The sequence below is a fragment of the Lissotriton vulgaris genome, chromosome 7 (assembly GCF_964263255.1).
Source record: "Lissotriton vulgaris chromosome 7, aLisVul1.2, whole genome shotgun sequence".
NCBI classification, from domain to species: Eukaryota; Metazoa; Chordata; class Amphibia; order Caudata; family Salamandridae; genus Lissotriton; species Lissotriton vulgaris.
This window is the reverse complement of record NC_141695.1, coordinates 1,566,383,709-1,566,455,797: the sequence shown is the minus strand read 5'-3', so window position 1 is coordinate 1,566,455,797 and position 72,089 is coordinate 1,566,383,709.

Below are 72,089 nucleotides of genomic sequence, written 5' to 3'. Positions count from 1 at the left end.
GTGTAGATGCAAAGCTGAATTAAAGTTGTAAACCCTGCTGACCGCAGTGTAAATCTTAGGCAGTAGTCGACACAAACATTGAGGAATGCTTTTTGTCACTCCTTTAACAAAATCTGAGGACATAGAGTACAATTGTCTCTGCCCTAAATAAATTGAGACTGAATTCAATGCTGTCTGTAGTGTAGATGCAAAACTGATATCAAGTTGTAAACTCTTCTGTCCGCAGTGTAGATCGAAGGCAGTAGTCAGTACAGACATTGAGGAATGTTTTTTGTCGAATCCTATAACAAAATCTGAGGACTTAGAGTACAATTGTCTCTGCCTTAAATAAATCTAGGCTGAATTTCATGCTGTCTGTAATGTAGATCCAAAGCTGAATTCAAGTTGTGAACCCTACTGTCCGCACTGCAGATCGAAGGCAGTAGTCAGCACAGATATCGATGAAGAATTCTTGTCACTTATTTTAACAAAATCTGAGGACATAGAGTACAATTGTCTCTGGCTTACATAAACGGCTTACATAAATCAAGGCTAACTTCAATGCTGTCCGTAGTGTAGATCCAAAGCTGAATTCAAGTTGTGAACCCTGCTGTCCGCAGTGTAGATCGAAGGCAGTAGTCGATACAGACATAAGTCTGCGGTGCTGTGGCGCTGAGTTTGCAATGGGCCTGTATCCAGGAGGATCGTGGTCATGTTGGTAACAACGTGGCAGAATGAGGACCTTCGCTGTGGCAGAGTCTTTTCTCTTTGCAGAAGTGAACCACGCCCAAGGCGTAGTCTAATTATTTATACTTTTACGCTGGAGTTGCGTATGTTGAACCAACCCACTCCGCTTTTGCTTCAAGGGGGGAGACAATACAGCTACATGACTAAGATATTCCCCAGACCCTGAGATAATATGGTTGTGTCCACTGTGCAGTACACTGCACGATCAATAGTATATCTACACAAGGAAAAGTTTTTGGTTTGTATAGTGAGTTGTGTATAGCATTTCACTTGTAGTCTTGGCATTGTGTAAATTATTGTTGATGTGCGTGTTTCCTCCCTTATACATAGTTAGATGCCACATCTCTGAACATTGAGCTAGTGTGCTGTTGAGGGGATATATTATTTTGGGAATGTCCATTGTCCTGTTTTGCACTGCCTCTGAGGTGGTAGAGGGGAGGGGTCAGGAGGGGTGGTAGTAGTGGTGGTGGCACTGGGTGTTGTGATTTTGTTGTGTGTTGGAAGTACATAATTAGTACTTCTATCACATATTTATCTTTAAATATGGGTGTGAGTTGGATGTAATTCACGCAGTACATAGTCGATGTCCTTACATTAGTTAAATGTTGATATTAATCTGTTAGTGGTAAATGGAACTATCGCCTCTTTTTTTAGGTAGCATTGTAGATTTGGTTTGTTGTTGAAAGTATGGAGAAGTGGTGTTTTTTTGTTTTTTTTCTATAGGAACGCCTAGTTTGTATATTATTAACGTTAGTTGTGGTTCTGGTTTGTAGCGATTTTTTGGGAGGAAGGAATCAATTGAAGAGTGGTAATATTTGCAGTTTTTACTAGGTTGAGAACGGGATGATAATTAAAAAAGATAGAAAAAAACAGATATTCTTAATGAACATTACAATTAGGAATTATAATTTAAAAAACCTTTGAAATTCACTGACAAAAACAAAGGTTTTAGGCAGGTTATAGTTAGGAATTATCATTTAAAAAACCTTAGAAATTCACTGAAAAAACCATAGGTTTCAGGGGTGTTATAGTTAGCTGGTCATTTCACTCATACAAGACCATTGAAATTCCTCCGGTATAGTTAGTTGTGCTAACTGTAACTCTCGCGCCCGCAATCCACTGGTGATGATGTCACATATTACATCATTCATGACATGGTCAGTGACATCACTGATGACATCTCAAATGACATCATCCACATGACTATCTGATACACCTCATCATACACTAGTATAACTTTTCATCACTCACTGTAAAATACAGAGTACCATATTTGAATCCATTGACACAGCAATATAAGTATCTAAAAACCCACATCAATTACCTATAGATTTACTCATACATGTTGTCAATGATCAATAGAACACTATCAAATATACTTATACATCTACATTGACATTACACACCAGCACACATCCTATTCAGTTATGCAGTCATCCTACTCACTTTTGAAAATGATGAAATATGGGACCCTTTAGTAGCGGATGTAGTTTGAATATTAATGTATTTTGTGGTTCATAAGCTGATCAGCTTTTTGTAAATTAACTGATGAAGATTAAGTCTTTTTGCCAATTAAGATATTTAATCTTTTTTTAAGAACTTTTAAAAATGTATTTGTATATATATTAACTTATTAAATATTGTTGTTGTGGTATAGTTTTAGACTTAGTGTATGATGGTGTATTTTATAAATGAATGAAATTTGTTTTATTTTTGGAAATTCCTGTCTTTTATGATGAAAAATCGCAATAAAGACTTAATGAACTGAACTGAAAACAATGTATCATATCTACATTTACTCAGCTACACACTTATACAAATAGCACTTCATGTATTCGTATAGATAGTAACTCATACTTAGTGTGTTATGAAATCACTATTACAAGTATACAGTTATCTATACAGTCAGTCATACAATCAATGAGTCTCATGTATACTTATTTATATACATCAACTGTCACATACACTGCCTTTTATTTTTCTACTTTGTTGGACATGTACAATTTAGAAATATATTTGCTCATCACTACACCCATAAAGATATTCACTCACCCAAACAACAATTATAACATGTAGTCTTAACGTCATATATTCAAGTCCATATGACAGACTCCCGTGAATGGTGCTTAGTGGCACAAGGTCTGTTAGGGTGCCTGTATACAATAGGATGCATATCATTGGTATGAACATTCGCCAAACCCGCAGACCACATTTTCCATAATGCATCTACATGGGATTAAGACTATGCTCCGTGGAACACACTAGTCCCTCTTCCATGTCGAGCCGCCACAACCAATGGACATCAACCCACCTGGTTATATACATTAACTGGTTGGAGGGCGTTTTCTTTAAGCAAGCTTAGGAAGGCATCTTCGTCAAAACGTGTCCTTGCAATAAAGAGGCTTTGAAAGGGGCTCCCGCGTGTGCAGTGTTTCTTCATTGGAACAGGAGCGTGAATATTGTATGTGGACCCACTTCCACATTTGCTGTACCGGTCCTCAAGAGTGCTCGCTACAGAAGTGGACTTGGAGCGTGAGATATATATATATATATCTATATATATATCTATATCTATATATATATATATATATATATATATATATATATATATATATATATATATATATATATTCACTGAAAAAACATCGGTTTTACAGACGTTATAGTTAGGAATTAGCATTTAAAAAACTTTAGAAATTCACTGAAAAAACTACAGGTTTCAGGGACGTCATAGTTAGTTGGACATTTCACTCATACAAAACGATAGAAATGTTAGGGTTTGTGCACAGCAAAGAGCATGTCCCCTCTCATTGCACTAGTGGTCTCTGTAATAGCTCTCTTTAAACATACTACTGTAAGCCTTTCTTGTATCTCAGCCCCTCCCTAAGACTTCTGTGTATGTTGCTCAATGTATTCACAAGTTTGGACATTGCTGTCTTGTTTGCACATTGGACCTTGCTTTTACCAAGGCTTATTTAGAAAACATTGGACCTTGATGTTACCAAGGCTTATTTAGAACACTCCCCCCTAGGCCTTGTGTTACTTCAACTCATTAGCATAATAACTGAAGCTCTACACACCTGCTTGTGAGAACCACACCCAGTTCTTCGAACCACACCCAGCTCTTCGAACCACACCCAGCCCTGTCTATAAAAAGCAGCCCCTGAGCCTCACCCAGTGCTTGTGCTTGTCTATCTCCCACTTACCTGAGAACAGACCCTTCGGCGCTGGCACTCCTGCTCTCTCCAGACCTTCATTGACCTCAACGGGCGCGGCTTCTGGCTCTTCCTGCTTCTGGTTCCCGGCTACTTCTTGCCTCAGCCCCTCTTCTGTCCACTACAATCGACCCGCAAAAGAGAAAGAGGTCAAGGTTAGACTGATCAGTATCCCTTTTCAGCAACAAGTAAGTGCAAAACCTTTTATAACTGAAAGAACTTTATCGGTGATTTCTGGATTCATGTGAAGACAATTCGGAACAAGATATCTCCCACGAGCTTTGTGGTTCAAACCCATTGTTACAAGAATACTTTGTGGAACTTTGTGAAATAAACATTGTTTTACATGGAACTTTTTTAAGAATCGAACAGAGGAAACCATTGACAGCAAGGCAAACAGTAAATCAAGGACTTGCACAAATTACCTGCTGTATTTTTATGTAAAAGTACAGTATTTGTTTTATAAAAAGCCTGGAAATGTGTGAAAAAAGTTTTACAGTAATAGAAAGCACATCCCAGAACAGTAACACATTCCAAACCTGGAAGCTTGATACTAGGATCTAAGAGGCACTAGTTTCTACAGAAGTCAGAGAGGGCCGCAGATTTTCACAGCTCTTCTACAGTGGAAACGCAAGAACGGTGTTGTCTCTCTTTTTTTATTTTATCCACTTCCCCCCTTCCCTTGAGCTTCTGGTTCTTAGTGCACTGTTTTAAAACTAGTGTGCTGGAACAAGCAGTTTCAGGGTGGGGTCGGACTGTCTTCAATCTCCATCACAACTGAACAGAAACTCAGGTGAGCTGGGCTTTGACAATAAATTGCCCTGTTATAGTTAGTTGAGCTAACTATAACTCGTGCCCCCGCAATGCACTGCTGACGACGTCACATATTACATCATTCATGACATGGTCAGTGACATCACTGATGACATCACTGATGACATATGAAATGACATCACTGATGACATCACTGATGACATCATCCAGTGAATGTGTGTTTCTGTAAAATGTAAATATGTTTTATATATGTATGCCAAGGTGTATTGAAGAATGAATGAGTGCATAAGAGTCAGGATGCAAGATTAAATAGCTGTGTGACTGACTGTATAATTGAGTCTTACTTAATGCATTGATGCAGACATTCACACAATTTAGGTTGTCAGATGGTGTGTAAGTGGTTGCATGGTTTTGTAAGCAGCTAAGTGAAGATCTATATGGGCTATTGATTGCTTGTCTGAGTATTTGTGTGGGTGCCTGATCAATCAATCAACACATTTATATAGCGCGCTACTAACCCGTGAGGGTCTCAAGGTGCTGAGGAGGCGGGTGCTGCTACTGCTCGAAAAGCCAGGTCTTGAGGTGTTTCCTGAAAGTGAGATGGTCCTGGGTCATACGTAGGTGTGCGGGGAGGGAGTTCCATTTTTGGCTGCCAGGTAGGAGAAAGATCTTCTTCCGGCGGTGGTTCTTCGAATCTGTGTGACGGTGGCGAGGGTGAGGTTGGCTGAGCGGAGCCGGCGGGTGGGAGTGTAGAACGAGAGGCGGCTGTTGAGGTATTCGGGGCCCATGTCGTGGAGCGCTTTGTGTGCGTGGGTGAGGAGCCTGAACGTGATCCTCTTGTTGATGGGGAGCCAGTGCAGGTTTTTCAGGTGGGCGAATATGTGGCTGTGGCGAGGGATGTCGAGGATGAGTCGTGCAGAGGCGTTCTGTATGCGTTGTAGTCGTTTCTGAAGTTTGGCGGTGGTTCCTGCATATAGGGTGTTTCCGTAGTCCAGACGGCTGGTGATGAGGGCCTGGGTGACTGTCTTTCTGGTTTTGGTGGGGATCCACCGGAAGATCTTTCGGAGCATGTGCAGGGTGTTGAAACATGATGACGAGATGGCATTGACTTGCTTGGTCATCGTGAGGGAGGAGTCCAGGATGAATCCTAGGTTGCGTGCGTGGTCCGAAGGTGTTGGCGCAGAGCCCACAGCTGAGGGCCACCAGGAGTCGTCCCAGGGGGATGGGGATTGTCCGAGGATGAGGACCTCTGTTTTGTCTGAGTTCAACTTCAGGCAGCTGAGCTTCATCCATTCTGTGATGTCTTTCATTCCTTCCTGTAGGTTGGTTTTGGCGGTGGCTGGGTCTTTGGTGAGAGAGAGTATCAGCTGTGTGTCATCGGCGTAGGAGATGATGTTGATGTTGTGTTGGCGTGCGATGGCGGCGAGGGGGCTCATGTAGATATTGAAGAGGGTTGGGCTGAGCGAGGAGCCTTGGGGTATGCCGCAGATGATCGTGGTGGCCTCCGAGCGGAAGGGAGGGAGGCGGACTCTCTGGGTTCTGTTGGAGAGGAAGGAGGTGATCCAGTCCATGGCCTTTCCTTGGATCCCAGCGTTGAAGAGGCGGGTTATTAGGGTGCGATGGCATACGGTATCGAAGGCTGCCGTGAGGTCTAGGAGGATGAGGGTGGTTGTTTCTCTGTTGTCCATCAGGGTCCTGATGTCGTCGGTGGCTGCGATGAGGGCAATCTCGGCACTGTGGTTGGCTCGGAATCCGGACTGGGATGGGTCGAGCGAGTTGTTTGCCTCGAGGAAAGCAGTTAGCTGTTTATTGGCGGTCTTCTCGATGACTTTGGCCGGGAAGGGAAGAAGTGATATGGGGCAGAAGTTCTTGAGGTCTTTGGGGTCCGCTGTGGGTTTCTTCAGAAGGGCGTTGATTTCTGCGTGCTTCCAGCTTTCGGGGAAGGATGCTGACGCGAATGAGATGTTTATGACGTTCCGGAGATGGGGTGCGATGATGGTGTCGGCTTTGTTGAAGATATGATGGGGGCAAGGGTCCGAGGGGGAGCCGGAGTGGATGGAGTTCACTACGTTGGTGGTGTCTTCAGTGCTGGTGGAGGTCCAGGCGTTGAGGGTGGCGGTGGGGGTCGCTGGTTTGGTGACCGGAGGCGGAGTCTGTGGTCCAAAGCTGTCGTGTATATCTGTGATCTTACGGTGGAAGAACGTGGTGAGGGAGTTGCAGAGTTCTTGTGACAGCTGGGGTTGGAGAGCTCTTTGACGATGTTGAAGAGTTCTTTGCTATTGTGGGTGTTGTTGTCTAGTCGCTCTTTGAATGATGTTCTTTTGGTGGTGCGGATCAGCTGGTGATGTTCGCGGGTGGCGGTCTTGAGGGCTGTTCTGTTTTCTGTGGTGCGTTCGTGGCGCCAGGTTTTTATGAGGGTTCGGCAGGTTTTCTTTGAATCTTTGAGGGCGTCTGTGAACCATGAAGTTTTCCTGTTGCCGGTCGTGCCTGGGGGGTTCTTCAGTGGTGCGAGGTCGTCGGAGCAGTAGGTGATCCACTGTGTGAGGTTGTGGGCTGCGTCGTTGGTGTTGGCGGTGTCGGCTGGCGGATTCTGGTTCAGCGATGAGTGGAGCTGGTCCGTGGTGATTTTGCTCCAGCATCTGCGGGGGATTTGTTGTGTGCGGTGGTGGGAAGTAGTCTTTTTGAAGGTGAAGTGAATGCATCTGTGGTCGGTCCAGTGTAGTCCGGAGGAGTGGCTGAAGGAGACGTGGTTGCTGGCGGAGAAGATGGGGTCGAGCTTGTGGCCCGCGATGTGGGTGGGGGTGTTCACCAGTTGCTTGAGCCCGAGGTTGGCGAGGTTGTCGAGCAGGGTGGTGGTGTTGTTGTCGCTGTTTTTCTCCAGGTGGAAGTTCAGATCCAAAAGGAGGATATATTCTGGTGAGGCTAGGGTGTGCGGGCTGATTAAGTCGGCGATGTTTACGCTGAATTGTGTGCGCGGGCCCGGGGGTCTGTAGATGAGGGTTCCTCTAAGGGTGGTCTTGGGGTTGGTGTGAATCTGGAAGTGCAGGAGTTCGGCGGCAGACAGTGTCTCTTCGGTGTTGGTCGTGATGTTGATGGTGTTCTTGTAGACAATGGCGATTCCTCCTCCTGTTTGGTTGACGCGGTCCTTCCGGGTGATCTTGTAGCCGTCCGGGAGTGCTATGGCGATGTCGGGGGCCGAGGAGGCGTTCCACCAGGTTTCCGTGAGGAAGGCGACGTCTGGCGCTGTTGTGTCAAGGAGGTCCCATAGTTTGACGGCATGCTTGTGGACGGAGCATGTGCTGAGGAGGAGGCACTTGAGGTGGTTGTTGTTGTTGCGAGGCCCGGTGGGTGGTCTGCTGGTTCGAAGGCAGGTAGTTGCAGGTTTGGCAGGTGAAGGGTCCGTGGGTTCGCTTTGGGGTGGCTCGGTAGCAGGTGGGTGTTCGCCCGGTGTTGAGTGCGTTGAAGGTGGCGGAGTCGTATTTCAGTCGGGTAGCGTGGCTCTGGTGGGGTCCAGGGGTTCTGGCGCTGGGCGCGGTCCAGGTGCGGATGGGCGCAGACGGGCTTGCCTTAGGCATGCCTTCGGCACGCCATCAGCGTGCCCGCTGCGCGGCCTCCATATGAGGGGGAGTGGGAGGGAGGAGCAGCTGGGAGGCGGGAGCGGGTGGCAACTGGGAAAGCGGGGGCGGGGCCGCAGGGAGGCAGTGGCGGGAAAGAGTGGCACAGAAAGAAAAAAGGGCGGAAAAGGACACAGTGGCAATGCGGGGGAAGGGGGCACAGAAGGCAAAGGGGCACAAGAGCACAACGGTCTAAAAAAATAAAATACAATACAAATACAATCAATACAGAGTCACGGGCAGCAGGAGAACGAGGGATAGAGGTCAGAGGGGGGCAGAGGGCACTCACGAGACCGCAGGCAGCGGCAGGAGCAAAACTGCGGCAAACAGAAACAGTGGGGGTAGCCTTACGGGAGGACCGCGTGGCGGCTGGGGGGGGGCGACCTGCCTGAGGACAGGGTCAAAGGTCGAATCCTTCACCACTGCGCGGCCTCCATATGAGGGGGAGTGGGAGGGAGGAGCAGCTGGGAGGCGGGAGCGGGGCGGCGACTGGTAAAGCGGGGGCGTATCATTGACAAAGAAGGTCATTATGTCAGTGTAAATATTATACAATATAAATATATCTTAAAAATGTGATAAAAGGTTGCAGGAACTTTTGTCCTACAATAAAATCATGGAGTAAAAAGACAGACAATCTAATTCAGAAAATATCGGCAGAGATAGGTGTGACCTTGACAATCTTGTTCCTTATCCGAGTAGCAGCAACTAGAAAACTAGCAACATGGAATATTATTTGTGGGGTGTTTAATTGTTGTAAGTACAGAAGGGCTGGCCTAACCTGTATGAAACCCACCTCCCTCAGAATTGGAAACAAAAATGTCTTTCTAATTTCTCGATAGTGTTCACAGAACATAATAAAGTGTGAGGTGTCCTGGGTCGACAAATCATCACATTGACAAGGATCTGCCCGTTCTGGGGGGCACCAATTTTTGAAAACAACCTAAGGAAAAATGAATCAAATTAAAACGAAATCTTGTTAGAAGGTGCCGATGAAAGGAGCGATTCACTATGGTGAGGTAGGGTTCAGGGCCTAGGGAGCTAATTAGGGCATAATTAGTTTTGACTGTTGGTTTCATCAACTCTACCTCCTCCCGCTCTAGAGAGAGTAAGTTCATCATAGCGTTTTTGGTCAGTCCAATGTCCTTCCTCACTATGGAGTCTGGAGATGAAAAGAGTTCAGGACGTCCCAAATTGTAAAAACCCGATTTTATATAAGCCAGCCAAGGAATTTTATTAGACTTATCCAGCTTCAAACAGTCTATAAGTATAATGTGGTTCAAGGTGATTTCTTGGTTTAACCAGGTTTTCAACCAACATATTAATGGGGCTATTTTAATTTGGTCAGTTACGTATCCTAGCCCCAGCTCGGTGTGAATAGAGAAGGTTGGGGTAGACTGAGGAACAGTCAGTACTAATGCAACAGGTACGCAGTACCAAGCCGTGCATTACATCATGTACGTATGGGGTCGCGCCCACTGCATGTTGCGTATGCGACGTGTGCATGCTGCAAGGCTTTGTCTTACGTCATGGACATATGGTGTCGCACTGGGTACGCCATTCCCTCATTTCTTTCATATCTCAAAAGCATATGTCAATAGCTTTAAAGTGTATATGAGAGCAAGCGATAATCTAAAATATTTTAAACATTTATATATGTCTAACTGTAATAAACTTATATTATAGTAAATATATTGTCTCAAAATCGCGTCGGGTGCAGTCTCCTCGCGCGCTGAGTGTGCGATTGCCATGTGACCTTAAAAAAAAGCATTTGATTGGTTCATAACATTTCACATTGTAGCAGTTGCAAAACACCACCCATTTTAGTCATTCTCTCTACAGCATTTGATGAGACACACATCTTCTGCTTAGAGAGCTTTTTTGAAACTTTTTGCTATGTACACATATCTTACACTACACACAACATGCAACCACCATCTTCATCAATATTCATTGTCTGTAAAGTAGCCTTCCACCTGTGATAGCCATACACCTAAACATTACATAACCGAAGTTTTCCCCACAACCAAAGGTAACATTGTTTGCATACGCTGTCCACAGCACAATGTAGCAGTATCATGCAGGATAATGAACACACGGACACAGATAGATAGTGGAAGTGGGTACAGGCACGTGCGCTTGACACCTTTTTACTACCAGGGTCACATATCCGGTGACGTCTGTGCTGGATACGTGTGGGGTGAGTGTAAAGCAGCCCTCAGGGAATGGTTGCTGCTAGCATCAACTACAACAGTAATCATTGGATCACACACAGAGAATCAATATTAAAAGAATCAATAATTTGTGCTGCAGTAAGGTAGGGACAGTAGATGTGAAATAAGACAGAAAAATGTCTATCGTAAAAGAACCATAACTTGTGGTATACTGAGAAACAATCAATAGATCTGAAATAATACACAAAAAGATTATATCATAAATGCTCCATCAGTTCTAGTGCACTGACATAGCCACATCAAAAGCATTCAGCATGTGCACAGCCAGCGATGATGTGTGCTGCGGGCGGGGCGTACTAGGAGCAATATCTGTTGCCATCAACACTGCGACTACAATAGCGACTTGATCTGAATTGTGAACACTGCTGTCTGCAGTGTAGGCCAGACAGACCGGTCAGCAAAGGCCCACAGTCACGTGGCATTGACTTGAGCTCCACAGTTTGCAATACACGAAGCAACAAAAAAGCATGTGCGGAGCCAGCAATGATGCGTATGAGTGGTGCAGACAGAGCGCACTGCAGCAATGTCTTTTCCTACAGGACTGTGTCATCTACAATACCGACTCAATCTGAAATGTGAACACTGTTGTCTGCAGTGTAGGCCAGAGAGAGGGTTCAGCAAGGCCCCACAGCCACGTGGCATTGACTTGAGCTGCCTAGTTTGTCATACGCGAAGCAAAAAAAAGCGTGTCCGGAGCCTGCAATGATGTGTATGCGTGGTGCGGATAGAGCACACTGGAGCAATGTCTTTTTCTACAGGACTGGGTCATCTACAATAGCGACTTAATCTGAATTATAAACACTGCTGTCTGCAGTGTAGGCCAGAGAAAACAGTCAGCAAGGGCCCAGAGCTACGTAAGGTAGACTTGAGCTACAGTTTGTCACTCGAGAAGCAACAAAAAGCTTGTGCGGAGCCTGCGATGATGCGTATGTGTGGTGTGCACAGAGTGCACAGCAGCAATGTCTTTTCCTACAGGACTACCTCATCTACAACACCTACTCGATCTGAATTGTGGACACTACACTCTGCAGTGTTAATTGAAGGCTATACTCACACAGACATCCATGAATACTTTTTCTCACTTCCTCTTCACAAAATACAACAACATAAATTACAGAAAACTCTCCAATAAATAAATCAAAACAATTCGAATTCTGATTTCTACTGTCCAGAGTGTAAACTATTCACTGTTCCTTTGCACTTGCAAGATACATTTGGTCATTGTATTAACCTATAAGTCATCTACAAAAATGTCTTCAAGCAAGTACACTAAAAGGATAATGTGTATATTTCAATAGACGTTATAGTTACTTGTCTACTGGATTCTGTAATTAAACAATCACCACTCAATCTGAATTGTGAACACCTCTCTCTGCACTCTATGCCAGAGAGAGCGGTCAGCAAGGGCCCACAGCTACGTAACGTGGACTTGACCTGCCAAGTTTGTCAGAAGCGATGAAAAAAAAAGCATGTGAGGAACCTGTAATGATACGTATGCATGGTGCAGACAGAGCGCACTGTAGCAATTTCTTTTCCTACAGGACTGCGTAATCTACAAGTGCAACTTGATCTGAATTGTGAACACAGCTATCTGCAGTGTTTATTGAAGGCAGTACTCACACAGACAACCATGAATACTTTTTCTCACTTCCTCTTCACAAAACACATCATAAATTACAGAAAACTCTACAATAAATAAATCAAAACAATTCGAATTGCGATTTCTGCTGTCCAGACTATTCAGTGTTCCTTTGGACTTGCAAGATGAATTTGGTCACTGTAGTAAACCTATAAGTCATCTAAAAAAAATCTTCAAGCAAGCATACTAAAATGATATTGTGTATATTTCAATAGACATTCTAGTTACTTGACTACTGGATTCTGTAATTAAACAATCACCCCTCGATCTAAATTGTGAGCCCTGCTGACCGCAGTGTAGGCCAGAAGCACTATTCATTAACACCTCACAGCCAAGTACCGTTGAATTCGAAAGCATGGACTTGGTTGCACCAGATCGGAGGGTGTACACAGAAATAATCACAGACTTGAACTTCTGACATCCTCAATCATAGAAGCCCGACCCTGTTCACTGTTCGAACCTGCTGTACCACGGTGTACTCCAGCGACTGGTGTCAATCAAGCATAATAATCATGTGCAACAGTTAGCTACGCAAGTACAGAGTCTGATGCACCTCAACGGATGGAGTTCTATAAAAACCAAGCAGCATCATCCATTGTGGGACCAAGACACCGTTCCATTGTTGGGACCTACAGTTGGTTGCACCTAATCAGAGAGGGTACACAGAAATTATCACAGACTTTAACTTCTGACATCCTCAACCATAGAATCAAGACCCCATTTCACTGTTCAGACCTTGTGTACTGCGGTGTAGTTCAGCAACTACAGTCAATCAAGCCCAATAATCATGTGCAGCAGTTAGCTACGGAAGCACAGAGTCTGAGGCACCTCAACGGAGGGAGATCTATAAAAAGCAAGCAGTAGGTAATTTTCGACATCGTCCATTGTGGGATTAAGACACCGTTCCACTTTTAGAACCTAGAGTTGGTTGCACCTGGTAAGAGGGGGTACAAAGAAATTGTCACAGACTTTAACTTCTGACATCCTCAATCATAGAATCAAGGCCCCGTTTTACTGTTCGGACCTACTGTACCCTGGTGTAGTCCAGCCACTACACTCAATCAAGTCCAATAATCATGTGCAGCAGTTAGCTACGGAAGCACAGAGTCTGATGCACCTCAACAGAGGGAGTACTATGAAAACCAAGCATCAGGTAATATCGGACATCGTCCATTGTGGGATCAAGACACCGTTCCACTGTTGGGACCTAGAGTTGGTTGCACCTGGTCGAAGGGAGTACCTTCATCTCCACTCTCAGATGTAGTTCTAATATCATCCTTTGTGGGATCAAGACGCCTTTCCACTGTTGGGACCTAGAGTTGGTTGCACCTGGTCAGAGGCGGTACACAGAAATGATCACAGACTTTAACTTCTGACATCCTCAATCATAGAAACAAGACCCTGTTTCACTGTTCGGACCTGCTGCACCACATTGCAATTTAAACTTCATGCATAGCAATGGCAACTTCATTTTCCGGTATTGGTTGTCCAAGAGGATCTTGACTACATGGACCACTAGTTTGACTATCTTGACAACTTTCATTAGCTATTTCAGCTGTAATAGTCTTTTCCTGTTCAACTTCATCATTCAACATTTTTAAATATATAGGAAAAATTGTAAATACAATGATATCTTTACAAGCGTTAGTAGAATCTTCGTAGCAGTCTCGAAGTAATTCACTTTTGCTACGCCATGGGTTAAACAGTTGCAGAAGTGCTAAATAGTAAAATTCTCGCTTATCTGAAGTTTCTCAACTAAGTTTGGTTTATGACATTACCCTTTGCATGTTTTACTAAACAACCATGACATCCAACTACTGCATATTTTCCTTCTTTTAAATTCTGTTAAACATTTCTTTTGAAGCTGTAATGTTGAACTACTTCATACAGACATAGCTGTTCCACATGTCGGCTCCTTTTCGGATAGTATGAGTCCAACATATTAGTTTTAAGAATGTCTGTACTGTCTGGTTCATTTTCTGCTAATTCTTCAATTTCTTCAAATTATTTCAACATTGGTTTGCATGCAAGACCTAAACTTAGCCAAATGATTCCTAGCGACTTTGAATATAAACTTGAAGAGCACAAGCAGTCTGAACATTCATACGATCCAATTTCTAGGTGGGAAAGCATTTTCAAAGTAAAGCTGTACAATTTTTTACTAAGGCTTTTCACACTTGCAATTTCTTCCCACATTTGTCGCATCTCTGTTTATTTAGATTTTGTTATTTGCAATGTAACATAACGTGCAACAGCAATTGAGTTATCTGCAACATACTGAATGTCCATGTTCACATTCCACATTTTCAAAATGACTGGATTGTAATCATTCATATACTTTGACACTTCTGTTCTTTTTAAGTTGTTGGTATTCTTTAGAGATTTTCTAGTTATTGTGTGCCTTACAGAAGAAAAAAAAATAATGACTCTTCCTTTACAAATGACTGAACGGGGAAAACCAAACCAACATTTGGTGTAAAATGTTCCTTTAGACTTGTAGTTTCTTCTGCAATACTTTCCACAATGGTTACTTTGTAAACATAAAACTTGCTGTATCAACCTTCTATCTCTTTCTTCTCTTGGAATCTCACATGTCGCATACTGTTTGATGAAAGACAATACTGTTTCATCAGAATCATTTCCAAATGTAAGTGCATTCTTGATCCACAGTAGCATATGTATATGAGGTGCACCTCTTGCTTCATACTCATTTCTCCAAAAGAAATCGGTAACTTCTCCAAGCGGTGGATTCTTTTTATTGCCGATAAAATACATCATAGCTTGAAACCTATGATTAAAATATCAGCACACATTTACAGGATCCAATAAACACAGTTCACCAGGAGTCTTTATTTCAACATTTTTTATATTGGAATTCGCTTCTCTTAAAAACTCAGGCAAATCTTCCTATGCATACTCAGCACAGCTTAGTGTGACAAACCATGTTGGTGCACCTATGTTCCGTAACATACACTTGAGTTCTCCATGATGACGATACCAATACTCACTTGTTTCACGTTGACATGCCATCAAATTGATTAACTGTGCTTCTAAATTTTCATCTGTTTCTTGAACTTTCTCCACAGATTCTTTTGCAGAAAGAAGAGATTGATGAACTCCAGTTTTAAGTATGTGGTTCACTGCATATGACAGAGAAGACAGATCACTTTCAAACAAAAGGTGAAATATGTATGGAATGCACTATCGAAATCTAGGATCTGCAGAATATAGCCTTGTTGACCGATATTCTGAACCTGGAATCCGTACAGGTCGATCATCATACCATCCACCTTCTCCAGTATGAAACAGCTGTGGAAAACAACGACCTTTCAAGCTTTACTCCTATACACTTTGGAGTTCCCTGTGCTTTTTTCATTTCAAATAAGTTAATGCTGCTTCCTATTACTTCTTTTGAATCCAAAGGACATATTGTGTAATGGTCATAAATCTCTTCAGTCCTTGACTTGTCCACTTTCTCTATTTGACCACTTGAAATTTCAGATGCATCTTCTAAACTTATTACCTGTTCATCCACATTTACAGTTTTGTAATAAATATTGTTCTCTATAAGATATAACGTAGCCTTTTCAACTTTATTAACATCCACAGATTCTTGCCATATTTTCCAACTCTTTGTTGGTACACCATTTACTAGAATGACTACTACCTAATTTTCCTCTTTCTCTCCAGCAATAGTTTCAATATTTTTCTTAAAATACAAAGGTAAGTACACCACTCTTCCTTTCAGCCCTCTTTGCAAGTCTGTTGGCGGCAGTTTACCGGTTTTAGGCTCCATCCAAATTATAGTTTGAAAAGGATGAACAGATTGAATTAGAACAGACTCATATATATTCAATTCTGCCAGTTCCTCCGGAATAGCTACGAATTCTAAGTTAATATGTACTGCTCTAGCAGGCATTTTGTTTTCTTCTAATTTGTAGTAACAATATTTTCATATACTTTGATCACTACCTAACTCAAATCGACCTTCCACCAACATGTAAGTTGCAAATCCTACCCACTTACCAGTGTTTTCCTTTTCACTTTTCAAATATAAATCAACATTCCTTCTTTGACTTTTATAATGAGTATGTGGACAACAAACACAAACATAGTTTGGTATTTCAGAGCACACTACATTCAACTTTCCAATTTCTTCTTCAAATTGATCAGTACGAATTACTTTCCCATCTCCTCCAACATCTGTAATTGTCAAACTTTCACTTTCTATGGACTGCCTTCCTGAACCAAAATATTGCATTTCAATATCATCACACTTTTTTGAACATCTGATAAAGAAGCATATAAAAGACATGTATTCAGTTCACTTAAACATAATGCAGGACTTTTTACATAGTACAGTTTCCTTACAAACTTCCACATTTCTGAATGGTGTACTGCTAACATCCTCAAATGATGAAAAACACTTTTACAAACTTTTCTTGAAAGACAAGCCAGATAATGCCCATACTTCTCAGTATATTTTCTTACATTACATGAATCTAGTCCTTGTAACAACGTAATCTTCTGTTTAGTTCTTTTCTGTGTATATTCTCGTACCAAACTTCACATTATATCAATAGATTCCTGTTGAATACTACAAATACTACTACAACCCCACTTATACAAAGGAGCTTGTACATGTTTCCCTTGCACTTCTTCAGGTATTAACTCTTCTGCACTTTTACCAACCATTTCCTCCTTTGGAAGAGGACAACCATCCTGAACTTCATGGCAATGACCTCCAGTATCAACTGAAAATGGTAAACTATTTTCCTGGAAGTAACTTTCCTCATGCCCACTAAAGATTTTGCAAAAGTTGATTCTGGTCACAAGTCTCTTTTCTCTACTTTTGACTTTCAACACTTTGACTTTATCCAACAGTTTCATACTCTTCAAAATCAGAATTAATAACTTCTGCTTTAAATTGAAATCAGTATCCACTGTACTTTCAATACACTTCTCTTTGAATTGCAACACTTTCCTTTTTTATTTGCAGCTTCTTTTCATTAAATTCTGAATCACTCTAGATCGAAAAAGTCTCTCACGAATTTCTTGAAATTGCTTTTGTCTCCAAGTAACAAATACTGTTTCTTTATCATGTTTCCTTTTCTTGGTATTTGAAATTCAAGTCTGCTTCACCTTACTTGAAAAAGTCTTCTTTTTGCTTTGTGTGATGTTTTTTTCATTAAATGTTCATGATATTTTTTCCACAAATTGTGTAGTTCTTTTACTAGAACAAACAGATTCTGTACTACTCGCATTTTTATCTAATTAAAGATCTTTCCTTTTGGTTAAATACAAATTTTTCTTCTCTTTTCTTTTTTTTAAAGCTTCTTCTAGCCATTGCAAATTTTAATCCAAACGAAATAATTTTCTGAAACACAAAAAATAGATTCAATTATTTTTTACATCTGTTCACTATGTTAAAATAATAACGTGCAATTACAAAACTTCTACTAACGACTTCCAGACCCAGTGCTGCAACGAGATGGAGCACGACAAGGGAGCAATAGGATGACAAGTAGTGCCTTAGAACATACAGCAATTATCTATTTAATTATTTACATACACCTTTACAATTTATATGTAACTGCACTATGTTGTACTTTTCACCTCTCCGCCACACCCCACCACCCCACAGTACTCTCTCTGCAGACAACTTTATAGATAGTATTTTTTAAATTGTAATCTATGTACTTAGGATGATATTATCAACCAAACTGCACACACAAAATTACTATTATGAGCCTAACAATTTTATCTACAACTTCGCAAAGATAACACTGCACCGAGGGCTTTAATTGGTAGGGGGTTGTCTGTGGGGGTCTGAGCACCAGCACTTTTTTGGGGGGCCTCAAAACAGGTCTTTATGGGGCTCTATATTCGGGCCTCGCAAAGGTAGTCCCCTTTTTTTATTGCACTGCAGTTAGACTGTGAGAGCATGTACATTGCTCACTACTGAGAAGTGCAGACATCATGCCAGGTGAGTCGCATTGTAGGAGAAGGAAAATCCTTTAAAGAGAGCCATTTTCTCTCAGCATTTCCCTTCTCTTTTTCCAACGCAGGAGCAACATCATCGTAGGTTGATTAGCAGACAGACAGACCACCAGGCGCGCAACACTCATTGCCCCGGACTCTCTGATACAGCTTCCCAGGCGCACACACAGAGCCGCACCCGAGTACTTCACAGGTCTTCAAAAGACCATTTTTTTGTAAATGAGATTCTGTTCTTTTTCTCCCCTTTTTACAGCCCCTACATCTCCACTCTGCCTATTGCTGAAAGAATTAGGCTCCCCCAAAATTTCACTCTGGTTGCGCCTCTGCAGACGACCACAAGCAGGCGACTCCAGCACGACCCTGCTCTGACTTTACACAGTGTCTTGTTTTAGTGCTACAAAAACACACGCTTTGCCTGGCTCACTTAGTTCTCATACCCCCTCTTTAATATGAAGATAAAAGCTTGGCAATTCCTTTTATTTCCCTATACTGTGCTTCACAAGGAAATATAGAACTGCAGGTTCTCATCACCCCAAATTAGCTCTCTTGTATACTCTCTCAAATGTAAAAAGTACAGGTATTCAATATCTGTGAGTCTCGGCCACTTTAAAGCAGTGTCCCTATATGCAACTGGACAAAACGTTTTGTTTCTAAATTAACCTCTCACACTGAATAACTCCTTTACATTTCTTTCGCAAATGAACCTTTGTTTATAACACCACCAGAGAAGGGTGGTGAACTATGATTGACAAAGAGCAACTCAAAGCTTTGTTGTTCTTTATAAGAAACATCTGCCTGTCAATGTTTATCGCCAGCCTTTTTCGACCCCTTAAGACGCTGGGTGGATGAGTATAATACGCCGTATTTAGGATCGGGCAGAGGGTGCACGGAAATAAGGACGGATAGTTGAATAAAGGGTGAGTGGATGCATGGCCAGATGGATGAATGGATAGGTAGATGGATGGATTTATCAATGTATGGATGGAAGGATAAATGAATGCATGGACCAGTACTTACGATAGACGCATGGGCTGATAGATGCTTAGGATTGGTTCTAAGACAGATGTATTTATGAATATATAGGCGTATGGCTGCATGGATGGCAGAGTGCTAACCATAGGCGACTGTGCTCATAGATCCTTAAGATAAGTGCAGGAACAGATGTATGTATGTATATAAGTAGGAATGTATGAATCAATTAAAAGATGGTCGGATGACGCAATGCTTAGGATGGATGGATGCTGGGCTTCAATTGGGCCGGGTCTGAGGACCGGCATTTATTTTCATGGAGTCTCCAAACGAGTCTCTATCCTGCTCTATTTTCGGCCCTCGCAAACATAGCCAATTTAAAAAAAATGTTTGCACTGCAGTGACAGCAATGTACGCATGCTCATTTTGCTCTCTACTGAGAACTGGAGACATCATGCTAGGTGAGTCACGTTGTACAAGGAAGGGAAATCCTTTAAAGAATGTTTTTTCGGAACGTAGGATAATTGGAGGGGATTTTCTAAAGAACACAATGCTACTTATCTTGATTTAGACCACGCCCCTCCTTGCATAGCCCACACCCCTTTAAGAGGTTAGCCCCCCTTTTAGAGCACCCCCACTTTATTTTTTCCCACTTCAAACCCTGACTACACCATAGTAACAGTGAAATAGTCTAAGCCTCCATTCAAATCTACAATGGCACCAAGTTTCATAATTTGGCATCAACGCTGGCAGCCTTCTACCACAGTTCAAGAGTGTCTTTCAGCACGAACATTTGTTATCCACAGCAATATTGTGTGATTTGTGTAGCTGTCTGCTGGAACACTCATCACCAAAAGGTATTAAAACATGGGAATTTGCCAGAAAACCATATACCATACCATAAAGCAATTCATAAATGGGCCCACTACCACTACACCACCATCTTCCCATCCTTCCTTAACCTTGCAAAATCAAAGACAGAGCCCCAGCAAACTCACTATAGCAATACAGTAACTTAATTTCAACAACTGTCTGCCGGAACGCTCATCAGCAACGCGTATTAAAACATGCACATTTGCAGGCAAAACATTTACCATGCCATAGGGAGCTTTATAATTGCTCCCACTGGTGCTACATCACTTTTAGTAGCTCGACATCTGCACGTTACTAAATTCTGTGTTTTAATCACCAACATACCCACCTCCCCCACACCCACCCCCGCCCTTGGTTAACCGTACAAAATCAAACACAAACTCCCACCATTCCTAGTAGCGCCACTATACCTATACACAGGGTAAAATTTAACAGGTGTCTGCCGGAACACTTATCACCAAAAAGAATTCAAAAATGCAAATTGACGGGTAAAACATAAACCATCCCATAGCACGCTTTATAAATGGGCAAAGTGGCACTACATTACCTTTACTAGCTACATATGCCCACGTTACAAATGTCAGTGTTGTAATCAACAACATACCCACCTCCCCCACCACCACCCCTGCCCTTGCTTAACCTTACGTAATCAAACAACGAGCCCCAGCACTCCCGTTACCGCCACTATTGCCATACATAAACTTAATGTCAACAGGTGTATGCCGGAACGCTAATCAGCAAAAGCTATTAAAACCTGCAATTTTGCAACAAAACATACACCATACCATAAATAGTCACAGTACCACTACACCACCTCCACACCCGCCCTTGCTTAACTTTACGCAATAAAAGAAAGAGCCCCAGCAAATGCAGAAGCGCCACTATAGCCATACACAAGCTTAATTCCAACAGATGTCTTCAGAAACGCTCATCAGCAAAACGTACTAAAACATGCAAATTTGCGGGTAAAACATATACCATTCCATAGGGCGCTTTGTAAATGGTCCCATTGGTACTACATCACCTTTAGTAGCTTGACATCTGCACATTACTAAATTTTGTGTTTTAACCACCAACATATCCACCTCTCCCACACCCACCCCCGCCCTTGCCTAACCATACGAAATCAAAAAGAAACACCCACCATTCCCAGTAGAGCCACTATACCCATAGACAGGGTTAATTTTAACACGTGTCTGCCAGTACACTTATCAGCAAAAAGTATTCAAACATGCAAATTGACGGGTAAACATAAACCATCCTATAGCACGGTTTATAAATGAGCTCAAAGGAACTACACCACCTTTACTAGCTAGACATCTATATGTTACTAAAGTCGTTTAAAAACTCGGTCGAGTGTATAGCAGGGGATTTGGAGAGTAAACAAAGTTGTAATTCTCAAACTTTTGATATACCGTCCCTTTACTATATCTAAATTAAAGACATTAAATGGAATGAAAAAATTGGCAAGTGTCTCAAAAGGGATAGTGAAGCTGAGCACCGGTAAAACCCGGTCCACTTCAATACCTAGGATAATCCAGCACAGGGACACAGCCTGACAAATAGTATCACTTATAATCACATGTACTTTACCAATGTCAACAAAGTCATACAGAAAATATACCTCACATTTTCATTTCTTTTTTATCTCTCACACATTTATAAAACATCTCTTCTAAAGAAGCACTTCCCAACCATAAGAACAGACAATCATTAATATCTTTACTACCATATATTTTAGTATATCTACCTTTTTATTATTCACTAGTCAGAAACTACTAAAACTATTAACTATACCCAAATGCAAACCAGAAACCATATTCATATTATAACTATGCGTAGACATAAAAGGAACGTATCACTTTTACTATCGCCATCTCCTCTCCGTGTAATCTCCAAACACTGTAGACGGCCTCACAGTACAACAACCTACCTCGACTTACATTCAAATCTACCTCTCAGTGTCAAAAATGACACCACAACCTGCCCACATAACAGTTCTGGATTTCGTTTTATTACTTTTAACGTAATAACACATACATCTCCTACCCCGCACCCCACTATTTCCACAAAAATTATAATTTGCAAACGTGGGACATTTCGTTTTTCCCGCCCGAATACATTAGCAAACACAAATTAATGCTGTACCTTATTTTCAAAATCACACAGTCCTTTGAAGATGGCAAACTACACTTCTTCTTTGCAAAAAAATCCTAAACATATATAAAGTACTTATTTAACAACAGCACCAATTTCATGCATATTTTGTAATCAATATCAAACACCACACTTTACGAACACTATATAACTTTGAAATAAAAAATACTTTCAAAATTGAAAACATCACCTCAAATACTTAATCACTACTACAGAACACATAACACACCTTGTTCATTTCTACCTCACCTTTGTAGTTGGTATTCAGATTGGAAATATCACACACACATGGAATTCTTTCTTTGTCACACAGTACATGTAATGCACCACTTTCATCAAGAATGGAAACAGCAATGGCACAATTTCTCTGTTGCTCCACACATAAATACATGTAAAGAACAAATCAGAATACTTCATTCCTTCAACGACATTCCAAAACCTACCTCCATTGGTTAATTTTCAATTTTCCATACGAAAAGCTCCTGAATATTCTGTGCCACATACAGGTCAGAAGTTCAACCTATTTTATCACCAAAGTTTCTGCAACATTCTACAACATCTGCAGGTTAAAAGTTCATCAATTTTTTTTTAACCCAACGATATAGCTTTGCAACATTTTATTGAACATTTAACGGCACATGCAGGTTAAAAGTTCACAATAGGGGTCAGTAGTTCATCAGCTTTATCCCAAACTCCAGCAGCACCTCAGCTTACGCCCCCAGTGCCATCCAACCCATAGGAGTCAGTGCTTTCCACAACAAATACCGAATTCATTTGATATGCGCATATTTATCGTACTCCCCCTAAGCACCATACAAAACTTACAATCTTCAAAAAAAAAGTTCCTCCAAGTAGGTATAACTACATGCTGACACTGCTTGGACAGATGTGGCACAGCGGCCATCCCTGAGTCCGGCAGCAGCTCAGCTTAGCAGCATGAGACTCTAGACAGTACCTCACATATTTTCCGTACCCTAGGATTTTCAGACCAGTAGGGGTCAGTAGTTCGTCCTAGTAGGTATAAACACATGCTGACACTACTCCCACAGCTGTAGTACAGCGGCCACGGCACATGACTTCAAAGCATAAGACACACAATTTTAATCCCTGAGTCCAGCACCAGCTCACCTTACCAGCATCAAACTCTACGCAATACCTCACTAAATTTTCTTAACCCAGCACTTTCACACCGGTAGGGGTGAATATTTTGCTTCGCACCCCCTCTATAGCACACCCTAAACACTCCACAGAGGTTACAGTGCTCCTCCCCTCCTCTTTCCTACTTTGTTTGCCCTTGTTTCCCCTTACTCACTTCACAAAATCACAAAATGGCGGCCAACACTTCCTAGTTGCAAACGCTCGTAGCACTTGCAACCAATATGCAGCAAGGTCATGCTTGTAACACCTCAGCTAATCAGATGGCAGAATTACCAAATATCGATATCTGTAAATTTTGATATTTCTCAAAAACTACTGAACGGATTTACACCAAATGAACAAAAGCGTTCTTTCTAGACCAAAACCCTTCTACCTGCCAGATATGGGGTAATTACGTTCACCTGTCCGACCTGTAGCCTTTTTTTTATTTTTATTTTTTATAAATTTTTATTGAAGTTATTTGCAGTCTTTTAAATCAAATACAAAAGAAAAATATAATTTGTCACAAATATACACAAATATACATTCACATTCTTAATAGGATAACATAATTAGGTATGGGATTACTCAAAAAACTGTCCCCAGATCTTTTCAAACTTTTTTATCCCCCCCAACTCGTTTTGCATATAATTGTTCGCATTTCCTGGCCCTTTTCATTTTGTCAAACCATTCCTGAAACACCAGGGCTTGTAGTGACCGCCAGTTCTGCAATAACAGTGATCTAGCAACAGCCATTGTAATATAAACACATTTTGCCAAATGTTCTGAAAGTTTGCAATCAGGATCAAAACCAAACAGTAATATTTTAGCATTGCAAGCAATTGGAATCGCATAATACATTTTAAGAAAATCAACGATTGCATCCCAGAAAGGCTTGATTTTAGGACAGTATGCCATAATATGAGACCAGTTAGCTGGATCACATTGAAAACATCTAAAACAATTTGCAGACGTATTATCATACATTTTGACAATAATAGCAGGAGTGCGATACAAAAGCCATTTGCTAAAGAATAACATTCTACGCCAATTGGCGCCGCGTAATTAACCAAAATTGAACTTGTTAATAGTTTTCCATGTATCAATAGATAGCATTAAGTTTTCATGAATATGCCATTTTACGTATGGCTTTAGAGCACAACTCCTCCTCCCGACTCTGTGCCAAGTGATTTTTCCATTCCCCTGGCTTTTTTATTGAGGCGTATATAAAAAGATCTTCAAACAACGGGGACGAGATACTAATATAACTTAAATCTAATTGGGTCAGAATTTTAAAGATCTCAATATATGACCAAATTAACAAAATGTTGCTGGGAATCAAGCGTTGCATAGCGTCAACAGTTAGCCAGGACCCATTGTCCACAAAATCAGCTAACGTTCTAAACCTGGCACGCTCCCAGTTCGCAGTGGTTATGGGTTCGATTTTGATCTTCAAAAAGGAGAAAACACCAAATAGGGGAGTTGTTAAATTAAAAAGGGGGAGGGAATATCTCTTAAGCATGGCATTACGTCGTTTGGAAAACCAGTTCAGGGTCTTGTATCGAACAAATTTTGGTGATTTGGGTACAAGAAGGGGAGATGGGATCTGAATTTCTGAGCATATTAACTGAAAAAAAAAATTACAAATACGTTCGCTCCTAAAGTTACATTTTTGAATCGGTCTAAATAATGTGCAAAATATGCATAGTAATATTCTCTTAGATTTGGTAGTGAAAGGCCGCCATATTCAGTTCTTTCATATAGAGTCCGTATATCGATACAAGGTTTTTTTTTTGCCCAGACAAATGCAGAAAACATAGATTCAACTCTAGAAAAAAAAGAACCAGGCAGAAAAATTGGAGTAGTAGAAATAAAAAATTGAAAAGGGGAAGTATTGACATTTTAATCAGTGCAATTCGACCAAGAAGAGATAACGGTAGTGGATGCCACCGTGCAAACATTAAGCGAACCTTTTGAATCAACAGGACGAAATTAAGTATATATAAATCCTGAATTATGGGTGAAAAAAAGATCCCCAAATATCTTTTAGGTTTTGAGTTAATACAACCATATAAATCCGGGTGTAGAACAGGGTCTGCACCCCCAGAGACCAAAATTTCAGTTTTTTAAAAATTAATTTGGTACCCCCCTACAGCATCGAATTCTTCAAAAATCTTGAGAGCCTTTGTTTGTGATCGAAAATCCGGCTTAATTAATAACATAATGTCATCTGCTTATAGTTTGATCTTGACCATAGAGATGACCGGGGGAGCAATCTGTACACAATTCCTAATAGCTACAGCAAGTGGTTCGATAAAATAAGCAAAAAGAACAGGAGACAAGGGGCACCCTTGCCTAGTTCCCCTCTGAACTAAAATTGAGCCCGCTACCAGTTTATTGATGATTATGTTTGCTGTAGCACCAGTGTACAAATTCTGTATTAAATTGATAATTTGTTGCGGAATCCCAAAATATTTCAAAATAATGAAAAGTGTGTCTCAAAACACCAAATCAAAAGTTTTTTCTGCATCTAATAGTAAAACCAAAGCCTGTAGACCAAGTGACTCAAAAAAATCTAATTCCTCAATCAAAAAGTGTGTATTTGTGAATAGTTGTCTACCTATAATAAACCCGTTTTGATCAGGATGAATTAGATCCGCCGAAATATTATTAAAACGAAGTGACAATAATTTGGTGGCAATTTTGTAATCGGAATTTATTAGTGTAATCGGTCTGTATGAGTTAGGGTCTTTAGAATCTTTCCCTTTTTTCAAAAAACTAACAATCGTCCCTTCATGGAAAGATGCGGGAACTTGTCCGCCTTCGAGCATGGAATTTAATAATAACAGAAACAGGTCACCAAATGAACTAAAGAAAACCTTAAAAAAACTCAGCAGGAAAACCATCAGGGCCACAGGCCTTGCCCAATGGTAGACCCTTTACAATCTAATCAACTTCTGCCCTAGAGAATGGGCGTCGCATATTTAGTTGATCGTTTATAGATAGGCTTGGAAGTGCGTGTCTCCCCAAAAAATTGGACAACTTTTGATGATCAATGGAATACTGTGTACTATAGATGTTATAATAGTGGGAGAGCATTATTGAACTTATTTCTGCCTGATTAGATGTCTCAATATGAGTGACTGTATTTTTCAGAGAATGTATCATATTTGAGGCAGCTTGTGCTTTCACCTGCCAGGCTAAAAATGTCCCCGTAAAGTTACTTTCTTTGTAAACTTTTTGAGATTGTTTACGAAAAACCTCTTCGCTCTGTGAAAAGTAATGGCCATTAAGTTCTCGCTTGGCCTCGCTAAGTTGTTCCTGAGCATTACGAGTTGGGTTAAGATGTCGTTGTGTTATTAAATCCTGCATTTTTTGTGAAAGAGAATTCCTGATATTTTTGCGACAAGCCACTCAGCTGCGTCTTTACTTATGATTATTCCCCGAATGAAAGCCTTCAGAGAATCGCAGATGATATGAACGGGAGCTGATCCTATATTTCGAGTTATAAAATCTGAAATCTCTGATTTGAGTACCGTCACCCAATTTATCTCTTGTAAGTAAGCTTTATTGAAAATCCAGCGTTTAGGTATTTTAATATTATTGTAACCTAGAACAAAATTAATAACCACCATTGCATGATCTGAGAAGCCATTATGACAAGTTTTCTGTGAAGAGAAATTGAGCTGTGTGGATGCCAAAAAAAATCAATGAGGGAGGACGATTTAAACCTACCCGACCAGCAAATAAAATCACATTTCTGTGGATTTTTCACACGCCATGGATCACATAAATCGGATGTTGCCATATTATTTAGCATAGTCCGAAGGGTTTTAGGTTTGGACTGTCTTTTAGAGGATGAAGTGGAGTCTAACTTAGGGTTCATAAGTATATTAAAGTCACCACCTATGACAATATCCCCTCCTACCAACAACAAGAACTGAAACATCGCATCATAAATCTGAGAATTATCCTCTATAGGGGCGTAAAAACTGACAAAGATAATAGGTCTTTGTTGATTTTTGAAATGGTATGAAGCCCAGCACCAGCGACCTAGACCATCCTGATCCGTCTGAATGATTTCAACTTCCAGTTTTTTATTCAGAAAAAGGGCAACACCTCGTTGTGAACTAATGGCGCTTGAAAAACCCTGTAACAAAGCCCATGTTTTAAACATCGGAAAATCTTCCTTTTTAATAGCAGAAAGATGAGTTTCCTGTAGCATTATAACAGCAGGATTCTCAGTCCGAATCCATGATTCTATGGCACGCATTATTTTCCTATTGTTAAGACCATTCACATTGAACGAAATTAATTTCAATCCCCCATTGACAGAGATAATACAATTTGTTAATTGTAATAATCAAACATTGCAACATCAAAAATAGCACAGTGCCTGCGAAGAACTTTTTCACCAAACACCATCTGACTGCAAAAAACTTTGATTTTTCCCCCTTTTTTTGGCCCCACCAACTGAGGCCCCCCCTGACTTCACCCGTGGCCATCCTCCTACTACCCTCACCCAAGCCTGCCACTGGGTCTTATCCCCTGCCATAGAGGTGTCATGGTATAACACCCCATAACCTCCCAAACCCTCCCCCTCTCACCCCTCTGCCCCTCCACCATATCCATATCCATTATATATCAGTCGTCTTAAAAAACAAAGGAAAAAAATAAAGGAGAAAAAAAAACCAGAGAATGTAACCAAACATCTAACCAGGTGACATTTTGCTGAGCAGATCATTAGCCTCGTCGACATCTGTCACAGGTAAAATGTGCCTCTAATCAGCACCTTTAGTTTTGACTGTTGCGCTATGGAGGCTTGAGCCCCCTTAGCTTTGAACAGGTGCAACATTTTTATGAACTCTTTTCGGGCCCCACGCAGTGGCAGCAGACATGATGGAAAAAATCCAACATTTTGTAGTGGCATTTGCTGCAAATTGACCCTGTTTAATGGCCCTGGACAAAATTGTTTCTTTGATGCAAATGTCTGCAAAATTTAACAGAATAGTACGAGGAAGAGAGGAATTTGGAAATGGCTGAGCAGGCACCCGATGGGCTCGGGTGATTGTCAAATCTCCTTAAAATTCCGGAATGACTTCATGCAACAGAAAAGAGGTGACCCATTGGACCATATTCGACCCCTCAATTTTTTCCAGAACCCCTACTATTCTGAGGTTTGATCTGCGATTGAAATTTTCAAGTTCATCCAGCTTGACTTCCAGGGCCTTGGATGATTTGGAAACGTCCTTGACGTCCTTTTTAACCTTGGGCATCTCATCCTCTAAACTTGAAATTCTGGCTTCAGCTTCCTGAAGACCAGGAGGAAATGTGGATACAAGGTCCTCAATTTTATCCAAGCGATTTTGAATCCCAGCAAGCTCTGCCCTCTTGAACCGTTTGACTTCACGAATCTCATCTAAGATTAAATTTAACATGTCTTTGACTGATAATTGCAGCGTACCTGTACCTGCAATCTGAGTAGTCTCAGTATCCAAGGACAAGATAGGGCTCAATGTATCCATTTGCTCCACATCCCCAGACGCTTTATAATTAGTGGCTGAATTCCCTTGGTTAGCTACTCCATTGTTTTGAATGGTAACTGCTGCTACTGGAGCGGCCCCTGCCTTTGGGACCACAGTCATTTCGGGGCAAGACGCTATTAACCCGCCTTCGTTAGTTTTGGATAATAATCCACCAACCTGCAATAGTGTACTACCTGTGACGGCCGATATTGAGGCTGTACTGGGGTCTGTACTAGGGTCTAAACCAGAAGTGAGCAAAGTCGGACTGCACAGTGCGGATGAATTCGTTTTGGCCTCAAACAGGGGAAACTGTTTTAAAGGTTTATTGGTAACCATCGCCTTCAGCTGTGTGCCAACATGCATAGAATCTTGTCGAATAGTGTCCGCCTGCATTATTTCAAGTGCAGAAATATTCTCCAAAGTCACTGCTGGAGATTCTATAATTGTCTCAATCTCCCCCTCAGAGCTCACAGAAGAAATCTCCTCTTTATCCTCCTCCTGACCCACTAGTTTTGCCGCTGCAGCCTCTTCTTTAGCCTGAAGGCGTCGGGCTCTCGCCTTAGCACGTACGCCTGTTAATTTGCCCATCAAAGACTGAAGATTAAAAAGTGGGTGGGAATAGAAGAGATAAGAAACGGTGGGGAGCTGCCACTGGAGGAGGCCAATCCGCAGAATAATACGTAAAAGTCAACTCACCAACAAACTTTCCCTTTCTTCCCCCACTTTGCCACAGGAGGGTAGGGATAGAGCTAAGCAGTAAGGAGAGATGGGAGACGTAGTCCACTCCACACCGCAGTCACTGCAGAACTGCTTTTATTATCGCAGGCAGAAGCTAGAAATCTTGAAAACTGACGTCGTGGAACCGATTTGTACAGGGCGACCTTGTGCCCTGGATTGCACCGACGCCGAAAAGAGTCCCGGTCATAACACAGTGGAAAGGAATATATATATATATATATATATATATATATATATATATATATATATATATATATATATATATATATATATATATATATATATATATATATCAAGCTGCACTCGTTCAGCAAAAACCAGCAAACCCCGATGTCCCGGGGGACCGCCGATCCAGACAAACGAAAGCTGACCCAGTCTTCAGGTGAAGAAAGTTTTTTTACTTAATTTTGATGCATTGCCACCAGCATAACGTTTCGGCCTGCACAGAGGCCTTGGTCATATATATATATTGCTTCTTCCGACTGCTTGGGCCCCGTGGGAGGTGGCGCATACGCCGGCAGAGCACGCCGGTAATCAATCCTCGAATTTTTTTTCAATGAAATGCACTCTTTACGTGAATAAGGCTTCTGTATAAGCTGAAACATGTTGTAACTGAATAAACACCCTTGGAATATGGAATATTGGAATATGGAACATTGGAATATGGAAACCGGGCGGATTTTGTCTTACTGAGAGCGCATTTCATTGAAAAATTGTTTGAATATATATATATATATATATATATATATATATATATACACACATATATATATTCACTGAAAAAACCATAGGTTTTACACACGTTATAGTTAGGAAGTAGCATTTGAAAAACCTATGAAATTCACTGAAAAAACTATAGGTTTGACACCAGGTATAGTTAGCTGGAAATTTTACTGACATAAAACCAATGAAATTCCACGTTATAGTTAGTTGGACTCACTATAACTTGCGCGTGTAATGCACTGCTGATGACATTACATATTACATCACTCATGACATGGTCAGTGACATCACTTATGACATCACTGATGACAGACCTCCTTTAAGTGTAATGTAACCCTTAAAACACATATTGGAAAATAGAAATTAACATTTTCAAAAAAATGGAGATACCCATACCAGTTACAACAACCAATTCAGTAATTCCACCATCTATATACACATTCTCTCATTCACCAACAGTTCTATATAGTCACCCATACATATACTCACTCATCATATGTAGTGATACACCTATACATCCTGTTACACACCGACAATCATCCAAAAGTTACTCACACACATACTCACACATGCAAATAAACTATTGAACATCCATTTATTTGCATATAAAACTATACACACTCAACCACCCATACAGTCCTGCACATATGGTGTCTTCTATACACATACAAAGAGAGAGTTAGTCATTCATGCATCTATGTGATTAGTAATACCCCCATAAAACCATAGAAACACTCATACTGATACTAAAAAAACATCTAAGAACCCAAATACCTACACATGTAGGTACTCATCAATCCATGCAGCCAGTTATTCACAAAGTGAAACACTGATACATATATTTAAATATTTAAACATTACTCGCTAATATATGTATTCACTAAGGTACACTTAATAAGCCAGTTATCCAATCATTTCTTTTTGAAAAAAACATTCATTAAGACAATAATTTAAACATTTATTCTTCCCTCGACCTTTACATATACATATATAAAACATATTTATTTTTTAGAAAGACACACATTCACTGGATGGTGTCATAAGTGATGTCACTGACCATGTCATGAGTGATGTAATGTGTAATGTCATCAGCAGTGCATTACACGCGCAAGTTATAGTGAGTCCAACTAACTATAACGTGGAATTTCATTGGTTTTATGTCAGTAAAATTTCCAGCTAACTATAACTGGTGTCAAACCTATAGTTTTTTCAGTGAATTTCATAGGTTTTTCAAATGCTACTTCCTAACTATAACGTGTGTAAAACCTATGTTTTTTTCAGTGAATTTCATAGTTTTTTTGAATGCTAGTTCCTAAGTATGTAATCACGTTCGTAACTAGATAGTGTCACCGCCTACACGTCCTGAGAAGCGCATGTAAAGTCATGTGACTTGAAAACAAAACTTCCAATTGGTTATTAGTAGTTTCTGTTCTGGAATTTACACGAAGCACTCCACCCACTTTCCTCACAATCTTTTCTACTCTCAAGAGACAACAACGTCGAGCATCTTCCGGAAGACTTTGCTGAAATGGCTGCCCTACCGCATTCATCTTCCGAATCTGAAGGAAATGAGCGACCAACGTTAAGAAGAAAAAAGGAATCTTTCATTTGGCAATTGTTCACTTATCCTGAAGATCAAAAGAAAGTGAATGCGCCAAAAGTAACCTGCACGATATGCAATTCGGAGCTCTCAAGGGGAAATCCAAATAAAAAATATTCCTTTTCTATACACACCATGCAGCAGCATGTTAAACAAAGGCATCCTGAGCATTATGCAAAAGCATCGACAAGAGCCCTGGCCACGCTATTACCATCAGAGGTGGCCAGCACATCTTCTGGTGTACGACCTGTATCTCCATCGAGGGCTGAGATGGACTTGAGACCATATCTTGCGAAGGTGCATATGAAATGCAACAAGTGTGGAGAAATTCTTTTGTATGGAGAGCAGAGCCTCGTTCTTATTAAACTCAAAATTGACAGTCACAAATGCCCCAAGAAAAGATAAATTTCTTCACTTCATTTTCAAACTATTACATACTGAAAAATGTAGTAGCAACTTTAAGAAATCGAAAGCATCATAACACTTCTTTCCCAAAAATAAAAAAAAATAAAAAAAAGTTCTTTTCAGAACTAACTCTTTCTACCAAAACGTGCTCCAAGAGCATATTATGAGATATTTTTTCGCCGCTTTATTTTAGTGCGAGACCGGGTGCGCGCACCCTCCTATCGCGTACAGGACCCGATACTTGCATGTGAAGTCATGTGACTTCTAAACAACACTTCTAATTGGTTCTTGGTAGTTTCTATTCTGGAATTTACACGCAGCACTCCACCCACTTCCATCACTTTCTTTTCTACTCTCAAGAGACAACAACGTCGAACATCTTCCCGAAGTCTTCGGTACAATGGCTACCGTTCCGCATTCATCTTCCGAATCTGATGAAAATGAGCGACCACCTTTGACAAGAAAAACGGAGGCCACGCTATTACCATCAGAAGTAATCAGCACATCTTCCGGTGGACGACCTGTATCTCCATCGAGTGCTGAAATGGACTTGAAACCATGTCTGGCGAAGGTGCACATAAAATGCAACAACTGTGGAGAACTTCTTGTATACGGAGAGCAAAGCTTTACTCTAATTAAACACAAAATTGAGAGTCATAAATGCTCCAAGAAAAGTTACATTTCTTCACTTTATTTGGATAGTATGACATACTGAAAAATATCGTAGCAACTTTAAGAAATCAAAAGCATCAAAACACTTGTTTCCAAAAAAAAAAAAAAAAAAAAAAGTTATTTTCAGAACTAACTCTTTCCACCAAAACATGCTCCAAGAGCATATTATAAGATGTTTTTTCGCCGCTTTATTTTAGTGCGAGACCGGGTGCGCGCACCCTTCTATCGCGTACAGGACCTGACACTCCCATGTGAAGTCATGTGACTTCTAAACAACACTTCTAATTGGTTCTTGGTAGTTTCTATTCTGGAATTTACACGCAGCACTCCACCCACTTCCATCACTTTCTTTTCTACTCTCAAGAGACAACAACGTCGAACATCTTCCCGAAGACTTCGGTACAATGGCTACCGTTCCGCATTCATCTTGCGAATCTGATGAAAATGAGCGACCACCTTTGACAAGAAAAACGGAGGCCACACTATTACCATCAGAAGTAATCAGCACATCTTCCGGTGGATGACCTGTATCTCCATCGAGTGCTGAGATGGACTTGAGACCATATCTGGCGAACGTGCACATGAAATGCACGAACTGTGGAGAACTTCTTGTATACGGAGAGCAAAGCTTTACTCTAATTAAACACAAAATTGAGAGTCATAAATGCTCCAAGAAAAGTTAAATTTCTTCACTTTATTTGGATAGTATAACATACTAAAAAATGTCGTCGCAACTTTAAGAAATCAAAACCATCATAACACTTGTTTCCAAAAAAAAAAAAAAAAAAAAAAGTTCTTTTCAGAACTAACTCTTTGTACCAAAACAAGCTTCAAGAGCATATTAGCCGATATTTTCTCGCCGCTTTCTTATAGTGCGCGACCGGGTGCGCGCACCCACCTATCGCGTCGAGACACGCATGTGCAGTCATGTGACTTTAAAACAACACTTCCAATTGGTTCTTACTAGTTTCTATTCTGCAATTTACACGGAACACTCCACCCACTTCCCTAGAAAACCAGTTTATCGAAAAACTTTTAAAGCCTCCTCTTATGAAATATTCGACATCAATCACATAGCAGAGTACTAAATAACACTATATACACTCCGTCCCTTAATTATAAGAGACTTATTGCTATGTAAAAGCAACTTTTGTTTTCCAAGATAATGTGAAATGCTGAGCCTATTACATAATTTTATTTCACATATATGTTACTATTCTCCTTCGAGTACTAACACCGTAGAAAATACCACCAATAGCAGTGATATTTTTTACACCGAGAACGGGCGATTTCTATCGCTTACAGCCCTTACAATTATAAAGTTTTATTTCCTAAGTCTCTGATCTCCAACTGTGCAACGTAGCTCCCCTGTGTGTCGTAATAAGGTCCATAAACAAAAACTACAGAGCCAGCATTATAAACATACACAGAACCACAAAACGACAAGAGCCACCATGCTGATATATATCCTTAATATAATAAACCTCTGAGAATAAATACATATTTCCGTGGCACCCCATAACACAAATGTGGCGTCCTCTGACTCTGCTCCATTACCAAACACCGTAACTCCCCGCCCCCCTCACTTTTCACTAAACTCCGCTCTCCACCCCAGCCGAACCCCCTATTACAAACCCCCAACCTACCCTCCCTGCCCAAACCCACCATGAACCTCAAACCGCCCCTAGAAAACTTATAAGACACAGGATTACTAAAACTCAAAGAATACGCAACAGGCAGATAATGTAAATAGTACATAAAGGCACATATTTTTTCCAAAATACTATTTAAAAACATGTTCTATTTTTTATAAATCTATCATGCATCTGACCCTCTAGAACTGCTTTCAAAACGTGAACTATAAACCTCTAATTTTCATTTTCAAACCATACACTTTCATCTGACCCTCTAGAACTGCTTTCAAAACATGAACTATAAACCTCTACTTTTCATTTTCAAACCATACACTTTCAATTACATTATTTTTTTTCCACAATTCATGTAATGTTACACACCTTTTCTAAAATACACCAGTCCGTATCATTTATAAGGATTTATTTTCAGTCTTCATCAGTGACACTTTCTTCACATATAATAGAAATCACTATAACTTTTTAAACGACAATGCTAACGCGGTAAAAATAACCCTTCATTTGCTTTCCTTTAAGAATGCACACTATGTACCCCACGCATGCGTTTCTTAATCTTTGTATTTGGCAGCGAATACCGACCTTGAATCGGAAGACATGAACAAGACCGCCATTGTCACATTTAAAACTGAACGTTGCATCTGCTCACACACATATCTTTCACTAAGCTAACATTCACAGAAAACAGCATTGATGTAAAAAAAATTGACCTTGCTTTACAACTCCCTCAAATCACTCCCTTATTTTTTAACGCATCCTCCAGTTCAAAAAAAGCTACTTTTTTAATAACCACTAAGCAATATATAAGTGACTAGACTCCTAGAAAATGTATCAAGTCATTCTGCTCCTCTCCACTGCATAGCCGGCGACCTAATTCTGTGGAGTTGCTATACAACCGGCAGTGCTGCGCCGTTTCCTGTACCATCTTGGGAAATTCAAAATGGATGTCCCTCCTGCCTTCGCAAACGAGCCGGGCCACTTAGAACTATTTCGACAGAGAATGCTTCTATACTACGGCACCTTACCACTCTCAACTTTGAATACTTCATATTGATTATCATTTCGATATTCGTATTTCACCTGTGTGCAGCCTGTATTTCATTGCCTGAGCTGTGATTTCACGTGGGCCCTGGATTTATGTCTCTGCAATTTGGTACCTCCTGAACCGAATTACAATCACCTCATGAATCCGTTACTTGATCATGAACAGCTTTGTTACAACGGAGGGTTTATGACCTTTGCAGCGATACAAGGAGTTCTGGGTCATTGGAATATATTCGCAGCGGCGCAAGATTTCCTAACAGAGAGCTACATCGAAAACCCACCGAGCTGCCCTATGATGGTAAAAGACGCCCCAATAATGACAGATCATGAATGCTCCTTTCATCTTCTCAATTGGATGGCTGACATGTTTTCAGATGATAACAATGATTTCATGTTAGAGGCACTTGCTGCATACTTTGCCTACACAATGGATGGTTAACTCTTTCCTAACAGCGAGCTACATCGAAAACCCACCGAGCTGCCCTCTGATGGTAAAAGAGGCTCCGATTATAACAGATCATCAGTACTGCTTTACTCTTTTCCATTGGATAGCTGACATAATTTCAAATGATAAAACTGATTTCCTGTTACAAGCAGAAGCTACCTATTTTGCCTAAACAATGCTTCAATAACTCTCAAACAAGCCATTGACGTCCTCATTTCCTTTTGGTTTTCTATATTCTTCACGTTATTTTCCATATTTTCTTTTGAAGAATAGACCTATTTGCTTTACTAACATTGGACATTATGATTTCGTGTTGTTAGACAGCTGATTCATAAAGTAATGATGTATAACCACTTGCATTTTCATATATCGTTCCTAAACTGAAAGGCCAGAAACCTTCTTCCATTTATTAAAATATAATATACTTCCTTATAAGACTGTACAATGTTTTTTTCCAACTATATTCATTTTTCTTCAACTATAGCGTTTGTATTCCATGTACTACTGACAATACCAATTACTGTGTTTTTTGCAATTTCTGTACTCATATTACATAAAGATTTGCCTTTAAAATAGTACATTTCTAAATAAACATTTCAAATATTCACGGTTTCTCTTTTAATCCATAATCTCAACTGAAATGATTTCATATTGAAAAACTATTCATGGGTTCCACATAACCTTAACTGTAGTCACTGAGGACCTTATTTATGAAGACCTTCCGCCGCCAGTGCCTCATTTTTTAAAATGGGAAAAAGTAACGCACCGGTGGCGCAAGGCCTTCATAAATAAAGTCCTGAATGTTTTCTTTTCTCGACCTCACTTACTGATACTAGAACCTGCAAGCCAAATACGGCCCGTGAACTCTTTCTTAGTAGGTCGCGCACCGTAAAGACAGTTATACCACTGTTAACATGTTTTTTTTACTGTTACTAAACACCGACACAGTTCCGCTTCACTCAGAGTTAATCACTGCTCCCACGCTTCTACAGGCCAGACGCTATGTCGTATTTCTCTCCTTATCACCCTTTCATCTCCACAATAACAAACAGTTGTCCGCCAGCCACCAGAGAACAGACTCAGATGCAGAGGCACCAAAGAGTGAACCCATCACCAACTGCCATCTCCGGCTGTTTCCATGGTTACACCTCATTCTGCACCTTAATGAAGGCAGAGGTCAAAAGTTCATGTCTCAACGTTCTACAGCAAACTAAGAACACTGTTTTCCCTCCAGAAACACCTGCCAATCCACAACTCTGTTACATGTCTTGTTTTTTCACACCCAATAGTACTTTTCGTTTAACATAAACATTAACCTGTTCAATCTCCACTTGTTACAATCAACCAATCATTTTTATTTTTTAAACCACACCCAGCCTCTTCCTTTTTCTTTATTTAGAATTTCAACTTCTAACTACCATTCCACTTCCAGAACCGATCGGAGGACGACTACAAATCCCTTGAAAATGAAGGTCTGGCTAATAGGACACAGTTATATTCACTGGAGTGAAAAATATGCAGTAAGCAGACGAATTTGCAACCTCAGCTTACCAAATGTACACATAACATGGATTTCCAAAAGAGGATTGAAATGTCACCAATTGATTCCATTGGTGAAAACTTTTATGCATCTCCCAGAACCAGACCTTATAATTGTGCACTGTGGTGGGAACGATCTAGGCATAATCACTGGGGTAGGTCTGGAAATGCTTCTAAAAGACACCTTTCGACAATTGATGACACTTTTTCCTCGATCTGCCTTGGTATATTCCAATATATGCCAAAGAAAGAAATGGAATTGGTCCAATCACCATTGTGCACAATTTGAGAAAGCAAGGAGACATGTAAATAAATCTGTTTCTGCGTTCCTCAGAGATTATAGCATGGGTTCTATTTACCACAACAACTTGCGATACCACATGCAAGACGTCTATAGGAGAGACGGTGTTCATTTCACGAATGAGGGAAACAGAATCTTCCTCTGCAACATCAGGCTCTGCATCGGTACTTACTTATAAATGCAGAAAACACTCAATTAACACAAGGGCTCTTTTCAGAGCCACCTTATATCTAAGCACTCAAACTTCTGATTTACCTCCATTTTCACACTCTTGTAAATAGGTGTGCGCGACCGGGTGCGCGCACCCCGTATTTTTTGGGGGGGAAAAATTATATCTTTTTGCGTTTAAGGTCCTTACTGCACACCCTGAGAAAAGCTACGCAGCAAGACAATCTCTACCTTCTCCCCTTTCCATGTTTCAACGCTTTGAAATGAACAATATATTTACTCGCAGTGACAAAATGGCGGACAAAACTTCCTGATTTCCTTCGAATCGAACGTTAACAGACATCACGCAGCCCAAAAAAATTCCGCTCACGCGCAGCCGCTTGGGTGCGCGCACGTGTGCGCGCCTATAGATATATAATTGGCTTTAACTTTAATTTTCTCAACAACTACTGAACGGATTTACACCATTCCAAAAAAAGCGTAATCTGCGAACAAGACTCTACAGTTTTGGCAAATTTCTTATAAATTCATTCACCCATTCGAACTGTAGCCGAGTCTAAAGGTCGTATGGAAAATAACATGGAGAAAACACGTTTTGGGACCCCCCCTTATATCTCAGCCCCCACTTGACCAATCCCCCCAAAACTTTCAGGGAAGGAGCGCAGCGGACCTAGCCATCTTCTTTGAGAAATTCGCAAAGACTCATCCACCAGGGCCAAAGTTATTCCAAATAGAATGTTGAGGATTTCCTATGGAAAACAATCCTAACTATAACTACCTACTGGCGACTGCCAGTAGGTAATATATATATATATATGTATATATATATATGATGTGATTTAATCTTTAAACAGCAGTGAATGACATTACCCACTGGAGGGTTTTAAAATGCGACACAACCTTTGGCACTACAGGCTCCAGAATGCAGCGCTTTACAGGAAGTGATCCTAATATTCAAATACCATCAGAGGAAGCGACTTTAAAATAACACTAACTGTAGCAGTCAAATGGGGTGTCCAGGAACTATGGCTTACCTTTGAAAAAGTTCGAAGCGAACGAAACGCGTCAGGAAAATGCCACATGCTGTTTCAATCACCAAAAATAATAAAGCGGCAGAAAAGAAGTCTCGTGTGCGGCTCAATTGCTTTCCCAGGAGAGCGTGTTGTGAATAATTATCGGCTGGCTCCGCCGAAGAGCAACGCACCACCAGAAGAGCGCCATCATCCTCCAACCTGAGCCTTCCCGTTTGCATCGTGAAAACGAAGAGGGGGATGCGGTGCCGCCAAGGACCTGCCCTGGTATTGGACCCGAGTCAGCTATCAAAGTGAGCTGACACGGGGAAACTTCAGCCCATGAAATGAACAGTGATTTAATCTTTAAACAGCAGTGAATGACATTACCCACTGGAGGGTTTTAAAATGCGACACAACCTTTGGCACTACAGGCTCCAGAATGCAGCGCTTTACAGGAAGTGATCCTAATATTCAAATACCATCAGAGGAAGCGACTTTAAAATAACACTAACTGTAGCAGTCAAATGGGGTGTCCAGGAACTATGGCTTACCTTTGAAAAAGTTCGAAGCGAACGAAACGCGTCAGGAAAATGCCACATGCTGTTTCAATCACCAAAAATAATAAAGCGGCAGAAAAGAAGTCTCGTGTGCGGCTCAATTGCTTTCCCAGGAGAGCGTGTTGTGAATAATTATCGGCTGGCTCCGCCGAAGAGCAACGCACCACCAGAAGAGCGCCATCATCCTCCAACCTGAGCCTTCCCGTTTGCATCGTGAAAACGAAGAGGGGGATGCGGTGCCGCCAAGGACCTGCCCTGGTATTGGACCCGAGTCAGCTATCAAAGTGAGCTGACACGGGGAAACTTCAGCCCATGAAATGAACAGTGATTTAATCTTTAAACAGCAGTGAATGACATTACCCACTGGAGGGTTTTAAAATGCGACACAACCTTTGGCACTACAGGCTCCAGAATGCAGCGCTTTACAGGAAGTGATCCTAATATTCAAATACCATCAGAGGAAGCGACTTTAAAATAACACTAACTGTAGCAGTCAAATGGGGTGTCCAGGAACTATGGCTTACCTTTGAAAAAGTTCGAAGCGAACGAAACGCGTCAGGAAAATGCCACATGCTGTTTCAATCACCAAAAATAATAAAGCGGCAGAAAAGAAGTCTCGTGTGCGGCTCAATTGCTTTCCCAGGAGAGCGTGTTGTGAATATATATATATATATATATATATATATACTAGCAGCCCGACGTTGTCCGGGTATGAAATAGAATGTGTGCAATGTGTGTAATAGGCAAGGGAAATGTATTTTAAAATCTCGCGGTAGACAAAATTTTTAGCATGAAGTGTCACAATAGTTAGGCATGTGTGTGCAGATACTGTGTGTACCTCGGAGTAATAAGTATTAGCAGATGTCTCTAGTGTGTATGTACTCCACTTCCGTAGGTAAGCGTGTGTGAAAGTGCATTCAGTTGTAAATTTCGTGTCCCCGCAGGCATGCTGAATCGCGTCATCCCCCGCTTGAGGCCCGGCTCCAGTTCTGTTTGATGTTGTGCTTGTGGTGTAAAGTCGTTAATGCAGAGAGTTGAGTGGGTGACAGTGCGCGCTGGAGACGCTGCGTGTGTGGAAAAGTGCACTCAGTTCCAAGGTTAGTGTCCCAGCAGGCGTGCTTAGTCGCGTCATCCACCGCCTGAGCCCGGCTCCAGTCCTGGTTGATGTTGTGCACCTGGTGTCAATTCGTTTATGCAGAGAGTTGAGTGTGTGACAACGCGCAGGAGACGCTGCAGTTAGTGTCCCCGCAGGCACGGTCCTTTATGCAGAGAGTTGACTGGATGACAGCGCGCAGGATACTGTGCAGTTATTGTCCCCGCAGGCACGATTGTTTTGCACACGCCCTCAAGGCACGTTTTTTTAGGGATGTGCCGCGTGATTGTTGCCGTTTGTTGCGCCCATTGGCCACACCCCTTGGTGCCGCGCAATTGCAATTGCCACGCCCATTGGCCTTGTTCATGCCCCCAGCACAACGCACATTAAATGAACACTCTTTTTTTGTCGTCATCCGCGCCCTGCCCATGCCCACAAGGGACTACTTTGCCGGTAAGGTTCTTTTACGTTTCTAATGTATATGGTGGGCAGCTGTATAGTTAATGTCCATCTGCTGCAACTGTCCTTTCCAATGCTGTATTGGGTGTTGTGATTGGTGCTGTGGTTCCTGAGATTACCCGCCTCAAAGGTTTGGGCTCTCTCTTTATTATACATATATATTTTTTGTCATGCAGGGCTCCAAGTGTGGGGCACAGATGAAGATTTACAACGTCACGCGCCACAGTGAATGCGAAGCACAACCATCTGAGGCACAGCATTGAACCACACCTCCCAGAATACAACGTGATTGCTCATCCAGAGCCGCCCAATAAGGACTCACGATTTACGGGATAAAAGAAGGTGTGGCCACCAAGCGTGCTTCCAAACTGCAGTCACCCTTTGAAAAAGAGAAATCCTCGAAACGCGTCAGGGTGCAGTTTGCTGTTAATATCTACGGACTGAAGTGACTGTTGGTACCTGAATAAAGCTGTTGGGGAAAAGCTTGTCTGTGTCAGAGTGCCACCCGCTTTTGGACCTTCCCCTGGAGCTTTGATATATATATATATATATATATATATATATATATATATATATATATATATATATATATATATATATATATATATATATATATATAACTGACAACTCCGCACATGATATAATCTATCCTTAATATCTTTGTGAAATAGCCTAATATTAATAATGTAGTAGAAACTGGTTATTAATTATATTGAGGATTTTTAAGTAATGTGCTTCACTAGTTACAGAAAAGTTGTATTATAACCTGTGTGCTGTTAAGGTAGCTTAATGGTAGGCCTGAATAACTTTTAATTCGCCTCATGACTAGTGTTTAACCTTTCTTTTTGCTTGTAGTACGAAATGCTGCATGTATTTGTGTTCCCACTGCAGGAGGACAAGACATTGTTAGTCTACAGAAGGGTCCATTGCAGGGGCGTAACACAGGCCCACGCTTCCCCCGCAGTGCGGGGGGCCCTCAAGCTCAAGGGGGCCCCCTTAGCACTGCACTTCAGCCTAATAGAGTCCAGAGGGGGCCCCTCCATGTACCTGGCAGGGGGGCCCCTCAATTATCGTTACGCCACTGGTCCATTGTTCAGTTGATAGTTAGGCCTGAAAAGGAATGCGATTACGAAGAAGGATTGAATTCTTTTGGGAGATGGAGATGGCACCAAGTACATGAGGGGAGTTTACCATATGAAGCAGGAGGTGGAGAAAGGAGTCAATGAAGGCTGCTGGGACTATGGAAAATTACTCCACAGTTTGGGACTTGCCAGTATTGGATGGTTACTTTATAATAATGATGTTAGTGACAGTTGACACTCTTCTTGCGGATTCTTAGCGGTACAGACATTTCTTGGTGATTGTGGCACTAGACTAAATAGCCACAGTTAGAGTTTCTCTTAGGGTGACTCTGACACCTTTTTATGCTTCCTTCGGACCTCACGTAGTCTAGATATCCCTTTTTGTCGTTTAGGGATAGCTAGAGAACTTAGGAAATATTGCTTTGGGGAGTTCATTAACTCTCATGCTGCTTAACAAGAACCATCAACCAAAATTTGAGGAGACATATTTCCGCGCTAGCAGTATCCCCCTTCATCATAACCTAACCTGGCATAGTCTCTTTTCTAATAGGGTTATTCAGTGCCAAAGAGCTGTGGAGTCGGTATTCACCTTTGCAGGCTGACTAGGGCATAAGTCGGTGCATGAGAGGATTAGTATTTATGCAAGTAAGTGCAATGCTGTAGCCTCAAACAGAGCTGGGGTGTGGGGGTATAATGGTGCTGGCCCACTCCAGAAGATGGAGAAAAAGGTTTTAGAAGACTTTTTGCTGTCCTCCAAGCTACTCCTTCTTTTATGTGTCACTCAGAGGTGGGCTTGTACCTCTGCTGGACAAGATTAAGTTGGATTTTTTGTTACTCTGGAATAGAATCTAGGGAAGACAGGGGGCTTCGCCCTCAGAAAATGTTCTGGAAGACTGGCTTTCCCTGGATCACGCCTTGGGGATTCCTTGGATTAAATTCATTAAACGGGCGTTTTGGATCCGGGTTTTCCAGTCCTATATTTTGATCAGAGAACTATAAAGCCAAACGATATGCCACAGATAAAAGAGACAGACAGTCAAAGACAGCGTAGTCTCGATTAGGTACATTTTGACAAATTAGGTTGCAGCATCAATTATAATTCCATCAAAATATCGCTGGGCTGTGAATTTTATTTTCTTTCAATTTTTAAAGTAAAAAGTAGTTTTTTTCTTAGCAGGTTCGGTTTAAATCTTTCCATTTATTAGTGGCTTTCCCTAAGGTCATTTATTGGAGCACAACCTTGCCAAAATGCCCTTGTGACCACACATTGAAGTAGAGCACTATTCAATTTAGTATTTTTTTATCATTTATATTCTCAACCCCGGAAGCGCTTCTTCAGACCAATTCTATGTTCATCAAAGGTTAGATTTCATAGAGAGGCATTTCTGTTTTTACAAAGACTGTGATTTATATCAATGTGTAGCAGTGCTACATTGTATTCACTGGGCAATGAGGATTTGAAATTGGTACAGGGCTGTGTAATGATTATCGACATATGAATGTTTGTGGTTTTTATTTATAGGTCTATGATGCGCTTTTAAAATTGCATTTTATCAACTTTTTATGGAATTTTATTGTTGTATTTAGTGTCTCAAGTTCAGCTGAATAAAGAATATTTGACTGACTGACTGACTCTCCATTAACATTCTAAATGTAACATTCTGAAAAACCTTTTGCATAACAATGAACAAAGAAAACATGAACAGGTTCTACCGTGATCCAAGGATGTAACACAATGGTGACTGACTAATTTTTATTGCAATACATTGGTTTCGCAACTGCACAAGTCTGGGGAAAAAAAGGTCTGTTGTGGCCATGACTGGCCTAAGTATCTGAGATATGGGGATCTTATCCGGAGGCTTTACCATTCAACAGCAGTAAGCACATGCTGGGACCATAGTATGTAGATTTGCCAGCGCTTTCTGTTGTTTTCTAGCTTATGCCCCATGCTACAGTTTACTGTGCAGGATACAGCTCCAGCCTGGATTTAAAGTTTTTTTTGGTCTCGCCTAGGCAGCGCTTGCATTGTCTGTTCAAGACATGTTGTATTCAGGATAAGGTCATGAAGCTCCGCCCACTTTCCAGACATCTTTTTAATTGGCTTCTGTCCCTGTCCTTTGTAAATGGTGTTTTTTTTTGGTCAATAGGCTTAGTAGTCCCTACCTAGTACCGCCTTTTCCCTTCTTGTAACCTCCCATGAGGACACCTCCTGTTACATGTGTTGTTAATCCTTATGTGTTAATTACAGCCTCCGAGCACTAGTTTCTTAAAGGGCTTTCTTCTGCCTGATTTTGCAGGCAGGACAGGCTCTCCGACAACGTTGTTATTTTTTTATTTTAACAAGCGCTGGAAACCTCAGTAGTGATATTGGCGACCCCACTTTCCTTTTTTTCCTTACAGCCGCATGCCTTGATTTAAAATGTATTTGCCTTTTTTTTTACAATGGTGGCATTTGAGCTATAGCTTTAAACATCTAAATCTAAAACGCAGGTGCCGCGATTGCTTTATTTCTATTTCTTTACTTTTGAAGCAATCGCGGCACCCGCGCTTCAGCTAAAGACGTTCAAAGCCTATGTGCGGGTGCCGCCATTGTAACAAAAGTAAACAAATAGAAAAAAAAGTGTGCCGCTGCCATTTCCTTTCTATTTGCTTACTTTTGTTACAATTGTGGCATCCGGACTTTAGCTTTAAATATCTTTTTTTTTTTTTTGTCCTCATACGCCAGTAAAGATATTTTCAGTATTGATTATACCGAGAATCTTTATGGATGCTCTTTTTGCAGACACCCAGTATGTATCTCACGGTACCGCCATGTCAACAGTCAGCTCAGTCTCCCAATTTACCAGACCCTTAAACTGATCTTAGGGTGGTTCATTCCGCAAAAAGGCATAATCATTGGACAAAGTTGTTCATAGTCCATCGAGCCAATTAGTACAAGGAATCCAAAAATGCTTCCTTCTCTTCCATACCACTTTATCCAAAGTAAGAGTATGCCTGATTGCCCTAATCCAATCTACATATGACGGTGCAATAGTGCTCACCCACAGTTTACATATTTCCCTATGCACTAGGATAACTAAATAAAGAAATAACTTGTTACTGTCTTGAGGTACTTCCTCATAATTAGAAGGGATTCCAAAGAAAACTTGTTGCGTACTAACCTGTATTTCATACCCAAAAAGGGCTTTCATACCTTCTTGTACTTCAAACCAAAATTCTCTAAGTGCGGGACAGGTCATAAACATATGGAGGTCATCTGCTTTTTCCAGATTGCACTTTGGACAACATGGAGTGGGCCCCTTCGAAAATTTGGCGAGCCTAGCCGGCGAACAGTATACTCTATGGAGAGAAAACAAGTGATTCCGCTTTAAATTGGCAGGTGAAACCGTAAGATGTAGTAAGTCAAAAGATACTTGCCATAAATTCTGCAAGTCGGCATCCAAAACTTGGTCCCTCCATAGTTGTTCCGGAAGACTGAACTCTCCATCTTCTCCCTCCAGAATTGTCCAATAAAGCACTGATGTTTTGAGGATTCTTGTTTTCTTCAATAAGAGTTCATCCAAAACAGTCTTAACATCTTTATCCTCTGTAACAGCCTGGGCCCAGCTTTTGATATGTAAATACTTAAATTTAGATACATTTTTATCTATAAGAACAGAAATGTCTTCCCAGCTCAAAAGGTTCCCTTCAGGCAATAACTGGCCCCATAATCTGATGTTTGCGCTCTGCAGAGCTATAGATAATAGGTCTTTAGTCCATTCTGGAGAGCCTGGCGAGTCCCAAATTGGGGCCATAGCAGAGTAATATGGAATGATCAGCACTTTCCTGACTCTGGCCCACACATATGCCATGTCTCTAAGGACCTTTAATCGCACTTTTTTAAAAAAAAAAAAGCATGTCTCCAAACTTAAACATAAATGCATGAGACCCTCCCTGAATCTCAGATAGCATATTTTGAAACATAAAGTCTGTTTCTGTCCCCCCCTAAGGTATCAAATAACCTTATTCCTGCCTTCAATAATAGGGTCCAGGCATATACTCTCAAATCTGGAGCACACAATCCACCCTTGCCTTTCTTTCTGCAGAGCTTTTTCCATTAGATTCTTATGCCTTTTGAGGCCCAAATGAAAGAATTCCAATTAGCTTGGATCTTAGTTAGTCTGGCTTCTTTAAAAGCGAGAGGAATATTCTGGAATATATATATTATTTTAGGTAACAGCATCATTTTTACTATATTGATTCTTCCAATTAGGGTCAAGGGAAGAAATGACTAGCTTTTTAAGGATTCCGCCATTTCTTTCTCAATTTTTACAAGATTTTTTTCCGCAAGTTGATTTATATCCTGCGTAATTTTAATTCCCAGATATCTAATTTGGTGTTTTTCAAAATTGGAATAGGATTAACCTGGGTTATATTCCAGCACATACATTCTGATTTAGATTGATTAATCAGAATATCCAGAAACTTGGCCAAACTGCTCTGCTGCTTTATATATAAGAGGAATTGATTTGATAGGGTCTGCGGTATACAGCTTCAAATCATCCGCATATAGAGCGACTTTTTTCACCCAGTTATTGTATTTAAAGGGTAGGATGTCTTGGTCTTGTCTGATCTTTTCTGTAAATGATTCCATGTATAGATCAAAAGCAAGGGTGATAACGGACACCCTTGTCTTGTCCCTGTTTGGATTTTTATAGGAGAAGATAAACTTCCATTTATTAATAATCTAGCTATCAGAGCTTGGTAAAAAGCTGCTATTACCCAAATTAACCTTTTCTAGTACTTTAGCCAGAAATTCCCAATTAACGCGATCAAAAGCCTTTAAAAATCTTAAGCTAAAGCATGGTTGCAGTTGATAGGGAAATACTGGCACCCTCTCAGAAGCAAATGAATGACCTCACCAGACATAGCAGGTTTGCTCAGAAACAGAGCAAAATTTATTTTATTGGTACCAAATGCATGCATCATTGCTAATTAGCAAGGAAGAAGTCAGGGCTCCTGCCGTAGGGGCTCTCAGACTGCTTCTTCCTAGAGTGACTAGTTTCTGGGTGCTATATACCTTTAGTAATGCCATGTCAGCGGAACTAGAATAAGGCACCAAGCAAAATATGGCTGACAGGGATGTGCAAGATCTGCACTGTGCCAATTACAAACAGCTAGATATGGGCAGACCAGAAAGGCTGGCTCGTCACTGTGTAAGCAACTTGCAGAACCAGATATGGAAATTATCATGAAGTCAGGTCAAGCAAAGTGACCTCTAAGGTGGTTTAGAATAGCTGTTGAAGCTTGTCCAGTCAAGGTCAGCTAGGAAGCCCTTTGGAGCTCTAGGCCTCATGTTAGTGTGATATATCTAAGCATGATATCTTTGAATTGAATTGCATTAACATGAATTTAAATAGACATATATATATATTTTTCAACAATCCTCCCTTTTGGATAGTCCTATCTACATTAGTGTAATATATATATATATATATATATATATATATATATATATATATATATATATATATATATATATATATATATATATATATATATATATATATATATATATATATACATATACATATATATATATATATATATATATATATATATATATATATATATATGTATATGTATATATATATATATATATATATATATATATATATATATATATATGTATATATGAAAGAAACATAGTTACATATCTTTGGATGGCATTACACTGTGTTTGCATAAAATGCATATATTGTCACATTGATACATCCTGAGGAGATAATTATTTTTGAACATGAACGCAATGATATGCTAGTATCCAATTCATACTACTTCCTGTGTGCATTATTATATCAGCAGGCTCGTGATACCAGCAGCATACTCATAATTAAGTGTCCAACAAATATCGCTTGCGCAATGCACAGTGCTACAGTGTCACTTAGTCACGCAGTTCCCGAGCACTTTCCGCAAGTGTCAGTAATTTAAAGGCACCTAGTGAGCGGCCATCTGCTTCTCCTCCTGGTCCACAGTCGTCTTGTTCAGGGGTGGTTTCACGAACCTGCCCAGCGTTGTCTTCTTCAGTCTATTTTTCTGCAGGTGCAGAACATCAGCTTTCCTTGAGACAGCGTTGTGTACTTCACTCAACAGCATCAATTGATGTCACGACCCACTGACACTTTTTGATGGGCCCTCATGGATTGTTAGATATGGTCTGGTCTGTCCTCTTCTTGACTGTTGTTTTGCACGGGTCCTCTGGTGACAGATGTTCATCAATTCTAGTACAGTCGTCTCAGGCGTTGGGGTGCTTCCCTGCATCTTGTCCCCTTAATCCATTCATGGCGTTTGTTCACCGTCTGTGGGCCAGTCCACCTAAAACTAAGAGAAATAGCTTTTATTTTTCTCACCATGACCCTATCTCCATAGTTGCTTTTGAAGTCTTTGCCCCTATTGCAGGCACTACTAAAGGGAGAGCACCAGGCCTCGTCAGGCCTGTTGCATCTGTTGCCATTACTAATAATCTTTTTTTTATTTTGGGGAGCTCATTTACTCCTCCTGGCCTCAATGTTGGAGGGTGGTATGGGGTATGCATGTTATACTTTATTCCCAAAAACGACCTCTTTTGCATAAATGTAGTCACTAAGTGTCGCTATGTATGCACTGGTGGACCCCTAACCTTGTAGAGATGGCTTTCCTGAAGCACTGCGCCCCAGTTGCTGCATCATTCTTCCCTGTTGGACACACCTCCATTCAATTCAATTCAATTCTATTCAATTCAAAAAGACCTTCATTCAAATTTCATAAAATTCATAAAAGTACAGCAATAAAAACATTTACATATCATAACAAATTAAGTCACAATAATCATGATCATTAAGGTCTTTTACATCTCTCATAAGTCAGATTCAGGGATTTTCCATCATCTTGCGTACACGCGTTATTAATCTAAAAAAAGTGCTAGTGCGAAAGGTTAATTCATCTGTGTCCAGGGAAAGCATAGAATAAGAGTCCCCCAAGGAGAGGGGTCTTTGTTTTCTAAAATACGGGGTTAAAAACCAATTAATATACTTTAGATAAAATGTACAGAAGAATAGGAAGTGCAAATCGTTCTGTGTGCTTGTGCCATCGCACGGACATGGGTTATATTGTGTAGTGTGGTGATAACCCAGGGGAAAACCCAATAAAAAATTTACAGAGCCCGCTCTAAGGTGGAATAGCAATGATCTTTCCCAATTAGTCATGGGGAGAGTGAGGTAGGATGGAAGTGGTTGCCTACCCAATTCATTCCCCATATATGTCACAACAGTAGATTTAAGTGTTTCCCTTCCCAATCTTTCTGAGTTATATAGTGCATAAAGTGCTTGTTTGACCTCAATCTTATCTTTTGGCTCGATCATGGATGGATTGGAGAAAAGATTCCCCCTACCCACGGCGCGCAGTGTCTTTGAAACTCCTGCGAGCCAGGGAATTTCCGAGCCATGCTCACATTTAAGACAATCTTTTATAATGTCTTGTGTTAAAGTGGCTGAGTTATTCCTCCAAATCCTAATCCAGAATAGAGCTGGTCTAGTTCTAATAAAATCACATACGTAGGGGAGATTTAGTTCCTTGTGGCAGATGAACTCACAGGATGAGATTGGGGCACCCAGTATTTTTCTACAAAAGCGGATTTCTTCTCGCTGAATACTGGGGTTTTTCCCCAAACCCCAAACCTCTGCCCCATATGTTGCTACTGGTATGCACTGTAATCTAAAAAAATGTAAAATAGCTCTAGTGGCACCTAATTTCTTTGGGCAGGACAAGCTCAAAATAGAGTTGGTGGCCTTCGAGAACTTGCCCATGGCGTGGGCCGAATGCCCACTCCATGAGCCGTTCGCAGCGAAGACCAACCCTAAATATGGAAATGTAGTCACAGATTCTAATTTATCTGTTCCCACATGTATAGTATTGAGCTTTCGTTTGCCGGGCCCACATGGCATAATAAAAGATTTTTTTAAATTTACACGCAGATCTAAACCCTCCATATGTTGAATAAAAGTTTTAACAAGGAAGCAGAGGAAATTAGGTGTGCGGCCCATAAGAACCGCATCATCTGCGTATAATAGGAGTGGTAACGCTTGCCCCTGAATTATAGGCACATCTCTGGTCACTTGTTTTAGGGCTTTGGCTAACCCATTGATATAACTAATAAACAGCAGGGGTGCTAAAAAGTACCCCTATCTTACCCCCCTACCAATTTTAATGGCTCCGGATACTTCACCACCCATCCCAATCCTAACTTGTGCCTTTAAGTCGGTGTGAAGATAAGCCAGGAAATTAACAAGAGCCTCATCCAGTCCATAGTCCAGAAGAATGGACCAAAGTTTGGATCTGTTAACTAAGTCAAAAGCGGATGAGAGATCCATGAACGCAAGGTAGATAGGAGACGATCGAGCAATGTTATACTTGTCAATTATCAACTTCAGATTCAAACATTGCTCGACCGTGCCCACCTTGCTCCTGAATACCATTTGACACGGGTCCAATAGTTCTGTATCTTCTGTCCACTCTGCCACCCTATTATAAAGCACTCACCCCAAAATTTTTAGGGTGTTGTCCAAAAGTGAAATCGGACGATAATTAACTGGATCTGACCTGTCGCCCCTTTTTAAAAATTGGGACTATGGTACTGGTAGACCAAGTATTAGGCATAGGCGCTGTTGGCAAACTTTTAAAGACATTAAGAAGGATTGGTGCCCATAAGTCCGGACTGTGTTTGATGACATCTATGGGGAGTCCATCAGGACCAGGAGCCTTGTTGCCAAGGCTCTGTCTCATGGCTACTTCTACCTCATAGAGGTCAATCTGTAAACCACACAATTGTCCAGGGGCAAAGCTTGTTATTTCCTCGGGTGGTGCTGCATATATTCTAGAGAAATGGGCCTCCCAAGCACTGCTGGTAATATTACAGCTGATTGGGGTTAATTGTTTGCCCATGTCTCGCATTTTCCTCTCGGCCGTCCAGAAGGGGCCGCTGCTCTTCAGATTTGCACTTCCGACCAGCGACTCCCACTGTTCCGTCAGTAATGCAGCCTTCCTTTCGGCTATTTTAAGTTTATAATATCTTCTAGCCGCCTGTACCTCTGCTGTGCACCTGGGCTTGGTAATTAATGCCCTACACAATGCCCTATTTGCTAATGAACAGGCAGTGTCAAACCACCTTTCGTCTTTCCCTTTCTTTGGCAATGAAACTGATAAGCAGGTTTTTATAGCAAGACACAGTTTGCCAAAGTCCGCGATTATCCTATGGCAATTCCCATCCTGGGATAAGCAGGAATTGATTATATGGGGATGTTCCTTTTGCACAAATTCTAATATTGCCCCACTGTCAACTCCCCTCCATTTTAATCGCAGACCATCTCCCGAAGGTGTAATGTTTCTTGCACCATTTAAATTAGCATATACTGGGCTAGGCCGAAGGTGCAAAGTAACTGTTAGGGGGTTATGGTCTCCAAATATTGTTTCTATCACTGTGGATTTTATTACGCGGTCTATTAAATTGGGGGACATGAAGATAAAATCAATAGTCGAGAAGCATTCCCTACCTCTAAAAGTGGGAGCACAATTCATTTTAGGGGTGTGATCTACATCCATGACATTGCTAAGAATGTGCTCAATTAATATGTTGTCTAATTCTATGCCCCTGCGTTCTGCTTGGCCTAAGTGATTGTTATCTTTAGACTGACGATTCTTTATGATTTTTGCATTAAAATCCCCCCGATGATCCCTGTCACCTCCTCTGTATCTAAATTCGATTCCAGATTTCGTAGGATCTTAGAGAGCGCTACAAAGTTCTTATTGGGTATGGAGTAAAAATCATTATTATAAAAATGTATTAAATAAATCCTAGTCTTTCTCTTGAATTCAAGGACCTGTATATTCGGGTTCCCTCCCGATAAATCTCTAATAGTGCCGCCGGCCGATATTTTAATCCCAGTGAATAATCCACTTACTGCACGACCAAAATCAGGCTTAGGTGCTGTCACACTGAAACAGTGGTAGCCCTCTATGTGTAAGTTCCCTACAGCCCATGTCTCCTGAAACATGATGATATCTTTACCATCCAATAGCTGCACCCATTGTGGGTCTAACAACCTTGATTCTAACCCAGCAACGTTCCAGCTAAGTATTGTCAAATCAGAATGATTGGAGGGGCTGACTGGCTTACTCTTAACACTTTTATCTATACTTTGCTTAAATTTAATCGGTGTTGGGGTTATGTCCTCATGTGTAACTGTAGGTGAGACAACATAATCATGCACTGCTATTCCTTGTGTTGTTTTAGTTTTTGTTGGCAATAAATCTTCCCTTTTATCATTATTTGCCTTCTCACAAACTGTATTACTTTCACTGTTCCCCAGTCAATCCTGATCTTCTAGGTTAGAAAAGGCGTGTTCAAAACGGTTGTGAGTTGGGATGTTGTAAGTGTACCTCAACTCATTCTGGGGCGTGTTTCGATTTTGATTAATCCCTAAATTGGGCCTCTCCCTTAGGTTGTGCTGGGGCGAAATAGGGAAGTATAGGTGTGGAGTTGGATATGTTGGGAATATAGCCTGATGACGCAATGGGGGTCCATTCCTGAAGTTACAATTTGAGTCTTGATAGCGAAATAAGGAATTGTTCCTAATATTAGGATTTGAGTCCTGATAATGCACTATGGGGTTATTCTCACGATCAAAATTTGGGTCTATTAAATGCCTATAAAATAGCCCAGAGGTAGCAAAGTGGTGTTAAATTCCCAGGGTGAGGGCGGTGGGGCATTGGCAAGAGTATTTTGGGCCCAATAGGGGGACCTGAAATTTATAATTATACAGTCCCCCTCGAACTTTTTTCTCAGCGGGCCAACCCGCCCCACTCTTTGGGTATGTATTATCTCCCTCGATTCTTCTATTGGAAATTTACAGTTTCCACATAGCCAGCGGAGGATTCTGTTTTTAAGGCTTGTAGAATTTTCCTCTTGGTCTTTCCTCAATTTGGGCACATTGACTTGAACCGCCACGTAGGCCCCACATTCAGGGGGTAAACTAATGCGAGTCGGGATCTGCCTCATATTAGTATTTGCCACAGTTTGGTCCAACTTGGCTGTTGGGGTGTTTTGGGCACTTTTATTGTTAGTTTGTCCAGTAGGTGCCCTTTTGATCATATCAATAGTTGGGACCATGCCATCTGGGCTGATTACCTTTGTCGTGTTAGGGTTAGGACCCCGTTTAGCTGGGGGATGGGCATATGCTAAATTTTTACTTGTACTTGGAGTTAATATTGGTGTAGGGACCTTGTTATGGGCATCTGTGTTCGTGCTAGCCACGGTGTTTTTGGCCTTAGAACCATTGATTATCCCCAGGTTAGATTTATGTATTGGGTTATGCCCTATGCCCAGTTTTAATACATGGTCATCTAACACTCTCAGCCTCTTATCCATGTTTAGAATTTGTTGGTTAATTGGCCCTAGGAGGGTAGTTAGCAAGGTCTCCATCCTCCCCCAAAATCCTTCATCCCAATCGCTACACTGGCCTCTATAGTTTGAATATTTATATCATTGGGTTGTCCCTCCCCCTTATCCCCTCTCTGCTCTGCGAGGCCAAGGGTCCTTTGTCGTTGCTTGCGCCCACCCTTGTCTTTTTGTTTATTAATCGCTGGTTCGGTGTCTATATGTTTCAATTTCCTCTTAGCCTTTTGTCCCCTGGTTCGTGCCGGAATACTGACACTTTGACATATCAGGATCTGGGCGAGTCCCATGCTCTCTAAATGTGCCAGGTCATTCTCGATGGGGGAAAAGATTCTTGACTCATATTCCTGTTTGACCTAAGCATGGTGGGGGTTGATGGAAACCTACTTTCTATAGAGAAATGTTCAGAAGGCACCATGTCCACGATTATACAGTTCTCATTAGAGTCTGCACCAGTAGGTGCTGCGTATGATGCAGCGAGCAAAGAGTCCAATGAATTGTCTTGGTGCGTAAATGGAGGCATACTCAATGGGAGCGAAAGGCGCCTTTCAGTGTTCTGTATGGCGGTTGCAACAACACCGATGGTCTTCTGGAGCATTTTATCTATGGCCGTTAAGCTTGGCAGTGGGGTAGTAGAGGTGGTTACAGCCATTTTCTGCTTATCCTTTGGCCTGGACACTGCTGGTATTCTTTTCCCCATAGTATACGTTAACTATGATACACTATAAAACATAGAGGACCCTTCCAATCAGCAATCGTGTTTTGATACATAAGTATAGAGTAATTAACCAGTTCTTGACACTAACCTGATGTTACTGGTAGCTATCAGATTTGTCCATGTGGAAATGTTCTGCCAAGGGAGGTGGCCCAGCCCAGCCTCGTTCTGCCCCGGACTGCCACAGACTGCCCGCCCTCTGCCCGGGCTTAGCCCGGCGCACGCCCGTGCGTGTCCCACGACGCAGACAAAGCCTGCTTCCTTTCAAGCGCCTCCGGGCGCGCTGGCAAGCGGAAGTGCTCGCAGAGCACTCTGGGAGCTGTAGTCTCCCCACGTCGTCCTCCTGCTGCACTGGACTACTGCAGCGGGAGAGAACTGCAGCGTGAGGTCCCGAGAGGCGGCGAGTGGCCTCTCACGATGTCCGTTTGTTCCCACAAAGGTATGGTGCTTGTGCGGATATGTCCCCGCTCCTCCGATGGAGCCTGCCTCCTTTCAAGTGCCTCCGGGCGCGCTGGCAAGCGGAAGCACTCGCAGAGCACTCTGGGAGCTGTAGTCTCCCCTCTGCATCCTCCTGCTGCACTGGACTACTGCGGCGGGAGAGAACTGCAGCGTGAGGTCCCCAGAGGCGGCGAGTGGCCGCTCACGATGTCCGTTTGCCCCCACAAAGGTATGGTGCTTGTACAGATATGTCCCCATTCATTTTGAAAACATATCTACCCATACCAGAAAATATTTCAATCCATTCACGGGGAAGCAAAATGCATCTGCATATTCATCCTATCTCGTGCAAAATCAGAGGGTCCCTGCTCCAGTCTTGTAAGGGAAAGGAAAATACTGCTTGGGGACATAGGCATCTCACCCTGGTAGGCCCACACTCTCTTCATTATTCGGCTCAAATGCATCATCAATCCACCCTCTATGTTCATCTGGTGTTGCAGACCACAGTTATTCCTTTACATTAGCTTGCAACAATTGTCTCTGAATCCCATCTGCACTGACAGTAACCTGCTCTCATTTAATGCTGAGTCAGCGATGGCATTAACTTTGGCTAACTTAGTATTTGCTCCTGTGTGGGCTTCACATTTTATTACCGCTATCCTGTTGTGTAATAGTTTTGCTTTTAACAAGCTCCTTACTATAGGACTATTTTCAATAAGGTGCCCTGCTTCTGTTATGAATCTGTGATACTTTCATAGTTGGAAAAAAATAAGAACTGCAAAGCATAATGTGAGTCAGTGTAAATGAGAACACCTTAGCTGCATTGGAACGTCCAGCTCCAGTGCTGAACGTTCCATTGCGCAGGTGCAGTTGGAACGTCCAACGGCCGACGGCAGCACTCCCGAGGTAGTGGTGCCGTCGGCCGCTGGTATAGGCGCAGCGCTTAAGAGGTTAACAGTTTTACCCATGACTAGTAGTCATATAGCTCATCTTATTGGGTAGATGTTCCAGGTGGCAGAGCTGCATTTTCAACTACGGTGACTGCTACTGCTATAGCATACTCTGCTCTGTAATCAGTGTTTATAAGTCTGCTGAAGAAACCAATCAGTGTACCACTCATATAGTCTGTCTTTCCTAATATTGTCTAATCTTGGTGTGGTGCCGTTTTCTACAATCTCAACACCAACATACTTAGGGGTCTCAGCTGTCTCTAAGAGAATGGATCTCATCAGCATAACCTAGTGCAGGTAATACTTTAGCCAAATTAACAGGTGGCACCTTATTGTGACATTACAGTTATACAACACGGTGCCATTATAACCTGTGTGCCTGCCAGCAGAAAATGTTGTGTCGATCCAGACAACATCAACAAACGTACCCAATTCAACCGCACCAAATGTGGCACCTAGACAATACTAGCATAGTCCAACACAATGAGAGCCGTCGTCTCCACCATCACAGCTGCCGACCCCCAATCACTGCAGAAAGCAAAGTCACATAGTTGTGTCCCACATGCTTTTCTTTTCCAGCTGTGTCAGCACACCATTAGCAACACCACTTCATTTGCAATGTAATTTTGCTCTGACACAGATATGGAAAGGCAGTTTGTAGTCAGGCATTCCCCATGGTGGCACAGTACACAATGATGTCTCTTTCAATTTCTTGAAACAGTTTGCAAGTTCATTAGTCATAGCATCTGCATTCAGGGACCCATTAGTGGCAGCAGTTCATTATCCCCAGGAAGTACATCATTCATTTCTTGGTGGGCAGGAGCTGAATGCCCTGAAACAATTTTATTCTGTCAGGTGGCATGCGGCGTGTACCTTGGAATATCTCATAACCCAGGTAAGTCACCTCGTTTTAGCAGCACTGGCGTTTTTTGAAAATGAGGCATTGTGTCTTCTCTCCTGGAGGTAGTACAGCAGAGCTACAGTGTCTTTCACTGGCTTTCACAGGCCTCAAGTGATGAAGATGTCACAAGGAGGTCATCATCATACTGCAAGACGATGCTAACACCTTCCTTGCGTAGGTGGTTCAAGTCTCTCCTTACTGCCTACGCTTTGACATTGGGACTCACAGTGAATGAAGTGTACTGGGTATCCCAGCACGGCGGCAAAGAGGCTTTCACTCTGTGGATGGACTTTAATGCTAAAACCCACTGAGGAGAGAAAATACTCTGCCTCTACAGATATAAATGATAATATAGTACCGGTGTCAGGCACTACAGGCTCTAAGGGAACCACAAGTTCATAAGGTAATCACTTTACGGGGACAGCATGTTTTCACCATCCTCTTTTTTAAATTTTGTTTATTTATTTTAAATATCACTTTATGGGGAGTGCATTTTTTTCCAAATCTCTTGGTTCCCTAGTTCTAGAACCTTATTGTTAGTCATCTGTACAGCCATTTCGATTTAATATTTATGAAACTGCAGTCTTAACAGCATCATTCATCATCTCTCAACACATCCAGAAGCGGGCTACAGGGGGTGCATACAACAGAGAATCATTACTGAAGCACAAGCAGTAAGTTCTCTGTTCTAACCTATCCTGAGGTATTTCTGAGTAACTTCCATTTATTCAGAAATATACTGCTGCAAAATTGGTTTTCAGAGAGGCCATATTCATTTATATTAAAATTGTGAAATGTATCCCTTTATCTCCCATCTTAGTGAAAACATCTCCCACCTTAGGAGAAACACGAGATTCTCCTTGGGCGTGCCTGATACCTTCATCCTGAAACACTGTGCAACAATAACACTGATACCCTACTCTTATGTACTCTCTGGTATCTACGCTGACCCCTTGAAAATGTAATTCAGTAGGATAAACCCCACTCTGCATATCTATTACAAATGCTTTATTTCTCAAGAAAACAGTGATATCCCCTATCTGCTCCTGACAGAATATGCAATATTTCCTTTTTCTAATATTACCTAAAACAGATCTGCGGTGTCCAATCTAGTTCCAGGAAGGTTTAATCAAGGCCATCATTTTATTGTAACAACTATGCAAATTCTTCCATTTATTAAATGTAGTTAAATTACTAATGACGATATCCTGAATATCATTAACATGAATTGGGCATTAATTTGGCCCTAATTTTCCAAGGCACATGATAGCCTTAGACATCATCAGAGCTAAGTTTAGTTTAACATTTTCATAAATGAGCAATTTTTTACTTCTATGATCTTCTTTGTACATTACCCGTAGTGTTTTATCCTACAAAGTTAGAATCAGGAAATTGAATTACTAGAAAGGAATTAGGTTATTCTTAAACTACTCTTCAACATTACAACCATGTACTATATATATATATATATATATATATATATATATATATATATATATATATATATATATATATATATATATATATATATATATATATCGAGGGTTGACAAATAAATTCATTTGTCTGGTACATGGTCTCGCCAGCGTGTGGTTCTTCTACTCGTTTTGTGGTGGTACATATATATATATATATATATATATAACTGACAACTCCGCACATGATATAATCTATCCTTAATATCTTTGTGAAATAGCCTAATATTAATAATGTAGTAGAAACTGGTTATTAATTATATTGAGGATTTTTAAGTAATGTGCTTCACTAGTTACAGAAAAGTTGTATTATAACCTGTGGTTCTTCTACTCGTTTTGTGGTGGTACATATATATATATATATATATATATATATATATATATATATATATATATATATATATATATATATATATATATATATATATATATATCTTTTTTCTATTTAGAACAGGTTGCACTGGAGTGTGCATTCGCTTAACATGTGTTATTTGCCATAGAACAAAATAGAAGCAAAAGTGCTGAAAAGGAATATTCGTGACAGGGGTTATTCTCAGAAAGTCATTGACGAAGCCATCCACAAGAGTAAAGCCTTGGACCGCCTCTCTATGTTGTCAAAATCTAATTCCCTGGCAACTATGGAGCCAGACACTATTACAGTGGACTCAACCAGTAATCCTAAAACTGAAGCATTCAGGATTATTACTGGTTTCTCCTCCCAACATCAGGAAGTAAGAAAGATTATCAATAAAAATTGGCCCATTGTACTAAAAGATAACATCTTTGTTAAAGAAGGAGAATGCATGAAAAAACGGTTCATGGAAAGAGGCTACAAACAGGACATCATAGATTGTGCTTTTGATAAGGCTAGCAAGAACAGTCATCTGTCCCTTCTGACCCCGGAACAGAGAAGAGGGAACGAGGAAAATGAAACGATTAGATTCATTTCCACGTTTCACTCCAAGTCATGGAGGGTACAAAAAAGTTTACATAAACATTGGAAAGTCCTTAGGACTGAACCTACCCTCAATGACATCCTCAAAGAAAGGCCCAGTAGCACCTACCGTAGAGCAGACACACTCAGGAGTAAGGTAAGCCGAAATGAGGTGAGCATGACCAAACCCAATACCTCTAAGATCCAGGGCTTCTATACTTGCATGAAATGCAAAGCCTGCAAGTATAGTACAAATGTTAAAAAAGTGTACTTTCCTGTAGAGGATAAAGAAAGAACTATTGAAAAACACCTCACATGCCTGTCAGAATACTGTGTCTACGTACTTACATGTCCATGCCCCAAAAAGTATGTAGGCAGTACCATGTTTCCTGCGAAAACTCGTATTTTGCAACATATGAGGGCAATTCAAAACAAAGAACAGAATTCCCCCGTTGCTCGACATTTCGAGGAACTACATGGAGGGAATCGTAACCTTCTGACATTCTTTGTGGTAGACAAATTACCGCAAATGAAAAGAGGGGGGACAAGATTCGCAAGCTACGACAGTTAGAGAACAGGTACATTATTGACCTGGACAGTCTGATTCCGGGGGGTCTTAATTCGGAGGAAGAAATGGTCTGGCACCTGGGAGAGTAAAGGTTACACAATTATGCTGTGTCTCCACTTGGGGGCCTTCCATGCCTTGGTTTTCAATATTTTCGGAGTATTGGTAATAATGACCAACTATGAAGATTAACATTGTATGTTCTACATCTCCTGCAAAACGACATCATTTTAATGATTTTAATCACTTTGGTATCACTGTAGCATAGGTTGTGTAACCGAAATTGTTTGAACATAGTTTGGAGTATAACAATGATTTTATATACTTTACGTATGTGCTGACAGGCTGTATTCTTTTGTTTTCTCTCGCTGATGTACAGGATCAAGAGGACTTGTCACCTGAAGTGAATAGGTGTTGAATTTCCCACTGGGGAAGAAAGGATGGGAACACAAAGATGAGCGTAGTAAGGTCCAGAGCCACTTACCCCTCAGTGGAAGCATATGATTTGATTTGATCTGCATAACAATACTGGACTAATTAATTTGCAATATGGCCACTTGGCATAGAAATAATAAGTCTCACTAATTTCCTACTTTTATGTATGTAATTAAATACATAATCAGACAGGATCAAGTTCATTATGATTAATAGGTCCACTGGGAACTTGCGAAGGAATTCAACAGCCTATCAACATTACTATGATATGATGGCCGCTCGAGTGTGGCTACCTATCAATGTTATTATCATTTACATGAGAGGTCATGGGTGCAATACGATGGGCCGTCTTAATCCAGCCACTGGGCTTGTATCTAGAACTCATGTTCACTACGCACCATTGCGTCAATATCACATGAAGGAATGTGCTAATAATCCTGAGTATTATGAGACAGGCAATTCCACTTGGAATGCGTTAAGTGTCTGGCAAACTGTTATATACACCATGTAAAGATGGCCACCATAGTGACTATAACGCTCATCTCTGCATGTAATAATTTCGGTAAATTATAAAATGCAAAGTGCCTGAAATCATTTAAATGTATTTTACAATGCCTTTATGATTGTGATTCCTGAAATGTTGAAGTAAAAAGTAATTTACTATGTATATAGCGTTTCTCACGGAGGTAAAACGTCAGTCCTCTTTCTATGTGCATGCAAGAATGTGATTAAAATGCGCTTCCTTCCGTGTCAATGGTAGACACTGACGAAGGAATACCGAAACGCGTTTGTCTGCTGAGCGATTAAAAACATACTGAACACTTTTCCCTGTGAGTGCCGTAATTTCTTTCCATGGGATGTGAAAGAAATCTGGAGCTATATATATATATATATATATATATATATATATATATATATATATATATATATATATATATATATATATATATATATATATATATATAGTCAAACAAATGCCCTTGAGCTTACAGAGGGCTCACGAATCGCAGCTGCTCCCCTGTCAGGTCTCCCAGTGAGTTACTCCATGCCCGACGCGTTTCGAGGCTGCTACGCCCTGTAGTCATGGGCTGCAATAGGTGCACACTGAAAGCTTGCCGTTTCTTTTTGAATGCTTTTATTCATTACAAAAAACGCCCCCAATGGGCGTGGCTCACACAAGAAATGCCCCAAGGCATGATGGTCCATGTGGTCCTTGAAGCGGCAGGCACATTCATCTCTTAAGTAGAGTCAGTCTTTGCACATAATTTATTCAAATGCTTCATTGATTCCTTGAGTAGGACGGTTCCTGTCAGGGAGCAGAATTAGTTGCAGGTCAGCAGTGCTCAGTCGAAGAGAAAGTCGTTTCTCTCGGAAGCCTTTCCCTGCCCTCAAAGCTTGATGGAAATGGAGCCCCTCTGCCACGGCCAGAGCTGCCGCGCGTGTATAAAGTCAAACAAATGCCCTTGAGCTTACAGAGGGCTCACGAAAGCTGACCTCACCATCCGGCGCTTGAGCCTCGCAGCTGCTCCCCTGTCAGGTCTCCCAGTGAGTTACTCCATGTCCGACGCGTTTCGAGGCTTCTACGCCCCGTAGTCATGGGCTGCAATAGGTGCACACTGAAAGCTTGCCGTTTCTTTTTGAATGCTCTTATTCATTACAAAAAACGCCCCCAATGGGCGTGGCTCACACAAGAAATGCCCCAAGGCATGATGGTCCATGTGGTCCTTGAAGCGGCAGGCACATTCATCTCTTAAGTAGAGTCAGTCTTTGCACATAATTTATTCAAATGCTTCATTGATTCCTTGAGTAGGACGGTTCCTGTCAGGGAGCAGAATTAGTTGCAGGTCAGCAGTGCTCAGTCGAAGAGAAAGTCGTTTCTCTCGGAAGCCTTCAAGGACCACATGGACCATCATGCCTTGGGGCATTTCTTGTGTGAGCCACGCCCATTGGGGGCATTTTTTGTAATGAATAAAAGCATTCAAAAAGAAACGGCAAGCTTTCAGTGTGCACCTATTGCAGCCCATGACTACGGGGCGTAGAAGCCTCGAAACGCGTCGGGCATGGAGTAACTCACTGGGAGACCTGACAGGGGAGCAGCTGCGAGGCTCAAGCGCCGGATGGTGAGGTCAGCTTTCGTGAGCCCTCTGTAAGCTCAAGGGCATTTGTTTGACTTTATACACGCGCGGCAGCTCTGGCCGTGGCAGAGGGGCTCCATTTCCATCAAGCTTTGAGGGCAGGGAAAGGCTTCCGAGAGAAACGACTTTCTCTTCGACTGAGCACTGCTGACCTGCAACTAATTCTGCTCCCTGACAGGAACCGTCCTACTCAAGGAATCAATGAAGCATTTGAATAAATTATGTGCAAAGACTGACTCTACTTAAGAGATGAATGTGCCTGCCGCTTCAAGGACCACATGGACCATCATGCCTTGGGGCATTTCTTGTGTGAGCCACGCCCATTGGGGGCATTTTTTGTAATGAATAAAAGCATTCAAAAAGAAACGGCAAGCTTTGAGTGTGCACCTATTGCAGCCCATGACTACGGGCGTAGAAGCCTCGAAACGCGTCGGGCATGGAGTAACTCACTGGGAGACCTGACAGGGGAGCAGCTGCGAGGCTCAAGCGCCGGATGGTGAGGTCAGCTTTCGTGAGCCCTCTGTAAGCTCAAGGGCATTTGTTTGACTATATATATATTTATATATATATATATATATCTTTTTCCTATTTAGAACAGGTTGCACTGGAGTGTGCGTTCGCTTAACATGTGTTATTTGCCGTAGACCAAAATAGAAGCAAAAGTGCTGAAAAGGAATATTTTGCCCGATTAACCAAATAATGTTAATGTTAATGTTAGTTGGGATTTGTTAAGCGCTCGTACGCCCGGAGGCTTCATGGCGCTGTAGGAGGAACCAAACAAGGCAGTCAAAGGATAAAGCAGTGCTATCAGTAGTAAGCTTGAGAAAACAACCAGGTCTTCAGGGATTGTCTAAAGCTGAGGATGTTGTCATTCTGCTTTATATGGAGAGGAAGAGAATTCCAAAGTACAGCAGCTTGATGGTCGAAGCAGCTGCCTCCGAGGCGTTTCCTTTTGAATGGAGGAACAATCAGAAGTGATTTATAGGTGGATCGAAGGTGACGGGAGGGGCAGTATTTTTTGAATAGATCTCTGATAAAAGAAGGGCCAGAGTCGTTCAGAGACCGGAACAGAATACACCCAGCCTTGAAGGCCACACGTTGCTCAACTGGCAACCAATGTAGTTGCTTAAGGCCAGGTCTGATGGATTGCCTCCTGGATATATTCAGAAGTAGCCTGGCAGCTTGGTTCTGAACAAGCTGGAGGCGTTTAAGCTCACCAATTTGGAGGCCGAGGTAAAGACTGTTAGAGAAATCCAGCCTGGACAGAACCAAGGAGAGGACAATCTGTGTGAGGGCTGCTGAAGAGAAGAAGCGAGCAATTTTCCTTATTTTCTTCAGTTGAAAGATGCTGGAAGATACCACCGCTCCAACCTGTCTTTTTAGCGAGAGATCCTCGCTGATGAAAATGCCTAGGCTTTTAACCACGGAAGATTTAGTGGGAGGCGCTCCCATGTTAGTTGGAATTCCAGCTAAGTGGGCTCTGTCCGGGCAGGACCAGCTCGGTCTTGCCCGGGTTGAGCTTCAGATGATTGCAGCTCATCCAACTCAATATGTGGGACATAGTTCTTTGGAATTCGTCCACTGAGTCCATGTTGTTAAGAGGGAAGATGAGCTGCAAATCATCCGCATAATTAAAGATGGTTACATTAGCATTTCGCAGGGAGTGCAAAAGAGGACGTAAGTAGACATTAAAAAGAAGGGGAGATAACAAGGAACCTTGTGGTACCCCGCAGGTGGTAGGTATAGTGGGAGCGGAGAAGGAGCCCAGTCTGACCGATTGTGTGCGGCCCGAGATGAAAGAGCGGATCCAGCTCAATGCGGGGCCCCTAAGACCTGCCTGCTCGACACGGTCGACCAAGATGGTGTGGTCGACCGTGTCGAACGCAGCAGAGAGGTCCAGTAGCACAAGCGCCTGATGGATTCCTGCACCTGCATTCCGCCTCAAAGTGTTTAACACCGAGAGGATGACCGCCTCGGTGGAGTGGCAAGGACGGAACCCTGCTTGATTCGGTGCCAGGTATTCAGACTTTTCCAAGAAGCTGGAGATAGTTTCGCACACATGTGACTCCAGCAGTTTGGCACAATATGGCAACAGCGATATGGGTCTGTAGTTGATGGGATCTAGCGGGTTAGCTCCTGCCTTTTTTATGAGGGGAACGAGAAGAGCTTTTTTCAGGTTGCATGGAACTTTGCCCTGTACAAGTGACCCATTCAATAAAGAAAGTAAGCACTCAGGGAGATTGGTGCCCACCTCTTTCAAGATGTGAGGGGGGCAAATGTCATCAGGAGAGCCAGTTTTAACTTTGGTTAATAATTTGAGTAGCTTGATATTGTCTATGAGGGGGAAGGAGTCTAAAGTGGCAGGGTTGTACCAAGTGTCAGCAAACAATAAAGGGGACTGAGTAGTAGAAATGCTTTGCTTGATCATGCAAATTTTATCAAAGAAAAAAGAATTAAGTGTGTTGCAGAGCTCTTGGGTAGGAACCATAGGAAGGGAAGTTCTGTCGCTAGAGCTGAGATTTTCCACGATGTTAAACAACTCTTTTGACTTATTTTGGGCCTTGAGAATTTTATCCGAAAAATAGTCAGTTTTGCATTTGAGGATGAGATTTTGGTATTCCCTGCGGGCCTTACGAAAGTTGGCTCTGTCATGCTCTAAGTAGGCTGCGCGCCATTTGCGCTCCATTTGACGAGCTTTAAGTTTAAGGGCTTTTAGGTGAGGTGTAAACCACCTGTGAGCATCATTGGGGCGAGAGCGGGAAAAGTTAACGCAGGGGGCGTGAACTTCAGCTGCCTGAAGTAGCCAGTCGGAGAAAACTACTTCTGATTTCTCTATGTCCAAATCGAGTGAAGGACAAGTCGAGGTTAACAATTGGAGAAAGGCCCGAATGTCGACCTTTTTCCACATTCTTGCCTTCCCGCCTTGTTGAGGCAAAGGTTTGCTGTTTTTTGCAATGGTTATGGTAAAATTGATCAGAAAATGGTCCGACCAAATGCAAGGCAGGATGGAGTTAACCGCCAAGGAGATGTTTTGAGACCAAATTTGGTCAAGGCTATGACCTTTCTCGTGTGTGGGAAGGTGAATGTGTTGGATGAGATTAAGATCAGAGAGAGTGTCCTTCAGTGTGGCTGCCTGAGAGTCAGCCTCCACCGAATCCAGCCAGAGATTAAAATCGCCCAATAGTAGAATTTTATCATGGGAAATAATAAGGGGGGCAAGTTGTTCCGATAGGGATGCAGCGAAGGTAGGCATATTTTGAGGGGGGCGATAGATGAGGATCACGAGAAGAGAGCCAGTGTCCGCATCCATTTTAAAAATTACATTATCTGATCCTGTCAGATCAAGGGATGGTAAGAGAGAGATTTTAAGGTTTTTGCGAATAATCGCAGCGACCCCTCCGCCCCTCTTACCAGCTGGCCTATCGACATGCAGTATATAGTACTCAGCGGGGACTGCCGCCAAGATATCAGGTAGGGATGCATCATTAAGCCAAGTCTCAGATAGGCATAGAAGATCTGGTTGATCGGCCTGAAGCAGAAGAAAGATGTCCAAGTGATGTTTTACCATGGACCTAGTGTTTAAGTATAGACATTTTAAAGTAGTCTGAGGCACATGTGGGGATGGGGGGGTAGAGCGTGGTGAAAGCTTACAGGCTTTTGTAAGCATAAAGTCAGGTTTTAGAATGCCATACGTGGCGGCGCGCTTTAGAGTGTGAGCGGGCGGGGGGAAGATAGTGCTGTCAGAAGGTCTTAATGACAGCAGCAAAGCTGAGGAGTAAATATATTTTTGACCAGGGGGTCTGGCCCCGAGCCCCGGACTGCCGCGGACGGGCGCAGACGGGCTTGACTTATGCGCGACTTCGGCGCGCATTCGTCGCGCCCGCTGCGCTCGTCCGCTGCGCTCCTGAATACACATTGTTTATATGGCCTGCCTCCCGTAATAGCTAGACCGCTAAGTGTGGTCCGGCTACACCAAAGATGGTGGCACGTCACACCCTCCACACAAACGGCACCAGCCGCGATGGAACGGGGCGGACAGCAGAAAGAACAGCAATAGAGGTAATAGGTGATCACACAATGCTACAATGTTTTAAAATGATTTAAAATGCCTTAAAATGACAATAACAATATCCCTTCGCGCTAGCACCTAAAAAGCGCTAGAGCGAGCAACCGCTTCTGAGGAGAGACTGCGCTGCAGAGAATGGTCAGCGGGGTTCATGAGGGCCAGGCTGCTGCCACCAGCCGAGCGTTCTCGGAAAGCCCTGGGACAGGAAGTGTTTTATGGCCTGCCTCCCGTAATAGCTAGACCGCTAAGTGTGGTCCGGCTACACCAAAGATGGCGGCACGTCACACCCTCCACACAAACGGCACAAAAGCCCTCTTTATTTATTTATTTGTATTATTACTACAAGGGCTATAGACTAAATGTACAACTTGCATTTACAAAATTAGATATGTACATGTATACATCAGGAAATGCTGTGATGCTTTCATAGTCTAATGTAGGCCCCTAAAAGTTAAAATCACACACTTTTTTTAAGATACTTTAAAAGTTCTGACTTATTTTATAAAAACTGCTCAAACCCCCCTGCGTCGGCATTTTGCTTTCAGCAGTGCTAGTTAGTGCTAAATACATAACTTGGCCTCCGACCCTTAAACCTGTTATCCCTTGTCTGAGCAAGGTTATCCCCATGTGGCCATTACAATTCAAAGTAACTCTCGGGAAGCATGACTGAGGGTGCCTCTATCCTGGTATTGTAAAGGTAGGATCTAACTTTTGCTGTTTATATTCTTATTCCTGTGCAGTGGGCTTTCTAGCACCTAAATAACTGGCTAAAAAATTTTGTTTTCAGAATGCCATAATGCACCCAGAATTCTTGTGCATTAAGGCGTGCAATGTAATTCACATGTCTCTAGAGCTACTCTCTTTGCATAACTTTTAAAAGACTTTGTATTTGAGATTGCAGACATTAGGCCAGACTAGAAATCATATGTTAAGTTTATCACTAAGAGACAGTAATATTGGTGTTGTTAGGTGCCCTTTTACTTTAGTACACAACATGTTTAGACATTGAAAACTGAATGCGTACTTTGCACATGCTGATTTTTTACATTGTTAATTATTTTAATTTTTTTACAGTAGGGTTATTAGACATTATAAAGAGCATAAAAATGTAAAAACGATTTTGGTACAATTAATTGTAATAGTATTTTACATGTAGTCATTATTGAATAATAATCACTAACCATTTTGTTGTTTCTACATATGAAAAGCAAGCCTCATTTCTTTCATTTTGTTTTTAAATGTATTTATTCATAATACCTACAAAACTTATTTTGAAACTAAGCACAGCAGCTTTAATGAAACATAGAAAGATTGTTTTACCCTTTATAAATAAGTGTTTCACCCTTTAGAAATAAGTAATTATTTAACATCAGATCCACAAATGTGCTTCTTAGGAAAGAAACAGGAAAGAAAGTCCTAACTTTTATCCTTTATCTTCTTTCCAAAATAATGAAACTAAATATCTAATTTTCAAGACTATTTTTCTTTAATGTGCCATTCCATACTAACTTAAAACCTAGTTGCCACGGTCTTTACTTGTAGCTTGTGCCTGGGTAGGCCCTGTCTTATTTATCTAGCTGTGTTTTATGACCGGTAGGTGTCAGCTTCTACACTTTTTCAGGAGACAAGGCATTGTGTTCTAGGACTCATAAATCTTGTCTGACAATTAATGACACAGGGCCCCTATGATGCTATCTGTTTCAAAAGGTATATATTGGACTGCCTTTTAAATACAAGTCTCCCAGCTGTCCAATATGACAACAATGTGCTGTATTCTAATGTCCTCACAGAAACCCAAAAAGGGTGATAAACCACTCATTACCTCCCTCTGCTCAGACAGACAGCTTCCTTCGGACAGACAGCTTGAGAAGCTGGTGCTGGGACTGAGCTCAGTTCATTCTATTTAAAACCAGGCATTCCAAGCCAGTCAAAATCTATTGTTTACAGTGTGCTAAAGTGGAGGACGCTTTTATTTTAGCAGTTCACCCCTACAGCAGCCATTTTGCACAGGAGCCTTTTGAAACCCTGGGCCGGTGAGCACATTTTACTGCTACTTGACTTGGCTTATGAAGCTACTTCACAAGCTCTGAAGGTTGGGCATCTATTTTTTATTTTTGTTATGTACTAGTTGTTAGGACATTGCTAGGTTATGGCCTCCCAGCTTCCACTTGTATAATGCAATGGGTATTGCTGCAAAAAACCTGGGGGTCTGGTACAATAAGAACTGTGCAACTGGCAGACATCCTGATCTCTATCCTGGCGGTTCGTGGCGGCGGAACGTCCGCTATGCTGTGCTGAACTAAATCGTCTTTCCCAGGCTTCTCGACTCGCCCGGCAGCCGGAGATAAGTGCGAACCGATTTCAAGCCCTGGCCCCGTGCCCGCGCCGCCGTCCGTCTCCGAGTCTGGGAGGCTTAGTGGCGGCCGGGGTGCCCGCGCGACACCAAGGACGTGAAGGTGGTGCCATTCTCCCGGGACAGAATCCTGATTGCGCTGCCTGCCGCGGAACAATGCGAGCTGTGCCCTGTGAGTGATCGCCGAGTTGAGACGCTTTGCAGATACGGCGTCTTTGTTTGAGGCGGGTTGTGAGCGGAATGGATTGCTCGGCCATGTTTGGCAGGCATCGGCTGCCTGCTTCCCTGTCCCGGTGTTACGGCCTGAAGCGAGAAGGCTCTCTGTGACGAGAGCCCGACCTGAATCAACTTTGCGGGCATTGAGACCTGTATTGCCGCCTGGTTATGCCTTACCCGCCTCGGCGACTACTCTGTGACCCTACTACCATGGCTGTGACTGGTGCTTCGGGGAACGGGGGAGAGTGCCCGTCCCTGTCTGCTGCTTGTGTCACCCTGCTTGCGCTAGGGGACAACTCGCAAACGTCTTCCCGGGAGTCTGATGACGAGGGGCTACAACCACCACTTTCTTATGGATCTATCCTGGCCGCCCTGTCTGACTTTCGATCGGAAATGTGCACGAGTTTCCAAGTAATGGGTGACCGCATTGACAAAATGGTGTCTGTTCTACGGAGGGAGCGCAATGTCGAAACCCAGCTAAACTTGGAACTGTCTCCATCGGAATCTATTGGGGATACAGTGTTTCTTTTTGCCTGCGGAGAAGAGGTGCCTGCTTCTGCCTCTACTGACGCCCGCCACCGGCCGTCCGGTGGACTCGCCTGTGATACTTTGTTTCCCCTTCCTCCAGGGTCTGTCACATTGCTGCCTGCAACATTGTTACTGACTCGAGACCTGGATATGCAACCACCGGCCCCTCCGATGGATTTTCCCTCGTGGCCTTCACCCACTACGTTGAGGAGCCTATACTTTCCCGATGGCCTAGGGGAACTACTTATGGAGGACAAAGGATTGTATGGTGATATTCGACGGCCATTTTGTGCTTCTGATTTACTCTCCTTCTTTATGCGGCCATATTGTCTCTTGGTTTCAGAGGGGGCGGGCTTTCTTCAGGAACTCCATTTGGGGACGTATCCGAGATCAGGCCAAGGCTAGGTTGCTCTTCTTTGTTATCGGTTGCTTGGCTGGTTGAGACGGGATCAGGACTGTTACACATCTGTTTAAGTCACGCACAGCGAATTGTCTTTCCCCATCTGTCTCTGCATTGCTACTTATTTCTATGCTGTCATGAACAGGGTGGGGGTTGGGCTTTTGGCTGGGGGGCTGGGAACGTCTAGAATTGCTCCTCCTCTCGCTCTACTTGTGTTTTGTGAGAGTTGAAGATTAGGATGGCCTTTTCTCACTCTCTATATCTTGGATAGTATTATATTTTATTCTTTTTCTTTCTCTCTTCTTCTTGCTACATTTCGGGTTTATGGGGCGACAGACACACTGCTGGGGGGGGGGGGGGGCAGGCCGTAGCCTCTGCATGCGTGTAGGGTGGGGGGTTAGAATTTTTGTTTTTGCTTTCAGTTTCTATGGTGCCTTATTTTCTCTTTCACTTTTGTTTTTACTCTTTTTTCTGTCTTTGTCCGTGTCTGGGGTTACCAGGGGATGGGTGGCGGCAACTCTGGATGGGGTGTTAGGACTGGTGCCATTGTTGGATATGCTTCTCGCTGTCATGCCGCCCGGGTGGAACTTGATTATTGGGGTTTCGATCGTGTGGTTATTTGAGACTAGCGTCATGCTCCGCCTGCACGGACTCCGCCTTTTTACTCTATTATTTTTCCTTTTGATTCAGAAAAACACGAACTGCATTTAAATAGTCGCAAGAAAATGTAAAACTAACCTTCATTGATCCTGAGACATGGTAACACGGTGCTTTATAGTGTAACTCTTAAATACTTGCTGATGGTAATGCCGTATTACTGTGTCGCTGTATTGCTTTCATTGGTGCTTCACACGTAACTGTGGCCGGCCTGAGGGTTGTAGGCCCTTATTTGTTCTTTTTTCAGTGCACAATAAAGGTTTACAAAAATTAAAAAAAAAAAAAGAACTGTGCAACTCACTAGCCATCTTCTTCCACCGCAAGATCGCTGACATCCATGACAGCTTCAACACCATGGCCGCCACGACTATGCCAGACCCCACCTCCCCTGTGAACACCACCAGCCCAACCAACTGACCTCCTGGTCCAACGTCAACGACCACGAGACACGCAAGGTCATGAACTCCATCCACTCAGACTCTCCGTCAGACCCATGCTCACACCACATATTCAACATAGCAGACGCTGCCATTGCACCCCAACTACGGAAGGTCATCAACATCTCCTTCGAAACAGTGACATTTCCGGAAAGTTGGAAACACTCCGAAATCAACGCCCTTCTCAAGAAGCCCAAGGTGGACCCCAAGGACCTCAAGAACTTCCGGCCCATCTCCCTGCTCCTGTTCCCGGCGAAGGTCATCGAGAAAATCGTCAACATGCAACTGACCCGCCACCTGGAAGACAACAACATCTTGGACCCGTCCAAGTCCGGGTTCAGACAAAACCACAGCACCGAGACAGCCCTCATTGCTGCCACAGACGACATCAGGTGCCAACTAGACAATGGCGACACATCAGCCCTCATCCTCCTGGACCTGTCAGCCGCCTTCGACACGGTCTGCAATCGCACTCTAAAGACACGCCTCCTAGAAGCCGGAATCCAAGAGAAGGCCCTTGACTGGACCACGTCCTTCCTCTCCGGCAGAACCCAGAGTATCCGCCTCCCGCCCTTCCGATCCGAGGCCACTGACATCATCTGCGGCGTCCCCCAGGGCTCATCCCTCAACCCGACGCTGTTCAACGTCTACATGGCCCCCCTCGCACAAGTAGCCTGCCAACACTACCTCAACATCATCTCCTATGCCGACGACACCCAGCTCATCCTCTCCCTCACCAAGGACCCGCACCCCGCCAAAATGTAATGTAATGTAATGTAAAAAGGATTTGTAGAGCGCTGCGTTTACTGGACGGTTTCTTGGCGCTGATCACTAACCCAGGAGGAGGCAGAGAGGGGAGAAAGAGGAACTTTATGTATAGACACAGCGGAAAAGGTGAGTTTTTAGGAGAGACCTAAAGTGAGGGTAGGAAGAGGAGAGTCTGAGGTCCAAAGGTAGAGAGTTCCAGAGTGAAGGGGCCAGAAAGGAGAATCTAAGGCCTCCGTGCTTTTTACGCCTGAACCTAGGTGTCTGGAGGAGGGCGTGATGGGAGGAACGGAGGTGTCTGGGG